General features: G+C 53.0%; 1 protein-coding gene and 1 long non-coding RNA gene across 7 annotated transcripts; both read right to left on the bottom strand.

Moving 5' to 3' along the window:
• Positions 1-33,215: 33,215 nt before the first annotated feature.
• Positions 33,216-36,105, bottom strand: KCNA5 (potassium voltage-gated channel subfamily A member 5). The gene has a single exon (XM_010996982.3). It carries the CDS (start codon positions 35,818-35,820, stop codon positions 34,015-34,017), a length of 1,806 nt encoding a protein of 601 aa, XP_010995284.3. The 5' UTR covers positions 35,821-36,105; the 3' UTR covers positions 33,216-34,014.
• Positions 36,106-48,785: 12,680 nt separating this feature from the next.
• On the bottom strand, positions 48,786-68,906 carry LOC105106342 (uncharacterized). 6 transcript variants are annotated; one of them, XR_004134118.2, is made up of 5 exons: positions 55,902-68,906; positions 55,572-55,758; positions 53,296-55,365; positions 51,373-52,395; positions 48,786-50,152 (listed from the first exon to the last, which is right to left on the bottom strand). It is a non-coding gene; the product is annotated as an uncharacterized LOC105106342 (long non-coding RNA). The 6 variants fall into 6 exon arrangements; XR_004134117.2 differs by having other exon boundaries at positions 55,588-55,758; XR_010377779.1 differs by lacking the exons at positions 55,572-55,758; positions 55,902-68,906 and having other exon boundaries at positions 51,373-51,487; positions 52,136-52,395; positions 53,296-55,510.
• Positions 68,907-70,488: the final 1,582 nt, after the last annotated feature.

Below are 70,488 nucleotides of genomic sequence, written 5' to 3'. Positions count from 1 at the left end.
CGGAGGAGACTAGGGGACCCCAGGGGGAGTTACTGGAAAATAACTGGTTTAGTTACTGGTCTCTTCAACTGTCATAGCGCAGGGTATTTGCAGAATGTTCTGGAACCAAAGATCACTTCCTCAGGAGAGCCAGAGAGCACGTCCTGCTCTAAATTAAGTTTCTGGCTAGCTCTGGTCCTATTCCTGGATGTTGGTCAAATTCAGCCATTCAGTCTGCAAATCTCACATGGACCTTTCTTCTGTGCCCTTCTGTTCGGCTTCTGTTCCGCTTGGTGGTCCCTCGGAGTGGAGATGGAGTGAGTGGAGATGAAGACATGGACAACATCACGTCCATTTGCCTATTATTCTTCTTATGGAAAAAGGACTAAATGGTTCTTTAAAGTCTGAGACCAGAGGCCAAGGAAGAGGCATCCAGTATCCCATAGGTTTCTGGTCCCCACATCCCTGTGGACACCACACACGTGGTCGCCTCCCAAGCTAATCTCATCTGCCACCAAAAGGGCTCCCGTTTCTCTAGCCAGCGTCTCCACATCCATGACTTCGTGTGATGTTTATAACAACCCTGGGAAGTGGGTGTTACTGCCCTCATTTTACAGATGAGCAAACTGAGTTTCAGAAGAGACTGAGTCACTGGCCCGGGACCACTGGGCTCTTGCATGGCGTAAAGCAGCCTCCAGCCACGCCTTCTAGCCTCTGGCTAAAAGCCCTTTGACCCAGTTGCTGCGGAAAAAATATCTTTGGGTTTGGAAATTCTCATGAGGATGAGTTTCTTGAGTTTCTGGTTGGGGGTCATGGGTGTGCCCCCAAATTACCAATGGGCCACGTCTTCCAAACTCTTCCAGGCAATCTCAGTTTTGGGGAAGCCGTCCCTCACGGGTCACAAGGACCCAGGACTGCAGCCCAGAAAGGCTCAGGGACACAGCTGGCTCTCCTGCCAGCCTCCCTCTTCCACTCCCACGGAAAAGAAACCCAATCTCCGCAGCCCGGTGTTCGGGGTCCTGGGAGCCTCGGCCCGGCCGCGGCCGACTGGATTGTCTTAGTGGCCTTACCGCCACTGTTAAGCCTCTGGGGGAGAGAGCCAGACATCCCTGTTTGACCAGCCCCTGCAGTCCTGTCCAGCAATGTCCAGCTGTTCCGGGCTCTGCTCACAGAGCCTCCCATTTATCCTGGATTTCTCGGTGCCATACCCAAGCTGCCAAAGGACAAAAGGATGCTGCGCTCCTGACATCAGGGGGAAAGTATGAGTCGGGAATCCAGGAAACGCGGCGCAGCGTTGCTTTTCCCCAACACACATCCACCCCCGCCCTCCTCGCCCCGTGGGACCGGGAGGTACGCTTCGCTTCCCTCCTTGAAGAATGCGATCCGGGCGTCTCTCCTTTCAGAAAAGGTTTCCCAGCCGTTTCTGAAAATCTGCTGCATTTTGGGGTCAATCCCATTAAGAGATTAGCTTTTGGGTTTTAGTTCCTTGTCGCTAGAGAATCAAGGAAGCGCAGCTGGATGGGTCACAGCTCCGCAGATCTACCGGAGAGAACGTTAGGGAATTATTAGGGACCTTCAAGTGTTTACTCCCCCACCTTCCCAAGTGTAATTTCATATTTGTTTCCAAGAACTGGGCTGCGATACCACTCTGGCCTGAGACTGATCAAGACAAAAGGCCAAGCTGTCTTAGACGAGCACGTCGAGGGCTGAAGGGAGGCTCGTGCTGCGGGGGGTTCACAGGCCCGTGTCCCGGCTCCGACCGCGGGCAGCCTTGCTGAGTGGGCCGGGTTCCCGCTGGCGGGCTGCTCATCGCACCGCAGGTTTGCACCTCATCCCGATACTGGGTGGGTTCCAGGTAGACATACACGAGCCGCTTGGTCTCACATCTTGGGTCCAAACTGATGGATCAGGGCTTGATTCCTGACCCAGACTGGACCAGTCAGAGTCCCTCCCCCAGGAGCACGGGCTCGGCACGTGGAGGGCCCCCCTCCCTCGGACCGCTCTCTTGAGCTGACGAGCTGCGCCGAGGGCAGCCACGCCGGCCGCCACGCAGCCTGGAGAGCAGAGACAGCCGTGCGGAGAGGCGCGGAGCAGACCTAGAGGGAAAATGCCGACCTGCATGACAGAGAAGGACAGACGGACAGAGGACTGTGGGGCTCCAGAAACCCAGCTCTCTGCGGGTCTGCATTTTCCTTTAGGAATTCATTTAATTCAGCTTAAACATAAAAGGTGATCTATGAGGCATGCTGAGATAGGTGGGCAAGTTTTTAAAAAGAAAAAAAAATGATATTTGCATGACCTCAAAGTAAAATTGACCAATTACAAAGGAAAAACAATACGTTGAGAGAGAAGAAACTTGGCAAGCATCACAGTAAGACAGTTATCTGGGTTAACGTCAGTAATGGGACGCGTCATCACAGTCCCCACCGAACCCCCTGCCCCAGGGCCTGTGGCCGCTGGAGTGCACGCCTGTCCAGCGCGGGGCGGGAGGGACGAGCACAGAGTCGCACAGGGCAGAGCACAGGTGACGGGAGCCCACGGCCAGCGGGGAGACTGTGATTCCAGGCTGATGTCCACCGCTTGGCACAGGGGCGGTCCAGACTCCCCAGCACCTGAGGGAAACAGTGGTATGAGAAGAAAACCCAGACTGGGTCCTCTGCACAGGTGCACGGCTCTAGACATCACCCCACCTCTGGCTCCTGAGCGCTGAGGGGGCAGCCAGGAGCAGAGGGTCCCCTGAGGGAGGCGGCTGAGCTCGGCAGTGTGCAGCGTCAGGCCAGTCGCCCAGCCACTCCGCTACGTGCACAGCGCCGGGCGGATGCATTGTGCCACTGACTCAGCTGTTTGGGGGTCTGACGCCCCCGCCCCCACGGCTGGTGAAGGGCATGGAGTATCCCTGCCACTCCCTGCACATGCGGTGGGACTTGACAGAGACACCTCTTCCCGGGGCAGAGCAGCGCTGGACGCGGAAGTGGACCGTGGGGCTGATAACAGCACAGACAAGTAACCCTTTGAGGTCGGATGAGTGCAGGGCACGCGCATGCAGCACCCTGGCCGGGGTGATGCCCTTCATCCCAAAGGAAGGAGGATGCAGGACAGACCACATGGAAGAGGGCATATCAGTCAGAACAGCGAAGACACTGAGAAGAGGTGCCTGAAGAGAGGGGTGGGCAGTGCTGGGCAGGAAGCCTCCAACCCTCCAGGTCGGAAGGATGAGCGGTGGGATGCCTGCAGCCTGCAGATTCCTGAGCTGTAGAGACGGGGCGCCTCCAGGGTGCAGAAGGGGGTGCCGTCACTCCTGAAACAGCAGTGGGGGATGGGAGGGTGTCCTGTCTGTTCTGTTTCCTCCCTCCGAGCACATGCTTGTGCAGGATTTGTGGCTGAACCCAACAGAGATCCTGAGGGCAATGGACTGAGGGGTGGTCTCCAGGGCACGAAGAGAGGAGAGGAGGCCTGGAGCAGCAAACAGAACCCCAGCACACAGTGAGCTCTGAGCCGAACAGGCAGGAACGGTTAGAACGCAGATCCTGTAAAGATATCAAGGGAACCCACAAAAGACGAGAAGATTTTTCAGCAGAAACTTCACAGGCCAGAAAGCAGGGGCACCACATAGACTGAGTGCTGAAAGGAGAAAAAATTCAACCAAGAATATTCTGCCTGGCAAAGGTATCATTCAGAAACGAAGGAGAAGGGAAAGAGGTTTTGAAACAAGGAGACTCTGAAGGAGTCCATCACCGCTTGCGTATACGGTGACTGCGTGTATTTAAGGTGTATAATGTGGTGGTTTGATACAAATGTACCTTATGTGGTGATGGATGTGTTAAGTAGCCTGGCCTCACAGAAAGTGTGAAAGGGACTTGGTTTAGGCTGAAAAGAAAGGGTTCTAATTAGAAACAAGAACACACCTGAAGGAATACATCACACTAGAATGGTGAATGTGCAGTAAGGGCAGTGGGTTAATTACTCATAAAGCTGGCACGAAGGGCAAAAGCAGTCCTCACTGGGGCCCGAGACGCGCAGGATCCACACGGGGCGCCCCCACCCTCCCCAGGCCCCCGTGCCCGTCGCCTGAATTTCCTGACCTCGGGCGGCTGCAGCGCGGTTGTCAGTTCAAGGGTCTGACCCTTGGCCTGGCCGGGTACCTTCAGTGATGAGACAAATCCACAACGTCTGTACTGAACAGCAACTGTCCTTTCCGCTTCATCGTGGATTAAGGAGAAGGGGGAAATGGTTGCCAGGGGGCATTTGCCCACCAGGTGGCGCCCAAGGCCTGTATTTGAGGTTCAGCGCCTGCCTCCAGCGTTTGCTGGAAACTTCCCACTTCAAACCCTGTCCAGAGAAGACCCTGCAGGCTTGACCACTAGTGCTCTGTGGGACACCAGTCTATGGTGACAGGACCAGGCAGAGGGCCCAAAACTACACCTCTTCACGACCGATGCAAATGAGACTGAAAATATGACTATTCCAGGGCTGTTCTGCATCTGCAGGGCACTCGTCTAAGGACGGCCTCTTAGCCGCCTGGAAGCTCCAAGGGTATCTGGAAACAGAAGCTGGAAAAGTCAGCCTTCCCAGCAATCTGTCGCCGTCTCCAACCTAGAATGCGTAATTTTGAGTGCGTGGGAGGTTGGTCTGCTCCTGTAATTTTAGGGCCCCATCTTCAGGCTCTAAAGTTGTTGTTTCTTGTGCTGTCAAGCTTAGTTTTAGGGGAAAAAAATGAGAAAAGGGGGGGCAGAAAAAAATGTGAAAGTGTTCACTACTTTCCTTTCATCTAATAATTAGAGTTGGATTTGATTGAGCGCTTGGTATGTGCAAAGAGTCTTTCAGGAAAGCTCTTGTTTGATCACCACAGCCACTCCGTGGGGCTGAGGCTTATCCCCATTATACGGAGGGGAAAGCTAAGGCTCAGAGTGGTTGTGGAGCAAGGGGCAGAGCCAGGACTTCTAACAGGGCCGTTGGATTCCTAAGATTAGATTCTCACCTACTCAGCTATGGAGGCTCTGGTCTGTGTGCTGGACATGGTGCTGGGCTGGGGGCTGCGCACAGACATCTGTGCGGTGGAGCCCCTGACGGTCGGGAACACAGGGCAATACAGACGTCCATGAAGCACAGAGTGCTCTGACAGCCCACAAAGTAGACCAATTAACCTGTGAAGCCACCAAGGAGGGCTGAGAGGTGGGGAGAGGCATCCCAGACACACAGAAGGGACGTGCAAAGGCCCTGAGGCCTACACCGCTCAGGGTCCAGCAGGGCAGTGAGCTTGGGGGGCGTGAGACAGAGGAGAGGGGAGAAACGAGCGACCTCCCTTGGGCCTGACACTGAAGAACCCACACGACACGGGGGCTGGCCTTCCATCACCAGGGCACACGGAGGTGGACCAAGGCGCCAGGCAGGCTGGGAAGGGAGGGCGTTTCCCGGAGGGCAACGTGCCCTTGCATCCTGGCTGCACGGTCTGGAGGGTTTCCACTCTCCCATGATGAATTTGAGGAAGCCCTTGTCAGGGGTGAAGGGAAAGGACAACTTCCTTGGTGGATGTGACTCAAGAAGAAATCAGAACCTTAAAGACCACCTTGAAAGCTTACTGGGAAAACCAGCTGATCTGCATTTCCTAAAGGACCAAGGGCTTGGTGACAAAGAGTTTTCAGATGCAGGTGGCGGGAGGAACACAGTAAATCCTTGACAGGATCCAGCAGGAATTGGGGGAGGGGCTGGCACTATGGCTTTCAGGGACCCCTCAAAAGTCTCTTCCCTTCGGTCTCCTTTGGGGTTCACAGCCCCATCCTCAGAGTCAGGAGCTGGGGTTCTCAGCGACCACAGCCCTCCCTGTCGACCAGCGAGGACCCTCACCTTTTGGGCTGGCTCCCTTTTCACAAAAATGACATCTGGGCCAATGTGGCTTTTGTCTTTATTCCCCTAGGCGGCTCCTTAACTGAAACAAATTAGGAACTCCACCTGAGGGCCCTCGAGGAGGCAGAAGGGCCAATCACTGAGTGTGAGTGTGGGGACCGCGGGACAAAAAGGGAAACAGAGGAACCAGAGCTCTTCCTGTCTAATCTCTGCTCCCTGTTCTTTAGCCGGAAAATTCTTACTCCCTAGACAGTCGCCCCGGAAACAACGTTAATGACCCTGAAACGAGCAAGATGTGACCTGCTTCCTTCACTCCCACGCCCCCACCAGCAGGACCAGGGAGCCTCATCTGGTCGCCTCTCTAACCAGCTGTGACATCAGAGGGAGCTTAAGCTAATGGCCCTCGCGGCTCTATCTTGCTTGAGAAGAGAGATGTGGCTGTTCTGGAAATCCAAACATCTCTCTGGCCAGATCTCACTGACAAGGACACAATTATCACTGACCTGTCGGACACGTGGGAAAAATGGCTTTTATTACTGTAGGAATAATTGCCTATCCGTGAGCTTAAAAAATAGTCGCATTACAGAAAGACACGAAGTCAGGACATTCTCCCCTGCGCTGCCGCCGAAAACACCGCTGTCACCAGTTTCTGGCTCTTGGTCTCCCCTGGTGACTGTTAACAGCGCAAAATAAAAGATTTATGCCCCTTTCCCTTGATTTATCAAAAGTTGACCGAAAACATTGCCTACCAACTGTCACAGACGAGGAATTTATTGACTTCTAAACCACATGCTTCTCACTTCCCATCCCACGCTTACTTTTTATTAGTTTTGCTATTTGAATATTTTCCCTTGCAGTTATCTTTGGGACATGAAATAATGCGCTTAAAATAATTTCAAATTTAAGATATACTCTCAAATATGCTTAGAAGTGTTATTGTAAGATAAGCATTGACTGCAAGTACCTCTATAATTAGAGTTTTCAGTTTATTATTTAGATGGTTCCCATTACCATCTCTTTATGAAAAATGAGGACGACGATGCGTTGACCTTCCTTCTTCCTTTCCATCATCCCTCGAAACCCTAGTTTCTTGTGTTATTATTCTTTCAATGCCACAATAACAGTAACCATTGTCTGTGCCAAAATGTACCTTCCACCTGCAGTCTAGACCCTAGTAAGACCCTGGTTTCTCGTGTTCAGCATAAGGGTGGTGCATATTCGTAATTATTTTGCAAAGAAAAATTTCCCCAACAAGCTGTTATCTCCCTTTCTTTCCTTAGCATCTCTGCCCACCCCCTTCAGTTAGCTAATAACTAAGACCTCTGGATCTATCTTCTAATATGACAGAAAACTGAAACTAGCATGAACAGCATCACGGATGAAGAGAGGAGAGGTTTCTTCCTCAAGGACAATTAACAGCTTCCCCGCTCCCTTTGCTGCCACCAGGCAGACTCAGCCCACCCTGCAAGTCCAACAGGAGCCCATGAATCAGAAGCCAGATCAGCTTCGGGCCCTGGGGTGGGGGCCAAGCAGTGGTGGGGCAGGGGTGATGGAGGCTTCATTCCAGGAGCTAATGATGGAGCAGCCTGGAAACAAAGCCCCTGGGTGGCATAGGCCTCCGCTGACCCAGGAAAAATGGGTGTTCTGAGCTGTAGCCCCTGTTCAGCAACAGGAGAACTCTGTGGAAAAGTCTAGAATGATAAAAGCCTCTCTCTTATGAACCCCACCAATGCCTTCCTTGTCTAGAAAAGAAGCTTGAAACATGAGCTCATTTGAGACATTTAGTTTTGGGGATACAGTGGCCTGAACTCACACAGCTTCTTCCTCAAGACAAAATGCTAAACAAAATGAAGTTAAAAAAATTTATATATGCAGTAGAGCTCAGAGAAAGAAAGGGAAACCCACAGATATATGAAATAATGGTGGATTGAAGGCCAGAATAATAATATTCCCTGCCTGAGGCAGCCCTGGGGAGAGGGACGTGGGGGTGGACCCTGAAACCCTAACCCTACCCCTACCACTACCCCTACCACTAACCCTAACCCTTAACCCTAATCCTAACCCCTAACCCTACCCCTAACCCTAACCCTTAACCCCTAACCCCTAACCCTAATCCTAATAGCCAGAGGCTTCACCGGAAGACCCAGGACAGATGAGGCCTGAAGGAGCAGCATCTGAGACCCTTATGCTAAGTGCGATCCTCATGAATAAAGAAACTGCACATCTCTGCCTCAGTTGCAAAGGCAATAACCTCAGTCAAAAGGGCCAGAAACCCCTGCCCATCAGCCCAGGGAGCTAGCAGGCAAGGCCGTCTCTCCTTGGAGCTGTGAATGGGAAAAGGCTCCCATGGGAAAGCAAAAGACCTCAAGGCCACGTTGAACTTGAGTTTGGTGTCCAGGGATGAACTTTGCACGTGATGGAGGAAAACATCGATATGGAAATGGGTCCTTGGCCGGGATACCCACTGCGGGGCCTCTCACAGACGCAAAGTCCATGCTGGTCCTCAGAGCCCCTTCAGTCTAGTGGCCCAGGATTCTCAGGCAGACAGTTCTGATGAAGACCAGCTGCCCAGGAGGCACCTCAAACCACCCTGAGAAGTAGGATGGGTGAGAGCCAGCTTCGCGGAGACACGTTACACACCCAACACAGCCATTTTAAGAGATACAAAAAACAGACACTGTAAGAACAAGACACACAAGGGGTACCCCAGTCACACCTGGTTCTCTGAGCAAGGCTGTCCCCAAACCATCCCAGGAGGAGGACGTCAGGAAGGACCAGACAGCCCCCCTGACCCTGCACCCCTTGTCTTACGGATGAGAACGCTGAATCCTAGGGAGCAGCTCATGACTGAGAGACTCTGGTGAGACAGGAGAGCTCACATTTCTAAAACCACAGGCTGGCTCTTGAGTTGTTTTTTTTTTAATTGAAGGTAGGGTGGCGGTGAGGGTGGCAGGGCAGCAACTAATAAGGGGCTCGTGGTACCCATTTCTGTTGCCGTAGAAACAGTTAAGGAATCATAATATCCATTTCCATAGCTCCAGACCCACATGGCCACAGCACTAAAGAACCCTTGCAGTGGAAGGTTTGGGTCGAACCCTCTTTTTAAGGGATGGAAGCTGTAGTTCCACAGATCCACTCATCACTGATTTGCCTGACCCTCTCTTCCTATCTTTTCAGCTCCTGGGCCGTCTAGATGTGTGTCTTCCACATCACAAAGGCTGATTCTCTGCTAAAAGAAGGGAAGAGAGGGACCCTGAGGACTTATATTTGCTGGGACCCAAAGTGGTCCACGAGTATTATTCCGGCTGCCCTGGCTGCAGTGATATAGGGCCATCCTCCTTCCTCGTTAAATCATCTTGGTTTCTTTATTTGCATTCTTTTTTATTGAAGTACAGGCAGTTTACAATGTTGTGTCCATTTGGTGTACAGAATAATGTTTCAGTCATACATATGCATACATATATTCGTTTTCCTATTCTTTTTTGCTATAGGTTACTACAAAATATTGAATATAGTTCCCTGTGCTGTACAGTATAAACTTGTTCTTTATTTTATATATAGTAGTATTTACAAGAGCCGAGACATGGAAGTAAACTAAATGTCCACCAATGACTGGATAAAGAAGATGTGATGTATACATACACAATGGAATACTACGCAGCCATAAAAAATAATAAAATAATGCCATTTGCAGCAACAGGGATGGACCTAGAGATCATCATTCTAAGCGAAGTAAGCCAGAAGGAGAAAGAAAAATACCATATGATATCACTCATATGTGGAATCATTAAATGATCTTAAAGCTGCTACCTCCTCTCCATCAGGGGTTCTCGAGCTCTAGGGTGCGTTTGAATCATCTGGAAGACTACGGGCACCCCAAGGGCTGCACTTCGCCTCTGGAGTTTCTGATTCAGCAGATCTGGGGCAGAGCCTGAGAATTTGTATTTCCAATAAGTTCCCAGGTGATGTTGATCCAGCCATCTAGGGACCACACTTTGAGAACCACTGGGCTAAAGCAGTACTTCTCAAACTTTCAGGGGTGTAAAGTCACCTGAGTGTCTTGTTACACTTTTGATACTGATCCAGTGAGTCTGAAATGGTGCCTGAGGCTCTAACATGTTTAACAAGCTCCCAAGTGATGCTGACTGCTGCCGGTCCACTGACCACATTCAGCGGCAAGCCTTGAAAAGTTCTGTTTCTATTATTCTGTTATCTGTTACCCACACCAATCAGAGGCAGATCTGGAAGAGACGGTGGAGCCACTGCAATTTTGCTTAGTCTCCTTTCCTGCACAGAAGCTGTCCAGGCACCCTTGGTTACCTACAGGGATGCTGAGAAAGTCAGTGAGGCCAGCAGAGAGCCCATCACATCAGCCCCGGGAGCCGAGGGCTCCTGTGAAGTGGTCCCGTGGGCACTAAGGATGCTGGATCAGGGGATGATGCTGGAAGAAGGCGCAGACAGTGAGATAGAATACTCACACCTGGGGAGGGGCAGGAATGGCCGAGGGGAGAGAAAGTGGTCGGAGCCCAGAAGGCTCAGGAACACCTAGCCTGAGACCCAAGCTGAATGTCCTGTACCGGTACCAGCTTGCTTGGGAAAAAAAAAAAGAAAAGAAAGCTGTTCTAAAATTGGCCTTTCTTCTCTTGGGAAAGTCAGATTCTTTCCCAACAAACACCCGTCTGTGGGCGACTGTGAGAGGGGGAGCTTACACGCACCATTACCTTCCGTGATGGATGGATTTCCCCTTGGGGACTTGCTGGAAGCCAGTGTTCCGAGACCTGGCTTGGGCCCAGCCGTCTGGGAGCCCGGACAGCACGTCTGATCGCAGGGGCACCAGGAACCAGCACCTTGGTTGGGTTCCCAGCTCCAGCCGTGGTCTTCTAATTATAACAGCTCCAGCTCTCAGGTCACACATGCTCTGCTCAGAACACTTCATTCAGGCATCCATTCCTCTCGCTGACAAATATTTACTGGGTGTGAGCGCGGCGCACAGGGCTGCATCATGCCCACCAGGAAGAAGATGAGAAGCTAAAAGCCATATTGATCCTGAGGCCACGAGAAAGAGGGACACTAGGGGCTGGCATTCAGACCCCCTCCGGGTCCCATTCATCACCGCATCTCTCTGTGTAGGGAGGCTCAGGGGAAGTGCTTTTCCCAGCCCAGAGAGGACCATCCAAGGTCACGGGACGCAGCCAGCCCTGCAGCCAGGACCGAGAGTCAAAGCTCATCCCATCAGTGCACGAGTCCTGTGCCCACTAGGGCAGACTCACGCAGGGAGTCTCCCCCACCTTCTCCTAGACCCCAAGAGAGGAAGTGGGTTCAGCAGAGAAGCGCCAAGGTCTGAAATGAGACAAAATAAGGTTAGAGCTTCTGCGAGGGCTGGGGGATCCCAACAGCTCCCCAGAGACACCCCATAGGGCTACTGAATGCCGTTCTCACTGCACCACACAGGGAGGTGCCAGGTTATGTGGACCAGGCAGAGAACTGGTGAGGTGGCTTTGGGCTCTCGTTCAGCTCTAGGACCTCAGCTGTTCTGACTGCCCGCGGCCAGAACACAGCACCGCCAGGGTCTCCCCAGACACAGGAAGCATTTTCTCCTGGCCGAAGCCTAATCCAATAAAGCAGAATAAGAAAGAAGGGCAGAAGTCCGCCTGTAAAAGGGCATCGCGTCAGGACCCTGCTGAGAGACCCGGCGGGGAGGCGGTGTGGTTGGGCAGACCAGTAGCAGCTGTTCTAACGGCGTCTCACCGGCCCTGACGGGTCAGCATCATGCGTGCTCTCAAGACCGACTTGCCTCGGCTTCACCCCCTGCGGCTCTCACTCTATTGAAGTCTGAGCTGGCTTTGTAGGTTCTGATGTGAAGTCAGAACAGAGACTCATGAAGGGTGACGGTGGGTACAGAACAGCCCTTCACAGCCGGAATTTTCTTTGTCTTGGCCCTTTTACCCCAGTCCTTTTCTTTTCTTTCTTTCAAGTTTTGGTCTATTATAAAATTTTCAAATATTCAGGAAATAATCCATGGACCCACAGCCAAGATTTAGCAGATTTTGTGCACCTTGACTCAGTTGTTCCAGATATTTTGCTCAGAAATAAGAGCGCAGACAGCACTAACGCCTCCTGACTAGCCCGTCTTGCTCTCCACCCTCCCCTCCGAGAGGACGTCGTCCTCCGGAGGTCGGCACACGCATGGATTCCACTTCTCAAGAAATGCTCGTGCCTGCTTAAGGTGGCACAGGAGATGCCCCGTGCGTGCATCCTTATTCACTCACCATTAGGACCTCAAGGTGCACGGACATCGGTCCACGTTGATCTGCCTTGTCTGCCTTTACTGCCCTTGGGAGAGGCCACGTCCGGGGCCTGGGCTGCTCCCTGAGGTCTGGGTGAAGGATGTGCCCCACTGTTACCCTGGGCTCCTTCCCGGGGGCTTGGATCAGGCACCCACTCGCCCAGGTGCCTGTGAGCTCCAGGGATCCGCAGGGGTTGGCCACACCCAGGGGTGCTGTTGCCACAGCAGCTGGCTTCTGTTTGCCCAAGGGAGCGCGTCAGGAGGGCAGCTCACCCCGCAGCCGCCCGGGAGAGTGGATCTGTCACAGGGCACCTCTGGGACGCTAAGCCAGCGTTTGCTGGGGTGCTCCCGTTTCCCTTGCATCTCCATGAGAAGGAAGGACCGCCTAGACCCGCAGGAGCTGGGGCATCATGGCGATGTGGCCCCTGCTTTGTGCCGCTGTGGAATTTTCTTTCTACTTTCTTTATTATTCTGAAAAATGAAGGTCAGGCACAGTGAGGCTGGTGCCCTCTTCACTCCAGCAACCCTTCAGAAGGGACAAAGACTGATCTAGGTGGAGCCCTGACTTTGTAACTTACCCACACACTCCCGCATCTTGGGGCTGGAAGGGACCCAGAGGTTTCTGTTAGAGGTGACTTGGAGTCTGGGTTTCCCCTTTCTGTATCTCGACCCCCCTTGGGAAGCAGCGAGCGCCCTACAGCGGGTTGCTTGATTTTTTGCTCTTTCTTTTTGCTCATGGAGCACAAAGCACAAAGCTCAGCGTATACACGGGGTGGAGGGGACAGGGACTATAAATATGAGTTAAGAGCCAAGCCTCTCCCTGCCCCCGCCCAGGAGCCGCCGCCCCTCGTGTGCACCCCTCCCTGGTACGAAGCAGATGAGTCACACAGGGCTGGGGCGGATGCACGGGGACTTCAGAGGGACATGACTGGGGGCAATCCACAAAGGTTCTTGGAGACGGTGGGCTTAACCTGGGTACCGCCCAACTTAGCCCGTAGAGTTTGATCTCACTGGCTCTTACAGAGCGGACTCACCGCAACACTGAGCAAGGTGGGCCTAGTGCTTCCCCGGGGGCCCCCAGAGGACGCGCCTATTGCTCGGAACACAGACGGGAGCACCGGGTCTTTATAGGCACTTTCTGGGAAGCCGTGTCAGCTGCTGTTATGAGGGCAGAAGAAGGGAAATGAAAGGAGGTGGAAGCCGGCGGGGAAGGCCCCTCTGCTGGTGGTTTATAGTGAGGACAGAGGCTGAGCGGACTGCACGTGGAGACGGCCGCAGCGACGGGGCGCGGCGAGGCAGCACCCAGCCCCAGCCGCCCGGACCACGTGGCTGATGACCCCGGATGGAAAGTGATGAGGTGCGGTCGCCCCACGATGTGCTGCCCCGGGTCCCCCTGAGTGCAGCTGAGACACCTTAGTCACAGTGGCCGTCCTTTATAATATATCTGGTTCTTTCACTAACACAAACTCAAGAAGTTTACCAAAAACCCTGGGGTGTAAGAGGCACCTACTTTTTTATAGAAACTGTTCACAGGGATGGTAAGCAGTCTGCGGCCAGTTCCCCAGAAATCTAGGCATGCAGTTCCGTCTTCTGATGGCAAATCCGGCGGGTCCTCCACTTGGCCACGTCCTCCTTGCACATGCCTCGCAGCGCATAAGCACAGACGGCAATGAGGCCAGAGGGCCGGGCCCAGGGCCTTGGTGTGACCTTCTCTCTGGCTTGTAAAATAGCCCTTCCAGGGACCTGGCAGAGGGGTCAGGAGGAGGGCACTTCTCCGAACTTAGAGAAAAAGTCCTCATTGAGTTGCATTTTCACAAACAGCTTCACAGAGTTCTGAAGGAACCACGTGACAATGAACAGTCCAGAGTGTGCTCGGAGAGGGAGCCGGGTCCGGGCATCTCAGACCGGGAAGAAACTGAATTGTTTCGTTGTGTGGAATGCCCGGGCTGCCAGTCACGAGAGGTTGACCTAAACCTAGACCAAGTCACACCCTGCCCTCCCCATCTCTGGACCCTTTTGTTTACCATGCTCTCTGATCATCTTTTGTTCCAACTATTGACGTTGGCCAAAGTCCTGGAAAGCCCAGTGTTCTTCGGTGAGACATGCACTTCCTGCGCGATGTGTCCTTTTGGGCGGTTTTGGCTAAATTAAGCCTTTGGTTGAAACGGTATTTGTTGTTGCTTTTAATTTTTCCTCCAAACTGGAAAACAGCCCCACATGTGTGCTGGAGCTCGCCATCTTCTTGACTCCCGGGAGTGGAAAAATGGTAGCATTTGCATTTGGGCTGCTTTGATGATCCAAGGATCTTGCAAATTGTAAATTAAAGCCCAAAGGGAGCCCCAGGTCCCCCTGCCCGTCTTCTGCCTCTGCGCCATCTTCTACTCTTTGCTCAGGTTGTAGCACCATAAGCAACGGCGTCAGCATCCTGTCCTCGGGCTGTCTGCCCCCACCTGCCCCACCTGCCCCCATTCCCCCTCGAGGACCCAATGCAGGAGCTCAGAGGGGAGCTGGAAAGTCAAGTGTGGTTCATAGGTGGTCACCGAGGAATCACACTGGGTGAGGCCAAGCGGAACACAGACGGGGTCCAGCTGCCCTGCTCCCAGATAACTATGGCTCATGGGAAAGTTAGCACCACATCCAGGTTTTTTTTTCCCAGTTTTTTGCACCATCCAGATTTTTTAATGGGGAGTAGAGGGTACCGGGGAAGGAGGAAGAGAGGGCTCGCCTGACAACCCCAAGGTGTCCCATTCCCAGAGCGAAACCCTGGGAAGTGTTCTGCTAGGGGGAGGGGAGGGACAAGGTGTGAACCAGAGCTCTGGCTCCTCCAGGACAGCTGCCTGTGGCTGTAAGTCACAGTACCCGGCACTCTGCGGGCAAGGTCCCCTCCACGGCGCTCCCCCAGGGCAGTCGCCCTAGGAAACACTGCCATCTGCTGGGGATGGCACAGCTTTCCCCCTTTTCCAGGCCTCCTGCCAAGGAACTAGGAGCCCCTCAAAATGGCTGAAGGGTGGAGCCCTAGAGGATCTCAGGTCTTCTCGACCCTCCAAGGTTTGCTGTCCTCACGGTCCAAACCTCTCTAGGGCATGAGAACCCAGGGCTATTGCCTCGGATTCTGTGCTGTGAGATCAGAGCATTCATGCACTCAGGACTCTCCTGCCAGCCTCACCCTAAGTCCACTCTCCAGCCCACGTCTGTGTCTGCCCGGCCACAGGTCTGCCGGGATGTGCTTTCTTCCCGGGGCTCTGACCCAAGGGCAGCCCATCGCTCAGGACCCAGTTTGCTGTCTTAGTGTCTCTCAGCATCCTCCAGTTTGATTCCCCTAATCCGTGCACATCCTGTAAGTCATCTTACCTTCCTGTATCCTCTCCGCACATCTGGGACATCTCCCAGCAGTTAGAAGACGCTCAGTGGACAGCTGTTGATTGATGCCCAGCTAATATCTTTCTCATTACAGTAAACGCATCTCTTGAAATAGGAATCTGCTGCATCCGGTTCTCAGAAGCAGAGGAAGAACCAGAGACTCTCTTGATTCCATTTTTAAAGATGAGGTTCTGGGACATAGCAGAGCATTTGGGCTCTGACTGTGGACCGGCGTGAGCTGATGGCCATAAAGGCAGACTTGCAGGACAGGTCTCTGTGACTCTCCCAAGTGGAAGGAGGCGAGGCAAAGTGGGGGATGTTCGAGTGTGGTGATCCTCGGGGACACCCAGCTGCGGAGTCTGATGCGAGGACCTTGGGCCCTAAACCAGAGTTTTGAGTCTATCGACGTTTACTGTGGGTCAGTCATTGATTCTCGGTTCCCTCATCTATAAAATATGACTGCTAATTATAAATATGCTTGGCCAGCAAAAATTTCTTGACTCCAATACCTCTCTCCAGTCACACAGTAGGAACTTAATAAATATTTTGAAAGAAAGAAAACACCTACCTCAGTGTTGTTGCGGAGAATGAGACGAGGCGGCGAGGAAGCGGCGAGAGAGCTGTGAGATGTGGCTGGTCCCGGTCCTCCATACGGAGCCGCTGGGGCCCTCAGCATCCCCCTCCCCTCCCCCAAACAAGCCTTCCTGGGTGCCTGTCCTCTCTGTCTCTGTCTCTCCCTATCTCTGTATCTCTATCTCTGTGTCTCTGTCTGTCTCTCTCTCTCTCTCACTGTCTCTCCCTGTCTCTCTCTGTCTCTGTCTCTCCTCCTTCGCAGGCTTCTATTAGGATGACAGACCATGCTCGGCATGGGGACCTCCGACTGCCAAGCCCCAGGGGACCACACAGGATGCATGACCCTTGTCTCCAGGCTGGGTTCCTGCTAGTCTGGGTTCCAGGAGGCAGAGCACAGCGGGCCAGCCCCTCCAACAGTGAACCACACGGTGGCTGCTCCCTGCCCTCTCCTCCCGTAAGTACGTCGTCACTGCCAGGACCTCCCAACACCCTCCTTCTGATGCTTCCTTGAGCCAAGGTGGCCTGGTTTCTCCAGCACTTTCTCTCTCTTCTCCAGTGAGCAACCCAGGGCAACTCAAAGCAGGCTGCTTGCAAGGCCACAGTTGGTCTGGAGCAGAGGGAGCCAAGGTGCCTGGGGTCCGGGGCCAGAGGAGGGAGGCTGGGGCCTGGTTCAGGCCCAGAGCCTCCCCAGGCATTCAGACACCTTGTCCTCTGGTCATCCTCCTCCTCATCTGCGAAAGGAGAGGCTTGGGTTTGAAGATTTCTAAGCCCTTGTCCAGATCTTCGGTATCAGGAGAGATTCAGCAAACACAGGCAGTGATGCACTTGTCCCATGAGGGACGGGGACCCGCAGCCCCTGCCCTGCACGGAACGTGACCACGGTCTATCGGGAGCTCTGTGCCCGGCCCTGCAACAGCTGTTTCATATGCATTGAATGTAGCTTCCTAACAAGCGCATCAGGCCAGCGTTATCATCCTCACTTTACCGTCACAGGGACTGAGGTCCCGCCAAGTGAAGCGGTTAGCCCCACTAGAAGGAAGGAGAATTGTTTTAAATGCAAGGCTGTCTGGCTCCCAGGCTGACAGGTCACCAGGGAGGGCCCTGTGGGGTGGAAGTAATGTCTGTATCACTTAGGATACAAAGAAACAGAACCAGCGGGACACACAGGGACACCTAAGAGGGGATTTATTACAGGAATTGACACACACGGTCCTGGAGGCTGGGAGGTCCCAACATCTGCCGTCTGCCAGCATGGAGACCCAGGAAAGCTTGTGGTGTAATTTAGACCAAGTCTGAAGGCCTGAGATTCGGGGCTGGTGGTCTGAGTCCTGGTCTGAGTCCAGAAGCTGGAGAACCAGGAGCACCGGTGTCCACGGGCAGGAGAAGGTGGGCGATCCTGGCCTCTTCAGCCTCCGGACGTGTGGACATAATGGCAGTTTCCCCTTGGGGGCTTATCTTGAGGCTTAGATATGCTACCATTTGCTTCCTTATAGAGGTTGTTCACAGTTTTAATTTCAATAAATAGGTATGAAAATGGAAGGCGCAGTGTCTGATAAATAAGACTACTGCACATAAATAAGACTTCCTTCCTCGTCCACCCACCGGCTAGTTCGTCCACATTGCAGTTCCCAGATGACAGAGGCAGTGATGTCCCTGTGTATTCGTGGCCCTGGGGACGTAGCAGAGGCTCTGTAAGTGTTGGATGACACAGAAAATATTAAAACGTAAAAGAAAAGGAAAGAGAGGAAAGAAAGGCTGGCAATTTTAAAATGCGTTGGTCTGAGAGATGGAAAAGGGGTCATTTGTCAAACAATAATGTTATCAGCACAATCCATTACCAAGAATAAGTATGCATTTTATAAAAACACCATAAAAAGGCAAATCCTCTGCTCCCAGCTGCTGGAAGGATCTGGATGAGGGGGACCAGCTCTCTTTCCCATTGGCTCTGTTATCTGGGTTTCAAACTCAGCCCTTGGCCTCTTGCCTTGTAAATCTTATCAGCCGTGGGAAGGAGGGGGAGTCTGTCTCCCCAAGGCCCGCCCCAACCATGGCTGTCCCTGTGACCCAGAGTCAAGACACCAGAAGGTGCGGAAGGCTGGTCCGAGGAGTCAGGCTGCAAGTCGGGGCTCAGGAGACAAAGAAACCCCTGCCTTGTTGCCTCGCACCTGCCACGATCAGCGGCACCACCAAAACAGCTCCGTCCTGGGAGCTGGCACTCCACGCCCCCTCCCCTGCGTGGCTGCTCAGAGGCGCGCAGAGTCAGGGCAGTCATGACAAAAGCGCTATCATAGGTCAGAAAAGGACTTCAGAGTTTACAGAGACGTCGCCTCCTTTTGGCCCTCAGCACATGCCCCTGCGGGGAATAGCACCCCACCTTGGGGTCTGCAGGCTCAGCTCAGGGAGATTGAACAATCTGTTCAAGCGACAGAGACGGGACCTAAGCCCAAACTTTCTTCCTCCAAATTTCAGCTCATATGATTCCCATCACGAGATGAGGAAACATCAAATGTCCTTCGTTTTCTTCCTTTGAAAGAACTCAGAGATTTCAATTCCTAAATGGGTTTCTATCTTCATACCAACTCTGGCTGTCGGGGGAGGCCACTCCTCCACATTTTATGGACAACGAACACATGATTAAGGAATAAACGGCTGGTCTTGTAAATTGCCTAATAGCTGCAACGAACAGCTTCCAAATATAAATACAGCAAGTCAACCAGAGTCCTAGCAAATGAACTTCAGACTACCTTGGAAAGCAGGCCACTGCTCATAAAGCGACTAAAAGGGGAGCAGGTCTGGCTGAGCAGCCATCCATGACTTGATGAAAGGAGTAATATTTTCTTAGGTGAGCGGTTCTACCAGTGGAAATAGCATCAGAGCTGGAACCAGAAAATGGAAACATCTGGTTCCGGCAAAGGAGCCAAGGGAAACGTGGTGCAGAGGATGGTGAACCAGCCCTGGACCAGAGAGCTGGGTGCTGGGCCCCTTCTGTGACTCTCAGAAGCCCGTTATTAGCCTCTGCTCAGGAGCTTTCCCAGCATGTGAAACATTGGGTCCCTGGGGTCCTGTCCTCCTCTGCAGATCTGTGACTCAGTACAACAGGGAGAGACAGTTAAGTCAGAGCAGTTTTCATAGCAAGGAAACGAGCTTCACGAAACAATTCAGGCATCTAGTAATATTGCAGAAAAGTGTGTTACAGCCCAGTGTTACAGCTCAGTTGTGACAGCACCCTGGATCCTGGCAAGAGACCAAGCAGCAAGAAGCACTCAGAGGGTTGGAGAACTCAGATTTATGACACCAGTGGGCCCAGAGGAGTTAGTACTCCAACCTCTGGAGCACGGCTGTAGGTTTACACAGGCTTTTATAGGCTGCCAGTTTACACGTTGCAACATCATATGCAAATAAGGTATAACAAAAGTTGACTAATTAGGAACAAGCTTTGTAGAAATGGACCCATCAGGAATGAGAGAAATAACCAATCAGGAGTGAGAGAAATAACCAATCAGGTGTGAGCTCCATGCAAATGAAGCACTACAAATGGACCAATCAGGAGCTAGCTCAGGAAACCAGTAGAATTTTAGGGGTAAGTTCCACTTTCCTAGAAGTAAGCCATTTCAGAGGAAAGAAGTGAGATAGAGACTCTGGGCCAGGGAACCAGATGGTGCTGGCAGGAGAGTAGTGGCCCTGCCTGGGGGTCCTGCTGGTCTTTTTTATGGGGCCTCCCACCTCAGTAAAATTAAGGACTAGCTGGTTCCCTGACCTGGGTTCAGAAAGCAGAATTTCTAAACACTGACCATCTCCAGGGGGAGCCTGCCTTCCTGGATAGTAGTAGATAAAATTCTGATAATGTTGGTTTTCAGTTACTGAACTGGGTCAGTGATTAGCATTCCCACGTATTTCTGGCTCACTACCTCCTGGGCAGAACTGTTCTTTCTGGGCCATTTGGGGGTGGCTGCGGTCACGTGACTAGTTCTGACCGAGGGGCAGGGAGTGAGAGTAATGTGTATCACTTCTCCTTGGGAGCTCTTAACTGTGAATGCTAGACTCTTCCGAGCTCTCTGCCCCTCCCCCTGGTGACTCACTGTGGTCAAGATCTGGCTGTTTTGTTACCCCTGGCCCCTGAATGACTAGAATGAGCAAAGCCCCTGCAATCCCGTGATGAACCAGTCATATGAGCAAGAAACCCAGCTTCTTGGGATTTGAAGGCTATCTTGTTACTGCAGCATAATCCAACCTGTTCTTACTGATGCAGGCTTCATACGAACGCTTTGCTGATCTGAAAGCTTCACGGCAGAGAGACTGGAATCATGCACTGAAATGCTTTTCATGTAAGTCTGATTTTCCTCCACTTGATGTGGCCCCGGGGCATTGCCGTTGCAAGGAACACCATTCACTTTCTGCTCTCTGAAGTGCCATCCATGCAGAATACAACTGAATAGCAACAGAGCAGCTCTAGATTTGAGGACATAAACTCATTCCACTTACTGTTTTCACTTCATTAATTTTCAGGTTACTGGAAAGAATCCTTTTTATTTGCAAAGTATTTTATAGTTTTAAAAAGCACTTGCATTCCAAATATGTCATTCACAAAATACTCACAACCCTGTAGGGCAGATAACATTAGCTCCATTTTAAAACCAAGGTATTTGAGAGCCACACAGTTTAAGGGATCGCACAAGGACGCCAGTTAAGATGCGGCAAAGCTCGGACTTGTGCTACGAATTCAGCTGTGCCCATCCCTGCAGCATCTCTACTCTGAGCAGAAGTTTCCTTTGGTTTCTGTCTATTGTAATCAGGTGTCCCCTAAGTGGAGGCACACAGTTCCAGTAAGCTCATCACTATTACTTTTCACAGCCTAGTTTTTCTAAAGAAAAGTGCGGCTGGCAGAAACCTCCCATCACTATACTCAGGGCAGGGAGCCACCCTGTTGGGGGGTCCAGAAGAAAGCTTCACGTCCCCAGTTGGAGGCTGACTCCCTGGTCAGCCTAAACTCCTGGCATCTTGCCTTGGCTACCAGTCCTGGCCCTGGTCTTGGAGAGGCTGACAGCCTGTGCTCTATGTAACCTCACGCTTGGAGTCGGCAAAGTAGCTCGTCTGTGAAGCGTGGGGACAGCGAGTGCCACTTGCCATGATGACCCCACGTGACTTCTCACTTCCTCTCCCAGCGAGTTCGGGAACTATTCCTCTCTCCTCGCACCTCCGTCTCCTTTTCCTTTTCCCTCCATGTTTCTTTTGCTGCTCCTCTGGTAAATCGTTGGTTTGGGTTGATCAACCTGCTTTCCTTACTTGGCTTTGAGTGAATAAAATCTTCCCATCTTCTGGGTCACTGATTCCCTGAGATGTTAGTTGGGCTGGAGCAGAAGGACTGAAAGATTTAGGCAGAAAACCTCCAGCATCAAAGGACTTTGAGGTGACAGAGAACTCCTCTCTATCCTCCCTGCAGTCAACACACTTCACCCAGAGGGAAACGCGCTTCAGACATCCCCTGTGTGGTCCCCCAGTTTCCAAAACTCCCCCACAAACAAATGTGAGGACACACATCAATCTTCGGAAGCGACGTGGCATCAGGAGCCCATGCTCGTCCTCACTTCACCGTGGAAGACACACGCCGCAAACACAGAAGGAGGGCCGTGTCCATCTCTCTAGGGTCTGCCACCAGGACCCCAGCTCCCCTGAGCTCTGCGTGCCTGAGCCCACTCCTCTCCCAGCAAGTCTGACGTGGCTGATTCTTTTCAAGAACTCAGGTTGATGCTGCGTTCTCCTCCTGGGAAAGGGCGAGCATTCGCGGTGACCTCTGGAAGACCCGACTGCTTTATGGGCCTTCAAGAGCTCAAAACTGAGGGCTGGAAAAAGCCGCAGGGGAGAGAGGCAGGAAGGGGAGCTGCCTAGAGGGTTACGTCACATCCTCTCCTGCTCCTTAGTCTACCCCCCTTCCCCTCAAGGCTCCCGGATCCGGGTTGGGTCATAGAGTCCTTAGCAGCCATGGGTGCAAATAGACAGGTCCTCGTCATAAGCCACCGTGTAGCTTCAGGCTCCTGCTCTGAGTTGCCTGACCGGGTAAAGCCCCCTGTTACGCGCTCCTGCGGCCCCGTGCTGGTGGACACACTGGGCTTACCTAGGCGGGCAGGGTTACTGACCCGCTGCGCTGCAGACCTGCACGGTTTTCCGTACCTGGCCAAGAGCGGGCACTCAGTAAACATTTGCTGAGTGGATGAATTAATCTTCTCTGCTGACATGGCAAGAGAGAGTGAGCTTAAGCTATGGCGAGAGGGATTTGCTTAGCACCAGCTCTGGAGCTGGACTGCCCAACTGCACATCCTGGCCCTGCAACTTAATTCCTGCCAGACCTTCGGCAAACACCCCCATCCTGCCCGTTGTATAGCTCCAAATGGCGGTAACAGTAGTGCCCGCTCCCTGCGGCTGTTTTGAGGGTCCTATGAGATAACACATGTGACCATGTCAAATGGTCTCTAGGAAACACTAATGCCCAGGAGGGACCAGCTAAGTGCAGCCTGCTCGCCGGCGGTGGCCAGCTGAGGGGGACGTTGGAGTCTGCCCTTTGCAAGACACAGGAGAGGTTGATAACACACTTATCCAAAGAGGCGCTTTTTTAGAGTTAAGACAGAAAAGATGTTCTAACTATAATTGTTCAATGAAGGTACTGGTTGAACTGAGAGATAGAGTTTATAACTAGAGACAAGCGGGGCATGGTCACCACAACACAGACAGTGAGGATCTCTGGCTGGGGGTAACTGATCACAGGGATCTAGGATCAAAAGAAATTAAGTGGGCATCCCAGGAAAAGCCCATTTTATTAAAAAAAAAAAAAACCCTCCATATTTGATGGATAGAGATGTGTATCACAAACTCGGAGCTCTCCCAAAGAAGAGTCGTCCAAGTGAAGCACGATGGCTAGGAGAGCACAGACTTCAGAGCCAGGATGCCTGGGATAAATCCCACGTGGGCCGTTTCTTGCTGTATTGCTTGGGCATGTTACTCGGCCTCTCCGGTTTCAGCTTCTTCATGTGTAAAATGGGAGTGATAATAAGACACCAACTTTCCAGAGTTATTGCAAGGACTGGATGTCCAGTAGCACACGGTAACACTGCCCAAACGTCAGGTTTAATAAAAGTGATCAAAAAACATCCCAAGCTGATAGCACCAAAGCTCTCTCTAGACAGTGGACAAATATGGTGATCTGTTTTCTCCTGGAAGTGGGGATACTCTTAAATGAGTGTGTAAATAAACTTACAGGAAATGGACAGTGGTTGGGCCTCACAGTTAAGGACCTAGAATGGCTCAAATCAGAAGGCTGGTGACAGGAGTTGAGGAAAGACCCTTCTGAAGGGGCACACAGCATGTGAACACCCACGAGGCCCCTCATGTCAGGTCATTGCTTGGCCATCAGGTGGACCTAGTGACCATCTCTGGGGGGTGCATCCACCTCCTCCTTCCAGGAGCAACTCTGCCTGCCCAGCTTCCCACAGCTCCACGTGCACCAACCTGTGTTCTTTCTATAAGATGCTTTTCTGCTTGAATCAGATGAGCAGCATTTTCCATCGCTTACAACAAAGGGCTCTGACTCAAACTGCAGACTCCCCAGACCGACTAAGTCAGAACCCTGAGGGGGCAAGCTCATTCATCTGGGTTTTTGGAAACACCCCAGGTCACTTTCATAGACACTGAAATGTGAGAACCACTGCTCTTGTTGAATTCTGAGACACCGTCCAGCTTGGACACTCCCTGGTTCTGTGGTTCCCTGGTTGTGTGAACTCCTGGCCCCACTCCATGTGGCCACATCTCCTGGACACAGGTTTCAGAGGCTGAAGCCATCTCTGATGTGGAGAGAACAGGGGAGCGGATGGTCCAGAGCCTCCTCCGCCCTCCCCCGCACCCGTACGCCACGCTTGCATCCACCACAGGTGTGTTACCTGAGACTGGGGTGCTTGTGGCAACCCACCATCAGGGAGCTGACACCTTCTTTCTTGGTAAAGGTAACAGCATTTCCAGGAGCCCCGACTACAAGGTAGGGTGAGAAAAATCATGACGTTTTGTTTTCACTCTGCAGGCAACTTTCCAGCAAAAAGATGAGTATGATGTTATGGAATATGGGAAATTGGTCTCCCATTAAAAACAAGATGCACCATCTTCCCATCCTTCTCCAGGGGGACTTGGCACATAAATTATGTTCTGCAACATCCAAGCTGTCTCCATAATGACCGGCAGCGTTTCTAGAAAGAGAGCAAATCTGTGCTCCTCTTTGTGACAGCAAAACATCAACGAGCGTCCTGTGGGCTCAGGAAAATGTCGTGTTTGGAACTTCTGGGGTCCAGCTTGGCCAGATGGCCTCAGACACAGTGGGGACCCCTGGCCTGAGGGAGTCGAGCCCCAGGCTTAGCAGGAGCCAGGCAGAGCCCCCTGGGAAGAGCAGAGCCGCCTTGGCTGTGCCGAAATGGAAGTGAGTGGAAAGGAGAGGAAATTGTTCTCAGACAGAGCAGCCAGTGGAGAAGTGGGAGCTTCCTCACGCCCCTGCCGTCCCAGAACCTCACTGCGGGCTTCCCTGCCCAGGTCTCCTGGGGGACCATTCTCACTGGTCTGCCTAGAACACCGCTTTCAGCAGGTTAACTTGAGGTGGGAAGCCCCACAAAAAAGACCAGCTGGACCCCCGGGCAGGGCCACTAAGCTCCTGCCAGCACCATCCAGTTTCCTGGCCCAGCGGCTCTATTGCACTTTTTGCCTCAGAAAGGGCTTACTTCCAGGACAGTGAAACTTCTCCCTAAAATTCTATTGGTTCCCTGAGCTCACTCCTGATTGGTCCATTTCTACAAAGCTTGTTCCTAATTAGTCAAATTTCGTTATACGTTATTTGCATATGATGTTGCAAAGTGTAAATTGGCAGCCTATAAAAGCCTGTGTAAAGCTACATATGGGGTCCAGAGCTGGGAGTGTTAATTCCTTTGGCCTCGCTAGCATAATAAACCTGAGTTCTCCAACCCTCTGAGTGCTGCTTGGTCTCTGGCCCGGATCCAGGTTGCTGTCACAGCTGAGCTGTAACACCGAGCTGTAACTCATCTTTCTGCAACAAACTCTCCTGAGAAACTGCCCAGCTGCCCTCCCCTGGAGCAGAGGACCAGTGCTGGACTCCATCCGCTGTACAAAGCCCACCATGCCCTGCAGCCACTTGTCTTCCCAAGTTTGGCTCCAGTGAGTCCCCAAAACCCTCTCAAAAGCCCCCAGACCTTCTGCTCAAGCAAAATGGCCCCTCACTCTCTTCCCTGCACCTTCCCCACATTCGCACCTCCAGGCTTTTGCTGTCAGGATGTCCCCTTCCTGCTGCTGAGCTCTGCCCTTCCCCTGACCTGGCCCCTCCTCGCCTGGGCACCAAATCCAGCATTTGCCGTAAGGTGCATCTTCCTTGCGCCACCTCAACCCCCTGCCGACATAGAGCTTTACTCCTCCATGGTCCACCCCTGACAGCCTCAGCGGCTGGCTGGGCGGGAGGAAACACGTGGTCTGGAGGCAGAGAGCACAGGTTCAGATCCAGCGCTGCCCACTCTCGGCTGTGAGGCTTTTCTGTATCTCATTGGCGCTACAACCTGGCGAGGCCGTTTCTGTGACTGAAGGCAGTGTTACCGACGGTCTCCCAGGAAGCCTGGCACACAGTAGGTGCTCAGCAAGTAACGAGCAGTAACAGCAGCACCTTGGATTCTTCATGTCATGGGCGTAGGGGCCGAGGCTGCGCCGGGACCTTGTCCCCACCGCACACGCCTCCCCATGGCGCCGAGCTCGCTTCCGGGTACTTTGAAAGGGCTCAGAGCCTGTGTCCTGGGAGCCCCGGGGGCTTGTCCTAGTTCACTGGCTTTTCTTCAGTAAAGGAGCAAAATTGAGGGGCCCTAAGACCTGCCTGGCACTCAGCTGACCAGCCGCCTTCGCAGAGCCCAGACAAAGCGCACCCCCAGTCTTAGGATGAAGGCAACGTGCGCTTCTGCGAGGGGAAGCCCCGAGGGTTCCCGCCCTCATCAGAAAGCCAAAGCGGTCTCTGCGGAGCTGCCTGAGGACAGAGCTTGCTAAGGAAACTGCTGGGTTGTCAAAACACATCCTGGCGTCTCCTGTCAGAGGTGTCAGCCAACATCTTGGAGGACGGCAGAGCGAGCTCTTGGGAGCTCAGTGCTGATAAACGGTTTGTAAATGTCACGTAGACTTCAGGGCGGATGCCAACATGGGTGGAAGCCACCTCTGCTTCAAAGCAATGGAAAATTGTGAAACCTCCAGCTTTCTCGGATAAGCTCATGGACCGTATTTTTAAACCTGTGAACAGTAAAAATGACCATAAATCTACTTGTCTCAACCACAAGATAACAAAACCTTCACTACACTAAAAACAATTTCCTATTCTTTTGTTGTTTTTGTTTAAGACCCATAATTCTTGTCTCCGGGACTCATTCCTCCCTTTACCCCATCCAGGTATACCTCCTCTCTCATTGCTATTGATTCAACTAATCAACCAACTGGCATTAATGATGCTCCACTGTGTGCCCAGAACCCTGGGCGGTGGAGGTGGGGGGCGAAGAAAGAGAAGAGAAGAGAACAGTACAGCTGTCCTCAAGGAACCACTTCAGCCCAGTCCTTCTGCCACATCTGCATCACCCAAGACCTGCTGGCCTCCGTTCAGGACTCGGCCAGCCAATAAATATTTATCAAACATTGCTGTGGGCCTGGGATACAGGGCGTGGACGAGCAGAACAAGGTTCCTGGTTCTCCTGGAGCTTACATTCCAGGAGGAGAAAGAGGCAGCGAGCAAGTAAACAAGTGTTCCAAGTTCAGAAAACGGTGAGTGCCATGGAGATTAGGTAAGAGAGAGGAAGATGGGGTGGGACGGGCTGGAGGCCAGAGCAAGCCTTTCTGCAGAGGTGGCATGACCGGTCTGTCACCAGGGCTGAGACAGAAGAGGAGACACTTAACAATCCCTTCCCGTTGGGGACCTGCTCGTAAGCCCTGGGGACATGCAAAGGGCGTGGGGATGAATTCAGAGCTGCTGCCCTGGTGGAGCCTCCTAGGTCAGGCTCTGCTTCGAAAGAGCAAAGCACAGTGCCTGAGACATGGAAGAAGCCGAATGACAGTGATGAGTGACAGTGTTCGCCACCCACCACGTGCCGGGCCATGTGCCAAGTGCTCACCGCGTGAGATTTCATTTGATCCTCACCACTGTCCACTGGGGGGAGAAACAAACGCACAACCTGAAAGTTGAGAGTTTTGTTTTATTCAGCGTACATTCTGAGGACGTCATGCCCAGGAGACAGCCTCTCAGACAGCTCTGAGGGGCCGCTCTGAAGAGGTCAGGGAGGAGCCAGGATATACAGGAGTTTTTGCAACAAAGACAAGGTCATCGGAACATCAAAAGGCTACTGTTAGTTAAAGAAAACCAGACACCTCAAGTTAAGGAATTTAGCGCTTTTCCACATATGGGAAGATGCGAGTCTGGGCTCCTTGAAATCATATTCTGATGTGCACCTCAGCTGTCTCGGGCCAGGGCCCTGGGCTCTGGGTGGCTGCAGTGGCTGAAAGCTTGAAATCGAGCATCCTGATTCCATCCTGAGTGCCCTCAGGGCTCACTGTTTGGGTGGCTGCAGTGTGGTGGCTGCAGCATCCTTGTTTACGGATACAGCAGGTAATGCTTTTCACCAGCCGAGGACGGCGGTTATCCCCACATGACAAACATGAAGTTTTTGCAGAGGATTGGCTGGGGCTAGAATGTAACCCCAGACCACCCGGTCTCCTAGGCTGTAACGCACGCGGGCGTGAACGAATGAATGAATAAATGATCCTCCATGTGACCTTAGCTCCCACTGTTTCTAGGAGGGAGACGGAGGTGGAGGCCAGAAGCATCACTGGGTCATCGGGATCCATATACTGAATCGCATCTGAGATATTGCTATACGTAAGTGTTCATAGCTTTGCAATATCCCAGCAAAGAGCTGCCTGCCCCAGACGAGGGGCACTTCTGAGAGAGGTTTAGTTTCTGAAGCTGAACAAATCAAATAGTTAAAAAAAAAAAAAGTGTTTTTTTTCCTGTGCACTACACAGGAGACTTCTGTGAACTGATAGATTTTTTAAGTTGTGTTTTAATCACCATAAACTGTTGACGATATTGACCAGCGAAATGCACTGCCCTGCGACGGTCAGGAGCGAGCCCGGGCCTCAGACTGTGTTGAACACAGAGCTGGGCTGAGATGAGGTGAGAGGCCAGTGACACAGGTGGGGCTTCACACATGCTGTGATGGGCCAGCTTTACCCCCGCCCGGCGGCCCTGACTGGTCCACTCAGATGCCGATTCCTCCTGCATCACCCCGCCCATTTCCCCGCCCTGGGGAACTCTCCTCTGTCCTCCCAGGCCCATCTCCAGCGCCTGATACCTGCCTCTGATGTCATCATCACTGGCTTCATTTGGGCTGCTGGGTAGATCGTGGGCAATCATCAACAGGGCATCTGAGGGCCTTTGGCTGCCCCCCTAAAATTTATTTAAAAATTGGGTTGGAGCCCATCACTGGCCTTCCAGCAGAACTTTGAGATGGTCCCACTGCATCTCTTTTGGGGGTGCCGCCTGGAAGGCGGGGCCATGTTCCTGCTCCAAGGTGGTGAGCAGCCTGGAGTGGTGCTGGCTTTGAAGGTCCCTCTGGATCATTCCAGGGACTCTTGGCTTCCCCAGCCCTTACCTGTGCCTGTCACCACCCCTCCACTTCTGCGGGAAAGCATACACGCCCTCCTGGTGCCCCAGAGCCCCCACACCTGTCCCCCGCTCTTCTCCAAAGGAGCACACCTTTCCCCCGATCACAGCCCTGCTCATTTCCTCCCTGGCTCTACATCTAATTAAACGTGATCTCTTTATTCACTTGCTTCTTTCCCTGAAGATCCTCCCCGTTGGACTGGGAAACCCACCAGGGGAGATCTCTTGCCAGTGAGTTTCGGTGCCCGGCACGGTGCTCGCCTCATAGTAAATAATGTTGTCAAAGGAACGTTTGTTGAATGAATGTTTGTTGAGAAATGAATGAACGAGAGTATTAAGGACGCTGGCTCATCAGTGTTTCCATTTTCCTCCCAGACAGCGAGCCGCTGCACACGGGAGTTGGTTTGTCACAGCACTGCATCTCTGTTGCTTTTACTGGCTTGACATTCACAACACAGGCAGGTTGAATTGAATAAAATCAAATCAGAGGAGACAGATTGGGGCTTCCCAAGCTGGACATGCAGGAGGCAGCCCTCGGAGGCAAACTGAATACAGATGAACTGGTGTGGCAGGGATGTGCCTCTGGAGGCAGGAGGGTCAGGGAGGCAGCTTAATGAGAACGTGGACACAGTCATGCAGAGGGAGCAGAGGGGAACACACAGAGACATCCAGCCCAGGGGTCAGGGGAGACAATTCCAGCCCCAGTTTACTTCAGCTGGGGTGTGACCTTGGGTAAGTGGCTTCTCCCCTCTGGGCCTCGATTTGCTCATCTGTAAAATGAGCGAGACCCACCAGATTATTTGCAAGGTTCCTGCCAGCTGAAACATCACCTGGTGCAAAGTTTGACATCAGAAAATACATGCCAGTTAAAAGGGAAGGTGACAAGCATCTTGCTCTGATTGGAGGCCTGTGGTCCAGAGTTGGGTCACACTGTCCCCACCATGCACACCGTATGCGACCCTGCCAGCCCAGGCCCAACTCTACAGCCAGAGAAGAGCCAGACAAAGAGGGCCAGGGGGGCGCATCCTCCAGGCGCCCGGTGTGATGTCACGTCCAGGAAAAGATTAAGGTCCAGAAGGAGAAGGAAGCCCCCTGGCTACCTTGCCCCCACTTCTACCAGCAGCCGAGGGAAAACCCCATCACCCGGTCCCCCAGGCAGAGTATCCTGTTTGGCATCTTCTTTATTCTCCCTAGAAACAGAGCAGCTTGTCCCGAGGCCACCTGGAAAAATCTAATTTCCACAAGGAGGTAGAAGCAAGCGCAGCTTCCTAATAAGGCCCTCCCTGGTCCGGGAGGCTCTGCTCCTTGAGCCGAGCTTGGTATTTACAAGAAGTGCAAGTTCAGTGAAGTCAAGTCCAATCAGGGAGCTGGGTCAGGGCGTCCCAGGCGAGACCGGATGCCCAGAAGGCAGCCTCTGTGTGACAGATAAGCAGACGTGACAGGGACGGCCAGCTCTGGAGCTAAGGCCAGTGATAACCTCTTAAAATGACTCAATTTTAAATGCTTATATAAGTCCCTACAATAGCAGCTTCAGGTTTGCCTCTTGGCCGACAAGGCCTGAAAGATTTACTCTCTGGCTCCTTTCCGAACTTTCGCCGACCCCTGCCCCACGTAACCACCGAGCACCCCTGCACGGGTAAAACGCGGACTCCTGCTGCGGTCCTGGGGAGCAGCACTGACCTTTACCTCTGGGCTCCATCCTCAGATGCTGGTGATGGGGACGGGGCCGGGGGACGTTCTCCTCCAGCCCGCTACTCCCGGTCCCCTCATCCTGAATGCCCTCCTCTCTTCCTAGCCACCCTTCAGGGTCTCCAGAAGCTTCTCTTTTCTGCTCTTTTCCTCCTCACTCTCCCACCCCTGACCCAGGGCATTTCACTTTGGAATCCCCTGAAAGGTACTTGATTGCACATCGTTTTGCAGGATTTGATTTGCTGCACACCGATTGCTTCCCCCGTGGATGGGACGGAAAGCACCCGAAGGCAGGGACAGCGTCCCTGGCCCTGTCCCAGTACCCCCAGCACACCGAGGACTGCTGGGCTTAGAGGAACTTTTGAGCAGATGTGAGCTGCTGAGGGCAGCCCCAGGCAAGAGCACTTGGAACATCCCAGGATCACATTCACTGTGCACCACGGACATCTCTGGAGGGGACTCTCCGCACCAAAGGAAAACACTTTGCTCCGACCCCTCCAAGGCTGGAGGCACTCTTACTTTGAGCATGAGAGTGAGTCACAGCCCAGTCTTACAGGAAGCTTCCTCAAGGGCTGGGGCTCTGTTTTCCCTCGGGGAGTGTCCTGGGCAGGGTGAATTGGGGAGCTGGGGCTTTTAAAGACTGTGACAAGACTTCTCTTTCTGAACCTGTCCTTGCTTAAGGCTTAGCGAACATACGGGCAGGAGGAGAAAAAGGGGGGGCCCGGGCGCTCTCCAGGAGGGCAGCCGTCCTTGCGTAAACGCACCACCCAGTTCATCCCTGCCCTCCGTGCGGAGGTTGCTTAAGATGGTAGATTATAAACCCAGGGATGGTTTCCCTGCTGTGGAAGCCAAGAGGCAACATCTGGATAAAAGGCCTGGCTGAGGCCCCTTGATCTAATCTCCCCAGGAAGGAAAATCAGTGACAGCAGGGAAGGGGTGGGCGGGGGAGAGAGGACAGGAAGGGGCCCCTCACCTCAGGCAACCTGGGTGAAAGGGGGCTCCTTTCCTGCCAATCACGTGTCACACCAGCCCCCAGGACGGCAGGAGTGAAACAGTGGAGCCCGTTTCCAGAATCATAGCAACAGGCTCACCGAGAAGACGGAGAGACTGAAATACCTCCACTGCCTGGTGGGCACCCGGCCAGTGCCCAGGGGAGGTGCCACTGGCCTCCAGGACAAGAGGCTGAAGCTGGGGACGGGGGTCCCCCTGGAACCACCTTGATCCCTTTGTAAACCTGCTGGTCTGCGCCTCCCCTCCCACACGAAACAGAGATTTGTGCTCTCGTTCCCACGGCTCCACCCCTGAGGATTTGTAAAAGCTGGCACCTGCTTACTGGACATTCTAAAGATGCAGCCGGGCGGTTTACGCCAACATCTGTCAGCCACCTGGACACATCTAAGACCCGGATGCAGCTCTCCCTTTGCTGCTCCAGCCAAAGGAAATAACCTTCATGGCAAATGTGGCTCCTTCTCTTTTATCTTTAAGAGAGGGTGGAGCCCGAGGAGTGGCCCCGTCCCAACTACGAGGGGTGCGCTAAGCCACCCACCCTAGCTTCGTAGCCATAGAGGGCTTGGAGGTGCGACGGTGTGGAGGAGCGCTCTGGCGAGATGCCCTGCTTTTAGGCAGATTGAGAGTCATAAATAAATAAAGTGTCTCTGTTCTCCTTCCTTTGCTTCAGCGTGTAATGAAAAACAACAGAGCTCTGCCCGGACAGCCCTTCTGTTTCCTCCTCAGGTTTGCTGTTCACAGTTCCCGACTGGAAGTGACTCCGGCGGTCACAGCCGCTGGCTTTCATTACGGCGTCAGCGTCCGACTGAAATCCACAATCTTCAGACATCAGTTTCCTAGGTCCTCCCTCGCCCCACACCCTGGACACCTGCATGCACCCCAGAACTAGCCATTAAGCTCGCTGTGGTTGTGGCGGGGGGGGGGGCCTGTGGTTGTGGACCACCAGCCCACCCTGGTGAGCACGTCAGACCACCAGTTTTTGGATTATTCAGCAGAAAAGGCAACGGCAGGAATTGGGAGCCCCACGGGGATAGCACTAGTGCCAGAGAGAAACCGCAGCCAGAGTTACACCACTGTGATGTTTTGCCACAACCATCCAGCGACAAGGGAACAAAGGGCTTTTTCCTGAGTTTAGGGACAGGGCTACAATCTATAGAAACCAGCCTTTAATGTGGACAAGCAAGTCCTTCTCGCTCTGCCTCGGTCCATCACAAAGACAGGGAGGGCATCCCCTCATCCACACCACAGTTTAGGGGTTTCGGCATAACGAGGAGGAGCTGCTCCCTCCCTCTGTGACCTTCACACCTGGGCTGCACTTTTGCGGAAAGGTTTCATGTCTGTGAGAGCCAGGCTTGCTCCTCGGGGCTGCTGAGAACCCTGTCAGTTACTGCTTACAACCTGCAGACAAAGGAGAGACTGGAATCCCAGCCCCAGGAGACCGCAGCGGGGCTGCAGGGGATCTGGTCATCCTTTGCCTTTTAGCTCCATCCTTCCTCCACCCTGGTCTAATGACCCTGGGCACATCCGCGTCATAACAGCCCAACACAAACTGAACTCACCCCTCTGTCTCTGAGGAACAGAGGGGCCCAACAGAGAAATGATGATGATCAAATCATGAGCTTGCCAAGTTTTCTATACCAGTCAAGTTGGTGTTGACTCCGACTCCAAAACCAGAAACAGCAAAGGATGGACTTGTTTTTTTTTTAATTTCCAAAAAAAATCCATCAGCTTAAGAAAAACTAACATTTGCCTCAGCCAAGTAACCTTTTATTTCCTGGGATAAAATTCAAGAGAATAAATGATCAGATGTCTTCCTCCAGCATCATTAAAATGCTTTTTGCAGAAGAAAGTTACAAGAATTGCTTAAGGCGAACAGAAAAAGTTAGACTTGCCTTTCTTCCAGAGCATTTCCTGCCCTAGACACAAAGCACCGATACATCTTAGAAAAGAGAGAGGCTTGCAGATACAGAAACCAGAACAGTCATGACCAGGGTCTCTGGCTCTAATAAAAGCATCACAGGAGAATGTCACAATAACCTTCTCTTCCATAAATACAACATATGTCTTGAAAATATATCCAAAATATCTCCATCTGAACTACAGTACAAAAATCCACTCACCAGCCTTAAAAATAATATTTTCCCTGATACACAAATATAATCATATGTAAAGCAAATCTGGGACACAGGGAATGGGGGTGGGTTATAAAATCTCTGGGGAATCTGGGCTATTTAAAGTCATTTTTGTTTGGGTTATCCCTCTGCTGGGTATAGGAAACTGGCTACAAATACGTGCATCTCACAGTGCTCACTATTTCAACGGCTCCTGCGTCATGGAATGTGGTACTTTTTAAAAATAGGCGACCCTTGATGTCGTGGAAAGAAAAGGGAAAATGAGGGGATTGTGGGGGAGGCAGGAGGGAAGCAGTGAAAGAGGGACAGACCTAGGTTACAGGGTGGGCTTGAAATACTCTGTGCATGAAATAGATACCCAGGGTGGGTCAGAAGACCCCCGCTATACCCAGCCCACTGCCAGCTGTCTGCCTGGGTCCCCCTTACAAATCCGTTTCCCGGCTGGTGTCCAGGCAGAGGGCGTACAGGGATCTCCGCAAGTCCACGTTGCTCTTGGCCTTGAGGTTACACTTCTCCAGGGGGCTGCTGCCCCTTCGAGATCCATCTGCCTTCTCCAGGGACCCCACAGCCTTACAGAGGGACCCCTTGCTCCAGCTGGCCTTCCGCTGGCCTCCGCTGGCAGGTCCTGTCCCCTGGCTCTGGCCGCTCTGCTCCTCCTTAAGGGCTGCCTGCTCCTCGTGGTCCGTCTCCCGGTGGTAGAAGTAGTTGAAGTTGGAGACGATGACTGGCACTGGCAGGGCGATGGTGAGGACGCCAGCGATGGCGCACAGCGAGCCCACGATCTTGCCCCCTACTGTGACGGGCCTCATGTCCCCATAGCCCACCGTGGTCATGGTGACCACTGCCCACCAGAAGGCATCTGGGATGCTGGAGAAATGGGTCTCCTGGTTGTCGGCCTCCGCGAAGTAGACGGCGCTGGAGAAGAGGATGACTCCGATGAAGAGGAAGAAGATGAGCAGCCCCAGCTCCCGCATGGAGGCCTGCAAGGTCTTGCCCAGGATCTGCAGCCCCTTGGAGTGGCGGGAGAGCTTGAAGATGCGGAACACGCGGACCAGGCGGATCACTCTGAGGATGGCCAGGGACATGGCCTGCTGCCCGTTCTGGCCGCCGCCTCCGCTGCCGCCTGGCTGCTGCACCAGCTCAGTGCCCAGCGTGATGAAGTAGGGGAAGATGGCCACCACATCGATGATGTTCATGATGTTCCGGGAGAACTCGGCCTTGCTGGGGCAGGCAAAGAAGCGCACCAGCAGCTCGAAGGTGAACCAGACGACGCACGTGGTCTCCACGATGAAGAAGGGGTCAGCCAGGGTCCTCGGCAGGAGAGGTGCCACCGTGGGGCCAGAGCGGGGCGCCACGGCCCCGCTGCCATTGGCCCCCTGGGCGGGTCCAGGGGGCTGGTGGGGCACGGGGGGATGGCGCAGCAGCTCGCGTTCATCCCTGAACTCAGGCAGAGTCTCCAGGCAGAAGGTGATGATGGAGATGAGGATGACCAGGACCGAGACGATGGCGATGCCCCGGGCGGAGCCTGAGCTCTCCGGATACTCGAAGATCAGCCACACCTGGCGCTGGAACTCGTTGCGGGGCAGGGGCTTCTCCTCATCTTTGATGAAGCCCTCGTCTTCGCGGAAGCGCTCCATGGCCTCGTCCCCCAGCTGGTAGAAGCGGATCTCATCTGCGAACACATCCAGAGAGACGTTGACCGGCCTCCGCAGCCGGCCCCCAGACTGGTAGTAGTAGAGGATGCCGTCGAAGCTGGGCCGGTTGCGGTCGAAGAAGTACTCGTTCCTCAGCGGGTCGAAGTAGCGCAGGCGCTTGGCCGGGTCCCCCAGGAGCGTGTTGGGGAACTGCGCCAAGGTGCCCAGCTGCGTCTCGAAGCGCAGCCCCGAGATGTTGATGAGGACGCGCTGGTGGTGGAGGGACTCCGAAAGGAGCACTTGATCCTCCGCCACGCCCAGGGCGGGGTCACCGTCTCCCTCCTCATCCTCCAGCGACAGTCGGCTAGGCTGGGGCAGCTCCTGGGGTAGCGGTGGCGCCGGCCGGCCTCCCGGGTCCGCGGCCCTGTCCGCGCCCCTCTCTGCGCGGCGCTCCCTTGGCGGCGGCTCCTTGGGTCCACCGCTGAGCGCAGCCGTCGTTGGGCAGCGGAGCTCTCCTCCGGTGACCCTGGCCTCTCCTGCTTCCCTGATCGTCATGGCACCGCCATTCTCCAGGGGCACCCGGGGGATCTCCATGGCCCGGGGGCGAGGGGCATGCTGCGCCCCTGCGGACCGGCTCCCACGCCCCCTCTCTGTCCGCGGGGCCCCGGGTACCGGGCTCCTTCCCCCCACCCCCAGGCGGCCAGCCCGCTGTGAGGCGGGCTAGGGTGGCTGGCGCGGTCCCCTCGCTCGGTCTTGACGTCAAGAAGCAGCTGCCCTGCTCTCTGCCTCTCTGGGTTCTGGCAGCCCGTTACCAAGCAGCCAAAAGCTGCCTTCCAACAGACGCAACCTCCAGCCGCCAGGCGCGGCCTCCGCCCCGCGGCTCCCCGCCTCCTGCCCTCCCCTGCTCCTCCGGCCTCCCCTCCCGGAACCGAGGCAGCGAGTGCCCCCCACAACCACGGAGGGCGCAGCTGGGGCCCGGGGCGAGGGGGGCAGGGGCAGAGCTGGGCGCAGCGGGCAGAGGGAGGGAGGGAGTGGAGAGGATGGAGGAACAGGTTGCACCCAGAGCGCTGAAACTCCCAGGGCAACCAGATGAGAATCGCTCTGGATTTCAGTTCACCTGGGAACGGGCTGAGCGCCAAGTGGATTCTCGGGGAAATGACTGTCTTGGGTTGGAAGGATGAGGCTTTGAGGTGAGCCCGAGGATGCGAGAAGGCAGTCCTTTTTACATTTCTCCTTCGGGGGAATAACGGTTCTCGGCTTCGGGAGGAATTACAAACAAGAGGGGGCGGGGCGGGGCGGAGCTATGGGCCTTGAAAATAAATATGTGCATCTGGAGACCAATGAAGAAGCATCTCCAGAGAGACAGCAAGGTCCCACTGTAGAGCACAGAGAACTACATTCAGTGTCTTGCAATAGCTTATGAAAAAGACCATCGAAAGGGATATATATGTAGGTATCACAAAATCACTACTCTGTACACCAGAAATTAACACATCGTCAACCGACTATACTTCAATTTAAAAATATCCTCAAAAAATGAAATTCTGAAAAATTAACGCTGAAGTGTAATTTACCTGGAATAAGAACTGAAAAAAAATTGCAGGGAAGGGTATAGCTCAAGTGGTGGAGCACATGCTTAGCATCAACAAGGTCCTGGGTTCAATCCCCAGCACCTCCTCTAAAAAAAAATAATAAGTAAACCTAATTACCTCCCCCACAAAAAATTTTTTTGAAAGTTTAAAAAATTGCAATAAAATGTGCTTCACAGAAATAAAAAAAAAAAGCATCTCTCTTCCCATTTTCCTACATACGACATTCACTCCAAAATATAGCTGGCTGAAAACCTCCAGCGCCCCCGTCCTTGCCCTCGGGAAAGCCCTGGTCCCCAGTGCTGACAGTGGTGCTCCCCGGACAGACAGGTGGGCGGCTGAGTCTGGAGACCAGATGGCTGACTTTATATCCCTGAGACGCACAACCTCTCAGCTCGCCCCACAAATCCCTGTGTAGAAACCCTTAACCGGGAAGGGGTAGGGGAGAGAGGGCCTGGTGGGCGCTGCTCCCGCCTGGCAAAGCTGGGAGCTGGGAGGGCAGGGAGGTTCGTACCGGGGCTGGGGGTGGGGGCTCCGGGAGCGGGAGCCCGGAGCCGGTGGTGCCCCCAGGGCTGAGCAGCAGGATGAAAAGCAGTGCTGACTTTGCTCTTCTGATGGACAAGGCCCATCCCCAGCACTTTACAAATACTGCCTGGTCTATGCCCTCAGCCACCCCTTTTCTCAGAAATATTGTCCCCATTTTATAGATGAGGAAAAGGAGACACAGAGAGATTGACTAACTTGCCTAGGGTCACACAGGCAGAAAGTGGCGAAGCGGGAATTTAAGCCCAGGCGAGCGGAGTTTGGGCCCTTGTTCCGTCCACTTGGCTCCTCTACAGAGACGTGCGACCCCTTCTCTGATACAGATGCCCCTCTCCCCAACATCCGGCCTCCCAGCTTTCGTTCCTGCAGTGGCGGGGGCCTGGGCAAGAAACCGGATAAGTGCTTCTGGATTAGGAAGCCAGGCTCTCTGCCTGCCCCAGCCCTGCCGGGTGTTTGAGAGCATCTGTGGCCAAGGAGGAATGTGCCTCTGGACACGACTGGCAGTTCCAGGCACAGCCTTCAGGGGGTTGTCGGTTTTAAGTTACCCTGAAGCCCCTCGTTCGGGAATGTCTGCTGGATCGTCTCTTTCTGTTCCTGGAGGTGGTTGGGGTTTATCTGTGTGATGCCATCTGCAGGCAGCGGTTGTTCTGGAAAGCCGGTCTGGTGCACAAGTGTGTGTCGGAGGAGCATGGTGTGGACTCACAAGTTTGTGTCCGGGTTGGAGGAGCGTGCGTGCGGTTGGCCGTCCTCGGGGACGTGCATGCGGGAGGAAGGGGCGTGAAAGTGAAGATGAGTGTGTGTGTGGAGGCATCGCTGGTTGCCTGCAGGGCCTTGCACGCTCCTCACCAGACCTGTGCTCTGCCTGCTCCATCTCCTCTGGGTTTTTCTTCTTCTCAAGCTCTGAGGTCGCCAGTCAGGATCAGGTCCGCCCCTGGGGACCCGGGGCTGCAGACTTCATAACGGGTGGGCTTAACATACATGCACACACCCCAGTGTTCACAGCAGCACTGTTTACAACAGCCAAGACATGGAATCACCCTAAATGTCCATCAATAGGTGACTGGATAAAGAAGCTGTGGTGGATAGAAAGATAGATAGATAGATAGATAGATAGATAGATAGATAGATAGATAGATAGATAGACAGACAGACAGACAGACAGACAGACAGACAGACAGACAGATAGACAGACAGACAGGCAGACAGATAGATGAAAATTCAGCCAATCTCCTTTTTGGGGGGTTTATTCCGATATAATAAACAGAGTACACTAATTTTAAGCCTCAAACACAATCTTTATTTAGGAATTAAAGCAACCAGTCCAAGATATTAAATTGTTTTTAAATCCACAAAGTTGTTTAAACCCATAAAGTTGAGGTCATTTATGTAGTGAAAATATTGCAGTAATATAATAATGTAATATAATATAGTAAGTTCATTTGTATCATTTTTTAATGTTCTGTGTATAAGTGATATCATATGATATTTTTCTTTCCCTTTCTGGCTTACTTCACTTAGAATGACGATCTCTAGGTCCACCCATGTTGCTGCAAATGGCATTATTTCATTCTTTTTTATGGCTGAGTAGTATTCTAGTCTCTGTCTCTGTCTCTGTCTGTCTGTCTGTCTCTCTGCAAACTAGCCAGGGTGCCTAGCAGGCACCCCAGCGGCTGTGCTCAAGCCTCTGCTCCTTCCTTCCAAGGGGAAAGAGGCTCTGCTGAGCGACCACATCTCTGAAGCACCTCTAGGCCCTCTGGCCAAGCTCGGGCTGGGCACTCCTGAGAGATCTTGGATTTCTTACAGAAGAGAAGAACACTCTGAGCTGTTTCCCCTGTTCCTTCTCCATCACTCCGGTAAACCAATTATTTCCAATTACCCCCATCACCCCGGATCTCCCCTACATTAAAAGAGGACATTGAACAAAACCACCGTAACATCTTCTCCACAAGGGAAGCCATTGCCCCCAGACTGGGGAAGACTTGGTTTCTCATTTTCTCCAACCTCCCCACAACCTCTTGGTCCGCATCTTTCTAAGGAAACACCGAGGTGTTGGAAGTCGTGGGAGAGAGGGCTCAGGACTTCTCAGGCTGGAGCAGGGTGAGCCAAACAGAAGCAGCAGAGTTCAAATAAACCAAAATACCTTTGAGAAAAAGTTAAGAGGAAAACTTGATTAAAAAGTCATTAAAAATTAACACATTTTAAGCTGTCTATACTTCAGTTTTTAAAAAGTCATTGATAGGCTGGGTCTTACTGCTGAATGTTAGGAAGTACGCAGTGCCGGGTCATTACTGTTAAGTAATAGACCTCAGGATGTGTTACCATTGCAATAAGCGGTAACAGAGTGTTCGTCAGTGAGGCCCTCTCTCACCTAACCCTCTCCCAGATGCCTTCCCCTCGCTGCTCTGTGGTGAAAAACATCTTAACGAGATGAGCAGCTGTTCCTCCTTGCCCCGCCCCCACCCCCACTTCCCTTCTCACTTTGCCCCTCAATCCAACACCTTGGGAAGGAAGTTCTGGAAATGAGCTTCCTTTCCTGTTTGATGGAGGCACCAAGGGTGGAGTGAAGCAAAACACAGGAGCAAAACAAATGAGTCTGTGCCTGTGGGGGACTTGCCGGGGAGAGGAGTCCTTGCTGCGCTAAGGGGTGGAAGCGGGAGGCAGGGCTGAGGGTTAGAGGGAGGTGATGCTGAAATCAGCCCAGATCCCGAGCGAGACCTCAGAAGGCCGTTCCGGTTTCCTGCTGAGAGGGATTAAACCGAGCGGCCATTTACACATCAAGGCTCACATCTGGAGCTTGGCTTTTTCTCTCCCTCCCTCCTCCCCCACCCAGTCTAATCCAGGACTAAATTCATTAATGGGTCCAGTGCATTTTCAGGGGCCAAACATAGACAGGAATGTGACCCAGATAGCCAGGGATGGGAGATTCAAGGGGTGGCGAGCCCTGGTGAGTGAGGGTCCCTGCTCCCTACCCCCGCCCTCCTCCATCCCGCGGCTGGTGGATTATGGATGCTTTGGGACCATTTTTCTCAGTCTCTTTTTCTCCTGCCCATCTTTCTGCCCTCAAAACATCTCACTACAGTGTTCACTCACCCAACACGAGAACCTTCTAACTCCAAAGCCGTGACCCGGGAGCTTCATTTGCTGTTCCGGTTAGAGATACCTGAGTTGGTTTTCACTTTCTCAATAACAATTGCAACTTTTATTTCCTAACTCTCTGCTTAGGCACCCAGATCAAGGAGGGCATTACTGAGTATTTTATATTCAATGGCTTGTCTAGCTAGGTCATGGCCCACGTTGTATAAAGATATATGTATGAGTTTAGGTTATGTATCCAGATATATGAAAAAAGCACTTCATTATAAAAGTGCTAAGCAAATGTAAAACAGTTTTATTATCACGTGAGGAGTGTCCCTACTGAGCCCGGGAAAAAGCATGTGGTCACTGCGTGATTCACGCAGGCCAGACAGCACCCGTTTTTCTCAGTGTCTCTCTCAAAATAAATCCTCTTTATTCTAATTTGATTAAAAGATGGTTTTGTTGTGGAGCAGGAATAGGGCTCAGCTGCAGTTTCAATGTGACTGGACCCGGAGGTCGGGGCCGCGATGGGATGGCTTCCAGAGGCCTGCTACTCAAAGTGCGGTCCGTGGACCAGAGGCGTCACGAGCACCTGGAAGCTCTTCAGAAGTGTGCTTTCCGAGCCCCTCTCAGACCTACTGGGTCAGAGTATGGGGGGATGAAGCCCAGGAGTCTGTGTCTGAACAAGCTCTCCAGGGGATTCTGATGCCACGGAAGCTGGAGGACGGCTGTCCCGGAGGATGGGTCCCACGTAGGGGTCTGGTCCTCTTACTGGGTGCTGTGGTGCAGAAGGAAATCCCGGGGCTGGGAAGTACCTTCTCCCAGATATGAGCTTGGGGTCTGGATGGAGGTTGGCCTGGGTAGAGGGCCGTGACATTCAACCTCTCTAGCCCCCAGTGTCTCCATCTGCCCAGTGAGGACACTAATGTGCCTAGGCTAGCCTCCTGTGGTTGTTCTGAGTACTGAATGTCTGGAGAATCATGAGCACTTGAGAACTACTAGTTAATATTGTTAACGCACCGCCCTCCATCCCTCGTGTTAGTTGCCTGCGGTGGCTGACGGATCGCTGTATCAGGGTCCTCCCTCTTTGTTGACCAGTGATAACAGCCATGGTCTCCCAGACTGGTGGAAAGCGACCCCGGATCCCCGAGTGTTAGCCTCAGCAGCATGGATGCCCTAATCAGTAAGTGTGGGGGTTAGCAGTGGTTTCACCAGCAGACGGCCTCTCTGCAGCCGGGGAGAATCCCATGAGTGGTCGATAGGATTCGGTCGTAATTTTTCAGACCCAGACTTGCTGGGAGATGCAGGGTGACTCTAAAGGCGGAGTCACCCCAAGAGCTCTCAGTCTCCCTATTGGTGGAGGAGAGTTTGTCGTGCTTTCTTCTCTACTTCTGGAAGTCCCCACGCGTAGGTGAAAGATTTGTGAATTTACAGCCTGGTCTCTCATTAATCACTGCCACTATTTAAGATGCGAGAGGCAGTGTGCTTTCTCACGCACAGCAGTCATTTCTTTCTCCAGTGTAGACAGTAATCTGGGGAGTGGTAATTATCTCGGCAGAATCACCAACCTTGCAGCGTGACGTTATCGACTGTTGGAAATTACACGGTGTTCACTTGCTGCTATTTTAATGTCTGTCGTCTTCTGTTTCCCCTTCCCAGCCTGATGCTGAAACCCCCACCCTCCCAGCCTCTTCCCTTCTTTTTATTAACCTTGGGAAGTAGCTTTCTTATTTTTCGCAGGCTGATGCCACTGGCAGGAATAGGATATTGAGGATGATAATCAGGACTTTCACACTTTCAGATGGTGCTCAGCCGCCACCCACTGGATTCTTCAACTCAGCTTCGGAGCCTTGCTCTCTCTGCCAACAAAGCAATGGCTGGCCAGCGCCCCGTGGCGTTTAACGTCGTGAACTGCCTGGCTACCCTCAGCTCCCAGGTGTTATCCCACTACACTGGGTGGTATTGAAAACCAAGCACCAAGCTGTGAGGGCTGCGTTCCTGGAGCTCAGGAACAGGTCGCAGTGTGCATTCATGTGTGTTTTGGAGGAGGAAGGAGATTACTGCTAACACCGTCTCCAGGCAATGGAGTAAGTGTGACATTGGAAAGCAGAAAACAAAGATCTCGAGTCCCACTCTGCACCTCTGACTATTAGCTACATAGCCTCGGCAAGTAATTTAGCCTCTCTAAATGTTTTATTTAAAATTTTGAATCTATAAAAAGGGAAATAGCATTGAGTTCACAGGTGATCATGGGGTGCACAAAAAATAGCAAACTGCATTTATGCTGGTGTGTGAAATCACAATCGTTAACATTTCTTGAGCTCTTGTCATGTGCCCAACTTTGAACAGTGCCTTTTACATACATTATGGCATTTAATCCTCAATGACAACCCTAAGAGGTAGCTGCCATTATTAGTCCTTGTTTATAGACATGGAAGCTGAGAATTCATGCAATTAAGCAAATTGTCAAAAGTTTTACTAAGGAGCACGTGGCAGAGGCCTGGCAGCTCCTGGTTATTGCTGTGCGTTATTAGGGCACCTCCTCTGAACCACCATGGAGCAGAGAGTTCTTCACTGGGCTTCCCTTCCTAACTTTCTGTATCCATCTGCCATCCTGCCTTTGGTCATGTTAGGTCCCTGATAAGGCCTGATGCGGAAAAGCCAGCAACAAAAGTGTTGAATGACCAACAGCCTGGAAGAGTTCCTAGGACGCTGCCTGTTTGCACACAGGGATCTCTGAAAGGCAGATGTCCGGCACCTTGTCAAAACCAAGTCACTCCAAGAGGCAGAGATTTTCAGCCTGGTGTTATATGGCCTCCCAGTTTGGGTCAGCTGACTGCTTCCCCAGGGAGGGCAGCCCCCTCCCCTGCGCCGTCTGCCCTGTGCAGCTTGGCTGAGATCAGAGGGAGTAGGGGTCCAGGGTGGGCAGGAAGCGCTTGAGAGGAAAGTTAAGACCACCAAGACTGGAGATTTGGTTTTATTTCTTCCTTCCTCCCTCCCTCCCTCCCTCCCTCCCTCTCTCTCTCTCTCTCTTTCTTTCTTCCTTCCTTCCTTCCTTCCTTCCTAGTGGGGAGGTAACTGGCTTATTTATTTATTTATTTTTCTAATGGCGGTATAGGGGATTGAACCCAGGACCTCATGCGTGCTAGACATGTGCTCTACCCCTGAGCTGCACCCTCCCCCCTGAGATGTGGTTTTCAGTCTCAGAAGAAGGAGCTCTCTTGGAGGCCATGGGCACTTCCCAAACACTGGAAATAAAGAAGGACTGGTGTTTGGGAACAGAACTGAGAGTTGCCAGGAGCCACAGCTGAGCCATGCCAGCTTGCACTTGGAATGCAAGGCCTTTCTTTGTGGACACTCTGAGCCCGTGACCCCATCACCCTCTCAGCACTCATACGAGGTAGTTAGGGGACAGGTTAGGATGAGAAGTCCACATCTCTGGAAGAAGGTGGGGGGTGGTTGTGCTGCAGGGAAGTAGGCACGATCCCAAGGTCTGCAGAACTTACTGGCTGTGTGACCTTGGGCCAGTCACTTCACTTCTCTGTGCCTTAGTTTCCTTATCTATAAGATATGAGTAATAATAATAATGGAGCTTAACTCTTTGTAGTGTTATAACCATTTATTGTTATAAAGATTGAGTTATTATTTGTAATCTGCCCAAACCAGTGTCTGGCACACAGCTGGCATTATTTAAGCGTTTATTAATAAATGAAATGCTAACGATGCCTGGCATGGCCAGTGAGGTGCAGTCAGTGCCAGGAAGAGGGCCTGGCACATTCCTCTCAGAAGGACTATAATTAGAGCCAAGCAAAGGAGGCAGGAATTTCTCGTGAGTGAGGGCTATGTGGTGGCTGGGCAGTGAAGCAGTGTGGGAAAATCACAGGCTTTGGGATTAGACAAATCTGGATTTAAATCCCACTCCATCATTTATTCTCTGTGTTGGCCTGAGCACGTCTCTGAACCTCCCTGAGCCTCCCTTCTCTCATTTGGGAAATGGGGATGGTAATACACAGTGTCCAGGGTCATTACCCGGATCAGTCACCCAGGAGGTAAGTGGGATTCAAAAGGCCCTGAGTCTGGGGCGGCTCTGTGGTCACCACAGCCTTCATCACCACCATCGTCATCAATCTGCTGGGTAGGAAAAATCCGTAAACTAAGGAAGCCCGAAGTCAGCGATTCTAAGCATGAGGACTCCAGGGAGGCACGTCAGTGCTAAAAGTACGGGAGGTGACCGCGAAGGCTGACCATATATTCAATAAAATAATGTGAAACTATGGTTGCCAAAGGGGAAAAGGGAACGGAGGAGGGATAAACTAGGAGTTTGGGACTAACAGATACACACCGCTGTATATAAGACAGACTAACAACAAGGCCCGACTGTATAAGACAGGGAATTGTACTCAGTATCTTGCAATCAGCTGTAATGGAAATGAGTCTGAAATATATATGTGTGTGTGTGTGTGTATATATATATAAATGAACTGCTTTTCTGTACACCTGAAACTAACATTGTAAGTCAATTACACTTCAATAAAAATTAAAAATAAAATAATATCATTTAATATTTGGAAGGTGAAAAATAAGACTACTGCTTTCGTCACAGAGACCAAGTGGAATGAGATTCAAGATTCCTCTCTGGAGAAAGCAGCTCCCCGGGCAACCTGCCGGACTGCAGCGTGAGAGTCAGGGGAAGGGAAGGGAAGCTTTTCATTTTCAAAGGAGGTCACGCATCTCTGATCAGTGCTTAAAAAGACCTGAAGCCCATGCATATAGGCTGAGAATGAATTTTTAAAAGCCTCACAGGCAACGAACTCACACGTGCAAAATGTTAATTTCTTAAAATTCTCTGATAACTGGCTTTACCTTGTAATACCGTGGCTCCATTCTAACTGATACAGAAAATGAATCTCAGAACTTTCAGGTAAACCAGTTAAATTCGGCAATGTCGATGGGCTCCCCGGAAGTCCCAGGATCATTTTGGGTTGATAAGACTATTGTACTGAGGCTATTTCTCCCATGCCCTTCCCTTCTTCTGGGGGTTGGTGTTAAGCCTTCCTGGGGGGAGGGGTGGCGGGGGGAGCAGCGTGCACACAAATGTAGCTGCAGCATCATTGGCAAGAAGTAGGCATCCACTTCATCCACTTCTAGACTTGGGTGCATCTTGATGTTACACTCCTGCACCAGAATAATCATTTCTCTTCTGATTCTTGGCGCACCTCCTCCACCCTGGAAGTCCCTTGAGATGCAGCTGAATCCTCCTTCAGTCCCCAGGCTATTTCCCCTCCTTAGAGCTTTGAAAATTCTTGTCTCCCGCCACCCTCAAGGCTCTCCTTCTCTTTCTTAATTTCTTGTTTCTACTTGTGGGAGTGGGGCCTGGGAACGTTCAGTTGCCTTCCTTGTAGAATTTTTACCAGATTTAGCAAATAAAAATACAGGACTCCCAGTTATATTTTAATTTCAGGTAAACAATGAGTACTTTTTTTAGCATAAGTATGCCCGAATTCTTTCTTGGGACATAGTTATGCTAAAAATTATGTGTGTGTGTGTGATTTTGAATTTCAAGTGTAACTGGGAATCCTGCGTTTTATCTGGCAATCTGACCTCCCGGGCTGGGGCAAAGCCACAGGAATCTTGGGGCACTGACTCGGGCTCTCCCCAGCGTAGGCGGACCCGGCTCCCCTCTGACCTGAAGGCTGCTGCCCGGGAAAACCAGGAGACTTCCCCACGATGCTTCACAGCTAGCAGCCCTCTGTTGTGTCAGATGTGAAGGCTCACCCACCTCCTTGGAGTCTCTCTCCAAGGAACCTTTCCTAGGAACCTTTCCTTCAAGAGGAGTCCCTGGTCCTGGCACAAGCTTCTAGCATTTCATTAACTTTCCAGAAGAAGTTTCCGTTTCCTTAAGGATGCCACCGTTGTGACGTTCTGGGAGCTCACTTCAAACCGGGGAATGGAGGCGGCAGGAAGGTTGGATTTACACGGACGTGGTTCAGCCATTTTCACATTTGACACCGTGCATAAGTTCTGTTCAAAGTCCTCTTTCCCTCCCACACTGAGACCAGGCGGGATTTCCGCCAGACTTTCCCTGAAGCAGTGGGAGTGGCTGGCGGGTTGGCTTTTTATGCACGAACTTGGTTCTCATAGTGCAAATCCAGTCGCCTGTGTCCTTCCGACCCCCCATACAGAGCCCAATGCCTACAACACAGCGAGCACCCAATGCATGTGTGTCAGGGACCACGGAGAGGTCACCGGCGGGACTAGGGCGCATCGGCATGAAGCCCCGATGAGCAGATCTAACCAACACTTTCACAGTTCTCAGCACGAAAGAAGAGCCGAGGTATCCTGAATTCATCACGTTGCAACAGTAAAGTTTCATAATTAAAAAAAAAAAAAAAAGAATAAGCATTTTAAGAAATAGGAAAATGCAAAGAAATTAAAAACACCCCTAATCTTATTGGCAATGAAGTGACAGGGAAATCTCATTGATAGATGCTTTCCAGTAAAGAGGAAAGAGGTACTACCAAAAAATGTTTAGACATTTTTTGAAAAAAAGCTAGAAAATATAAAATCTATAAAGATGAAGAATGTGAAAAATAATTAAAATTGCTATAAGTTTGAATAAACCTAGAATTAGTAGCATGGTGAAGGCAGTTTTTCTCAGTAATAAACCATTCTCTGGAAGTTAAAAAAAAAAAAAAGCTGATCTCACAACCTAGAGATGAGTATTGTTAACATTTGTGTGTTTATACGTTATATGTAATTCTCTGCAGAACTGAGATGTTCCTACATTTTTATTTCACATTGCATCACTAAATCATTGTGTTTGTAAAAGGAGGGTTCTAGGTGTCCAGAGGTTACCACCCCAGCTCTACTGGAGTATGTTTTTAGCTGAAATCACCTCCTATCGCAAATTCCACGCATGAAAAAGTCACTGAAAGTTGATGTGAAGGCCCCACCCCCCTCCCCAGAAGCAAGAGGACAAAGGTTGACCCCAAACTGTCCAGCACTGTCTCCCCCTTTATAACAGCTGTGTGTGGTCGGCTTAAATGAAACTTCCCTTATTTTATTCACGAATCTTTGTCCCCTCTACCCCTAGTGAAATTCAGATCTTTGAAGTCACAATATTTTGTTTCTTTGGTCGTGAATTTCCTCCTCTTCCCACCACACATGGAGCAGGCACCTTGCTGACCACCTGAAGCTCACACATCTGCAGATCTCAGGTCCTGATCTCTGAGGGCTGGAATGTCAAAAACCCTAATTAAAGTCTTCCTTTGTAATTGACATTTTGCCCTAAGTCTACCCAGGGACAAAGGACAAAGGCAGAGGCTGCTTCCTCTTTGAAGGGTCCCTGTATTTATACAGAGAACTGGAGAAAGAGTCAGAGAAGGGGAGGTGGCAAAAGGGAGAATGACCTTTTCCTCTGATTCCCGGCTCCGGACATCCGCTCACACCCAGCATCCTTGGGGGTCAGGGGAGTGGACAACGGAGTGTTTGTGGCTGGCGAGGGGGGGTCTTCACTGAATTCTGAGCTGGGAGAGGACCACGAAGCTGGTCCCTGTGGGTGGTTTTTATTCCTTTAATTAGGTGTGCTCTGATTTAGGGGGTGAGAGCTGGGATCCAGAGCATCAGCTCCTGCACCCCGTGGGGATACCCTCCGCTTCCGTCTCCTAGGCACCCCCCCCCTCCCCGGGCACCTGGGCCTCCACATCTTGGCAAATGGACACTCTCTGGGCAAGAGCTCAGCCCTGCTAAATGTTTAAAAATCTAACCAGCCCTCTTTCTTACTAGTATCGCTAAAAGTTCGTAGAGGTGAACTTCTACCATATTAATTAGGAATCTGGCTGCATTTTGACAAATCCAAATAACTCTGTGTTTTATCATTTCACACACTCTTTCTACCCTGATATACAACATCCTGTCCAGCACCCCTGAACCAGGTAGAGTCATCACAACGAAGTGCAGGTTAAAGAAAAGGATGGACACTTTCAGCTCACTAAGAATTTTCCCCCAAACCCTTTCTACCACACTGCCTCCCACCAGGCTCTCCCCCCAAAACTTTATTTCATTCAGACGTGACCCAGGACATACGGTTTCCCCTTGGGCTGCTCCATCGGTCAGCTACGAGGGACTGGACAGATGTGAGCCCTGAACTCTGGGATGACTAACCCTTCCTCTGTCCTGGATGCTAAGCAAATAAACAGACCTTCTAAGATGTGTTTTTAAAAAAATTAAAAGATTGCCTTAAAATAGGCCCCCACCTGCGAAGGCACTCAACTTGCTGTGGAAAAGTGTGCAGGGTGGGTTCCCACCCTGCAGAACTGGGAGGAAATTTTCTCTGACTATTCTGTCCACAGGATGCCGCCCTGCATGGCCTTGAGTTAATTAAGTAGAGCACCTGATGGATAAATAGTCCCCAAATAGCCTTGCTTAAATGTTAATGGGTCTTTAATATTCTTGATGTCGAGACATCGCAAAATAAGAAATTTCCTTGTGACGGGAAAGAGCTATGGGGAGACGTTATAAGAAAGAAGCAGCATCCTGGAGGCAGAGAGAGCTCCCAGGGAAAATGCATTCCAGATGCCCATCCAGTTCCAGTCTTAGACAGTCCAGCAGACGTCTGCTTCCGCCATCCTCTGTGCTCTCGGCTGTGTGCTCCCTTTTGCTGGCCCCAGGCTCCCTCTCTGCAAAGTGGATGGCTGTGTTCATTTTACCCCATTCCCCCTTTCCACATTCCTCTTAGGGGGGCCCTTGGTGGAACATGTATTCAGAGACTTCTTACGAGCTTCCATGCCTCTCATCAGAACAGGAGAGTTATTGATGCCAGGAGCTTTTATTTGCCGCTGTAGCATTTGCAGAGATTCATAGAAGAGACCAGCAAAAAACACCAACAGAGAAAATCATAAATGGAAACACATGGGTGTATTTGAGAACAAGTATTCAAATGTACAGACATAGCCCTCTTTGCTGCCCCATCCACACACACAGAATCACACACCTCTGTAAATGCATACATAGGCACTAGTGAAGAGACAGAGAGGTGTGCAGGGGAACTGTTTACACAGCCAAGCTAGAAATCACACAGACCCACACTCCTTCTTGGATGTTCTCAGTCATCATCTTGCCCTGCAAGGTGAGGGATCAAGCCAGCCTTGACTTCTTCTATGCTCCCAGCCGGGCTGCCAGCCCGCTCCTCACCAGAGGCCACGACTGCTAGTGGGGGAAGACAAGGATCCAAATGTACATTTATTGAAAATCGTTGTGCCAGGTGTGGGGACACTGGAGTAAGACAGGTCCTCCTGTGAGGGGCTCAGGTCTAGCTGAGGAAGGAGGCAGACACGCAGTAACAACTCCACCTGAGAAAGGCCGTAACAACAGTAGGTTCAGGAAGGTGGGTCCGTTTTCATCCTCATGACCTCTGGAAAGAAGGAAAATCTCCTCCTCCCCTCGTAGGATGAAATGCCAGCCCAGGGGAGCCTGCTCAGCTCAGTGGGCTGCGAGTAGGGCCGTCTTCCACCAAACTCTCTGCTGGTTTCAGTCCTCGGTCCCACCCCTTAAGCCAGCTTATCCCTCTTGCCCCTCAGATATGTCTGGTGGTAGAAGTCGAGGAAAAGGGTGATGAGGCTGAGGGTGTAGAGTAGGACAGTCACGTTGAACCCATCGGGGAAGGGGCACAAGGCAAAGAGATTGTAGGAGGAGTGGACAGCAATGGCCATGAGCTGACCCTGGGGAGAGGAAGGAGGAGAAGAAGGAGAAGAGGGGAGAGGTGATTAGCGGTGCTGAGGGACAGGACAGATGCCCCTCGTACCTTCTTATTGTTCCCTCTGTCCACCAGTGGGAGCGGGCATCCCATGACTGAGGAAGAGGAAGGACTAGGAAACCGGATGAAACCCACCCCCAGGCTTTCCTGCCCATGACCCTAAGAACCTTCCGACCCCTCTCCCTACTGGTCCCCTATTTTCCCCCATCCAGCCATGTTGTGTTGACACTAATGCTGACCTCAGTCCATCCCGAGCCCCAGGAGGGACAGCTCAAGCTGTCACCACCGCCTGGCAATGGTGCTCCACAAACCACGGGGCCCCCAGGCCCCCAGGGGGTGGGTCAGTGACCACAGGTTTGCAGGGCATTAGCTCTCTGAGGTCACCTAGTCCAGTCCCCTCATTTCACTGAGGACGAAACCAAGGGCTGAGGCATGGATGTCACTCGCTGCAGGCCCCACATCACATCAGTGAGTTAGGGTCAGTCCTAGGATCCGGGGAGACGGTTACTGAGAGACTCAGGAAGACCCAGCAGTGCGAAGGCAGGGCTCACGGTCAGATAACAAGTCCCCGGTGCAGCCGAGAACAGGAGCTGGGGCCGCCCAGGAGCCAGGGGGTCATCTCACCAGCTGCAGGGTGGTGAGAAGTCACTTCCACCACAGGCAGGGCCAGGCCCCAGTACAGGTACATGAAGACATGGACCAGAGAATTCAGCACCCCGATGCAGAAGGCTGCAGAGCAGGGCAGGGAGATGGAGGGGAGGAAGTGGAGCTGGGCCTAGCTGTGCTCTGGGCTTTCTCTTCCGTGTTTCATTCCTCCAAGCTGCAGGTGCCCTCTGCCCACCCCACGGAGAAAAGTCTTGGGACCTTGGGAAGGTCCTATGGTGAGACAGTCCAGCAGGAGCTATCTGAGGTCCCCATGGTGGGTTGGGGTTAAGAGAATGGCCAATGAGGGTGCTTACAACGCTCTCTGCCCTCTCTGGGCTGCCAGTCTGAGCATCTCCCAGCAGCCTCCTCCCCTCCACCAGGGAGCAGCGGCTAGGATGCTCTGAGGACAACAGAGAGAACATGGGAACAGAGGCCAGGAGTCACAGCCACAGGGAAAGGGAATCTGAGAGCCAAACCGTGCTACCGCCGGGCTGCCGCCTCCCAAGTCCTGGGGCAGGGCGGCCCAAGTGCCTCACTCACCTTGACCCCCCAGCACATATTTGACTGCAGCCCACCAGTTGAAGAGCATGGTGTCATGGCTGTAGACATGCAGGAAGGTGACCGACTCTGGCTTCTTTTGTAAAATAAAGAAGACCTGGGGAGGAAAAAGGAGTGCCACGCCTGAGCCTTATTCCTCCAGACGCTTCTCCTGCGGCCTCAACAACCAAGGACAGAGTGATGCTTCCTGTTTTGCTGACAGGGAGGCTGACAGTCAAGGAAGGCAACACCATGCAGATGCCCGCGCAGCACCTGCTGTGTACAGGTGCTGTACATACAAACACAATGGCGTGTGGTTTATACTCATCTCCATTTTACAGATGGCAAAACCAAGGCACAGAGCTCAAGTAACTCGTTCAGGGTGATACCCCTAATGTGAAGCCAAGCTGGGATTTGAACACAGCCTGGCTTCAGAGACTGGGATCTTTCCAGTATTATTGCCCCCCGCCACCCTCAGGCACTGGGGAGAGAACTCAGGGGTTGAACCCCAGCCCAGGGCCCACACAACCATAAAAAAATTCCCAAAGTTTCTCTGTTTAGACTCCATTTTGGCAAGAGATTGATACGAAAGAAGCTTCTACCTTCATCACGATTCCAAAATTTTGACCTCGCCCCGCCCCACGCAATCCTGCAAGCCTTCTAGATTCACGAGCAGGGCCTCTTCTCCTCATCGCACTTGAAGATGGCCTTTGCCACCTAATCTCAGGGTTTCTAAAATTTGTTTAGCCTCCCAGTTTCACTGAACCTGGAACATGGTTGCTAAAGGGAGCAAATGCTTCATCCATGAGCATCCTTCTTCCTCCAGGTCCTGGGATCAAGGGTTGGCTCTGACAGCAGCCTCAGGTGTGGCTGAGAGGAACGCTGCAGGGACATGTTCACACAAAGAGCCTTCAAAACCACCCCGGACCCAGCTGATGGAGACAATTTCATTTAAGCGACAGGCACTCACCCACTCACTGTGTCAATGGCCTTTGAGAAGGGGCACCATCAGCACACGCTTGCCATCTGCTGGGCAAGAAGGGGAAGTGCAGTCAGACGGCTGTCCTGCTGGTGGTACCACTCGCACTGGCACCGCTGGCTTCAGCCCCAACCGTCACTGTCCCTCTGCACCCACCACTCCCACTTAGCCCACTTGTCTGCAAGAAGGTCCCTGTTAGCATGAGAAAGAGGGGTGAAGCTACTGGGAGTGATGACTCTCCAAACATGCCGTCTGGAGCCCTGGCCCTGGACCAGCACGTGGGTCAGCTGGGCATCCTGTTTGCTGAAAAGCAGGTTCTTAATGGGCGTGCCCGGAGTGGGACGCGAGATTCTGCATTTCCAACAAGCTCCCAGTGACGCTGATGCCGCTGGCCTGTGGACCATCCTTGGAGCAGCCTGACTTGAGCCCATTGTTCAGTGTCCCTGAATTCCACATGCAAATCGCTGCATGGTGACTCAGCTCAGCTCGATTATTATTATTATTATTACTACTACTACTACTGCCAGGAAGCCCTTTATTCTGCTTCCGGTTGAAACAGAGAACAGATAAAAACAATGAAATATCTACCATGCAGCTACCACTCAGTGTGTGCCAAGACCAGGGCTGAGCACTTTTATACATTATCTCCTTTAATCTTCTTCCAATTGTTGCCTTTTATAAAGTAGGTATTGTTATGCCCATTTTATAGATGAGAAAGTTGAGGCCTGTGCAAGGGAAGTCAGCAATGCAAGTTCACACAGCAAGGGGCTGGCAGAGGTGAGAGGCAAACTGAAGTCTTCTGAGCCTGTTCTGAGCCTGAAGTGAACCAAACCATTCACTGCCTCCCATCAGAAGTCTCCGGGGATGCCACCTGGTCAGGCTCTTGTTTTTATGAACTGCACCCCACCAACCTTCTCTGCAGGTCCAGCCCTCCCACTCCGCCGTACCCTTATCCCGAGCCCACTTGGCTGTAGTCCACCAGCTGGCAGAAGTAGCTGTAGTTGGCTAGGAGCGAGGTGGCCATGAACTAGGAGGAAGAGAACAGGAAAAGAGCAAGTCCTGAAGCCTGTCCCACCCCCACCGTGGTGGGGCCCGGCTGGCTGAAGGCTCGAGAGGCTGATGCCTCTTCCTGTCATGTTCTGGACGCCGACTTCCCCCAGCCCCACCAAACCCTCACCAACGCTTGGTGAGCGATTGCCCATCAGAGAAACTCCACAGAGTGGCTGGATCGGGGGCTGGGACTTGCACGTATCTTGCTGAGGTGGGCAAATGTGGACCCCAAACCCACACGGGGCACTTACTGTGTGTGGGACCTTAAGTCAGGAGGGGACCTGGAACCTACACCTATCAGCCCTGCCCTGGAGAAGCCGAGAGCCCCCTGAGGAGGCAGGAGACCACCCTCACTTCCAAGGATGGGGTCAGATGAAGAGTAGGAAACAGGAGCTGCTCCGAAATTCAGCAGTGGCCTGGGAATGAGGAGGCCATGGATGACCGGAGGGGAGGGCGAGGGATTTCCGCGCTGGGAGGAGAGTGTCTGGACCTCTCCTAGCTCCCCGGGGCTGCCGGGGATCAGTGGGGTGCGGTGGAGGCGCCTGCCAGGGGAGGGGCAGCCACAGGGGCAGAGAGAGGGCTCGGAATTGACTGACACGGGGTCCTGCAGGCTGTTTTAAGGAGCCTGAACTTTATCCCTTATTTATTCATTTGATAATGATGCATCGAATGGTGCTAAGTGCTTCTCCACACTGGGTCCTGCTCTGAGCCCCGAGCCACTTCAATAACAAAACAGATACACATTCCTGCCTGGAGGGACTCTGCATTCCGGTCACGTTGGCAAAGGGAGACACTGAGGGCTTCTGAGCAGGAAGCCGACACGGGCACCGCAGACTTTCAAAGGATCATGGTGGCTGCGGGGTCAGGTGTCACCATGATTAAATGGCAAGTTCGGCGGGGGAGGGTACAGCTCAGTGGCGGGGTGCTTGCTTGGCGTGCATGAGGCCCTGCCCTCAAGCCCCAGGACCTCCACTAAACAATAATAATAACCCGAATTACCTCCGCTCCCCAAAAATCCAAAACCAAAACGAAACAAGATTTAAAAAAAAGAAAAAGAAATGACAGTTTCTGCAGGGCATGTCTCATGCCTCGCAAGTTGTCAGTGTCTTCCCCGTGGTACCAGACACGAAGTGGAACCTGTCTTTACAAAGAGAAGAAAGACACGGTCCTGCCTTTGAAGCACTGGCCAGTTTGGAGGGGAGCCAGACATGCACATCGTGAAACAGGGGAGAGCCCAGAGTCGGGGTGCTACGTGCTTAACTGCCTTTCAGGTGGTGGGGGGGCGATTTGCCCATTCTTAGGGTGTAAAGCCTCCCACTATGGTTGATTTCAAAACAAGTCTGGGAGCTGGGGAGACACGGGCCTCATTTCTAGAACCCGCCAGCAGGTGGAGCCGGCGGAGCTGGCTGTCTGGTCCCGGCTGGTACAAAGGCTGGAGGGATCGAGGTGAGCTCTTCAGGTCAGGGTGCCCGGCCACCTGCTAAGGTACTTACCTGCTCTGTGCCTCATGACAGAGCTGTCAGGAGGATGGGATGAGCAGATCCTCGCGAAGGGCGCAGCGCACTGCCTCGCCGTGAGGACCACTTTAAGTGTCAGACCACGTTCTCTGCAAAGCTTTCCCCGACACTGCAGCTGGGTCCCTGCCCCGTTCCCGAGCACTTTCTGCCGCCCTGCTCGCATTGACACGCAGTTGCCTGTATCTGCATCCCCTCCAGACCGTGAGCACCTGGAGGTCAGGTGTGCCTTCCACAGTGGGGACCCCGCAGATCCCAGCGCCGCCAGGCACGAATCGCACACCCAGTGCGCGCTGGCTGACTGCTGAGAACAAGGCATCTGGAAGGATCAGTGGGTTCAGGGCTCAGAAAACAGGGCCAAGGTTACCAGAGCCCAGGCAGAAACAGGAGTGGGGGTGGTTCTTTCCGGTGTGAGGTGGAGAATGGATCCTGCTCTTGACCTCTACACTTTCACTTTAGGGAAAGGAAAACGGGAGTTAGTGGTGGGTATTTGTGTCTCCACAGGGAAGACGGGGCAGCCAAAGATGGACCAGAACCCCGGCCCCGCGCCCGTCCCCACCCGGGCTGTCCTGCAGGGGAAGATCATGGTTTCATTCACCCCCTGGCGCCCCCCTAAAAGGAGACCCCAGGACTCTGCAGGCCCCCCCCACTGGCCTTACCTCATAGAACACGTACCCCAAGAGGGCCACCAGGCCCAGGCTGTAGGCGGTGAGGGGTCCAGCCGGCCTCAGAGGCTCCCGCTGGGACATGAGGCAGGGACCCGCCACCACCCGGAGGAGGCAGAAGGCTAGGAGGAGGGTGACCAGCAGTGGCAAGTGCACCAGGATCCGGGACTCGGCCTCGGGTCTGGAAAAGCAAGGGGAAGGGGCAGCCAAGCCGGCCCCCAGGCCCACCTGCCACCGCCCCCCCCCCCCCGCCAGCTCCTTCGGCCCCATTGGTCACCTTCTCCTCTCCCTCCAAATGTCTGGCGTTAGTCCAGCCCAATATACCTCTGAAAGGCCCATCAGGTGACAGCACCTCCTGCCTCCGTGTTCCAAGGCCCACGGGTGTTTATTCCAGCGCCTCCCCAGGGCCCTGGCCATCGGGACGGGGCACCTGGGAGTGAAAGCTGGGCTTGTGTCTTGTCCAGACCCCTCCCTCTGCCTCCTCCCCTCCTCCCCGGCAGCATGAGCTGGGGGTCTGAAAATCCCCACCACTGGCTGGGGCCCCACTGTCCTGCCTTTGGACATTAGACGACCACCCACTGCCCCCCTTGGGAAGACTCCGTTGGCCATAAACTTGCCTCTATCCTTCCACTTTTGCGGCCCCTCTTGGGTGGCATCTGCCCCCAGGACCCGGGAAAGGGGTGTGGCCACTACGCGCCACAAGGGGGCGGGGCTGGGAAGCTCGGGGCTCTCTCTCCAGCTCTCTTTGTGGGTCCCGGCTTCTCCGCATCTCTCCCAGCCCAGCCGCACCCAGTCTGTCCAGAGCTTCACTCACCCCGTGGCTCCTCCGGGCTCCTCTGGTCGGTGCTCGCTGTGCTCTGACCCCCCAGGTGTTGAGGCTGCTGGTGGGGGGTCCCAGCAACAGGTCCTTGGGCTCCAGGGAGGGCGGCTTCACCCTCTAGAAGGTCTCCTCTGTGGACGGTCCCAGCCCCAGCCCCGCACACACACTCGCACTCACACTCACACACTTGCAGGGGCCAGGGACCTGAGCTCCATCTGCACCTGGCCAGGAACCCCACACTCTCAGCTGTGCTCCGGCCTCTGTCCTGCTTTGTCCCAATGCTCCCAGCTCTGACTCAGTGCAGGGCATGCAGGGGACGGGCTACACCCCCAGGGCCTCCCCAGCCAAGCTGGGCTGAGAGAGCTCATCGTCAGGGTGGCTCACAGGTGCCTTGGCAGGCCCCCCACCCACCCCGGACACGCAGCAATGGGCCTTTGTGCGGTGCAGGCCCTGACGAACGAGGACAGCTACATCACTCATCTCCCTAACAGGATCTGGCAGATTGTTGAGCAAGAGTCAGCCACAGCCACGCACACTCCAGGAACCAGCGGGCAGCTGGTTCTCAGCAGAGCTTCTGGGAGAAATCGGAGACAAGGTTACCCCAGCCCTGGGCTCCCTCCCACCCCCAGAACAAGCGAGCTCTTCAGCCTGTGGCTTTACGGCTTGATGGACAGAGCTGCAGACCGAGCTCAGGCTTGGTCCTTGCACAGAGACTCCTGGGGAGGGGCTTCGACTTTCTCTCCTCCTTAGTAGAAGGAAGCTCCAGACCCCATCATGCCCCATTCTGCTCCCCACCCACCTCATCTTCACAGGCCCGCCCTGCACAGACATCTTCCTCAAGCACCAATTTTGGCATGTTAGCAAAGTCATCAGGAAAGGGAACAAGTTACTTGTGTCTATGGGTTCCAAGTTCAGCTCACACTGGTACTAAGATCCTCCCAGAATGTGTCAACCAATGAATAGATAAATAAGATGTGGTCAATCCACACAGTGGATAAGAATGAATGAAGTATGTCTTCAAAACACTAAAAATAGAACTACTGTATGATCCACACTCCTGGGACTATTGAAAACACACTAATTCAAAAAGACATATGCATCCCAGTGGTCATAGCAGCATTAATTCCAATTGCCAAGACATGGAAGCAACTTCGGTGTCCATCAGCAAATCAGCGGATGAAGAAGATGTGGTATATATGCAATGGAATACTACTCAGTCATAAAAAAGAACAAAATTTTGCCATTTGCAGCAATGTGGATGGACTTGGAGGGTGTTATGCTAAGTGAAATAAATCAGCCAGAGAAAGACAAACACCATATGATATCACTTATACCTGGAATCTAAAAATTAAAACAAAGTAGTGAATATAACAAAAAGGCAACTGACTCACAGATGTAATGAACAAAGCAGTGGTTACCAGTGGCGGGGGGGGGAGGCGAGGGGCAAGAGAGAGGTAGGGGGTTAAGAGTCACAAACTACTATGTATAAAATAAATAAGCTACAAGGAAATACAGTACAGCACAGTGAATATATTCAGTGCTTTATAATGACTGTAAATGGAATATAACCTTTAAAAATTCAGAATCACTATGTTGTTCACCTGAAACTTACATACTATTGTAGATCCGTGTTATTGATAAACTATTTCTCAATTTAAAAAATGATGAAGTACTAATTCAGCCTACAACACAGATGAACCCTGAAAACGCTGTGCTCAGTGAAAGAAAACGTCACAAAAAGCCACATATTTTGTGACTTCCTTTATAGGAAATGACCAGAATAAGCAGATCTGGAGAGAAAGTAGATGAGTGGCTGCCAGGGGCTGGGGGACAGAAGAGGGAGGGGATTGAGAGGGACACCTAGTGAGCATGAGGTTCCTTTGGGGTGACGGAAATGTTTTGAACTGTTCTAGAAATAGGTAGTGATGGTGGTCGTACAAGTCTGAATATACTAAAAACTGCCAAAGTGCACATTATTAAAAGGGTGATTTTTATAGGATGTGAATTTAAACATAAAACAAAAATCTTCCCTGACCCTAAGCATGAGGTGGGATGCTCCTAGCCCCGGGGACACTGCATGTGCGTAGCCCCGGGAACAAAACCAAACAGACCCCGTGGATGTTTGTGGGACATATTCCTTCCCAAGGGTGGACGCTGGGAACACAAAGCAAACACTCTTTCTTCCTAACATTTCTCCTGTTAGGCGGGTAATCAAACCAGCTCAAAATTCTGAAAGACTGTTTCTCCCCTGATCCGTTCGAATTTGCAGAGGAAGGTTCTGGGGCACCCCAGGGTGTCACAAGGCAGAGAGGCAGACTTTCCCTCAGGAGCAAGACATCGCATGTGTCCACTGAGACGTTTGTTTAGTTATTTCCAGAACTCACTCCTTCCCTTTCAGATCCTGTCGTCCTAAAGGGTTGATCACTTGTCTAGAGTTAAGACTTTCTCACGGGGAGGGTACAGCTCAAGTGGTAGATTGCGTGCCTGGCATGCATGAGGCCCTGGGTTCCGTCCCCAGCACCTCCTCCAAATGTGACTAAATCAATAAACCTAATTACCTCCCCCTCGTAAAACAAAGAACAGCGGGGGAAAAAAAGGTGACCACTTGCAATCCCTGATGAGTTACTGGATATGAGCGATGATTATCCAGGACTGCTAACATTAAAAATAAAAAAAAAAAAGAAGAGTGACGAGTCCTCGGGCACGGACCCCTGTGCCCCGCTTGGCCCAGTTCACAAGGTTCTGTAAGTGCTGTTTGAAGGCTTCTGCAATGACCGCTGTTATTATTATTCTCAGGAGTGTCTCCTGAGAGAAGAAAGACAATATGAGGAGGGTAGAAATTGTTGCTTTGAGCTACAAGGAAGAGACATTTATTCACAAAAGAGTAAACCCGACCCTGGTGACCCCTGTGGGCACAGGTAAGTAAGAGCAGACGCGGGCGTTTGGAGACCTGGGCGGTGGGACCCACCCGAACCTCCACCCCAGAGACGGAAACAGAAAGTCCAGCTCAGACTTGACAGCTGGGGATTATTGTTTGGAGCTTGAGTCTGGAGCCCGGTGACCTTGAACTCCGATGTGCTCCTTGTCGCAGGACCTCAGCGCCATCGCGTCTTCCTCCTGCAGTGCCGCCAGTCCCCCACGGATGACAGATCGGGACGGAGGGAAAGGGGGCACATGTTACGGTGTTTGGTGCGCACACAGGGTCTCCGCTGGCGTGGCTCCCGCTCAGAGGAACGAAGGAGGGACCGTGAGGGGAGGGGTGCTCGGCCAGGCTTAGGACCTGCTCTCGTGACCAAGAAAGACCCGGAGACCTCATCCCACCGTTCCTGGCCACGCCAGACTACATCACGTGAGGATCTCCCAGCTTGAAGTCGTCCCCCAGTAAGACGGCAGCCGCGAAGTGCGTTCTGACCCCCGAATCTTGTGGGGACGCAGCCACACGGCTTCCGGAGGAACGTCTCACACCAGTACCGGGGCTGGCAGCTGGGCACTGCCACCCTGGTGCCCCCGCGGACACGCCTCTGGGAAGTCAGGTCCTCCCACGGCTTGCTGCGATGCTGGCCCCCGACTTGGCTACCGGACTTTCTTTGGCCGGTGCGCTGTAGTCGGGGTCTTGTTAAGGACATGCACATTGGGGCCACGCCTCCTGTAGAGCGTCTAGGGTGCTAAGCTCCCATAAAGGAGGTCCAGGCACCTGCTGGAGACGCCTTGAAGAAAGAGAGGTCTGGCCATCGCCCCCATGCCCTCTCCGGGGCTGGTCCACCATCCCAGCAGAGGAGCCAGACGTGTATATGAAGCTACTCTGGACGTTCCAGCCCCCATAGAGCAGATATCACGTACAGCGGAAAAGCCGCGCAGTCAGCCCACAATGATAAGACATTGTCGTTCCCAGCTCCTAAGTTTTGGGATGGTCTGTTACACAGCCACAGACAACTGATGCACTACACGTGGGGCGGCTGAATGAACTGTATCAAATTAATTTTTACAAGTTTATTTCCCTCCTTTGATGATAAAGCCAAAAGTCTTCGGCTGCTCCCTCTGAACTCCAGGTGGAAAGGCATTCCAGCCACCATGGCCACAGGCCACATCAGCGCTGAGGAGCCCGAGGGGCCGCGTGCTCTGTCCATGCCTGGTCCACGGGCCCCTGGCACGGCGCTGGAAGGTGACAGGGCCCCTGGGGTTTCAGGGACGAGCCCCAGGTCACATGGCTTGGGAGGGGAGGAGCCAGGGCTCAGACTTGGTCCAGCCAGCCATCTGTTCAGAGCCGCTTCTATTACATTGTGTCGTTTAATTGTCGGGACCGTTTCAAAAAAAGAGCGGATCTGAGAGACGCTGGCGTGAGCCAGGTGCCCGGTGGGTGTCTTCTCATTTCTCGACTCCAAGGTGGGGGGAGGTGGGGAGGGTTGAGAAGACCCCCTCCGTGCCTGACAAACAGCACACTCGCTGGAATGAAGACCGCGTGAGCGGGTGGACATTGCTGCTGCGGCCCTACTGCCCGGACCCCCGCCCCGCCCCCACACGCACCTGTAGACACTCCTTAGATACATGCTGAATGAATGAACAAGTGAACCGGTGAGTGAAACCGCACATCTGGGGCCTGGAGTGTGTCCAGGGAATGGCCTCCACGTGTCGGCCTAGTTTGGGCTGCGGTGGCGCTGCCGAGGGTCCCGGTGACCACACACTGTCACCCGCAGTAACCTGAGGCCTGGCCGCAGACGGGCTCTCCGGGCCGCGGGCTGCGCATGCCTTTTCCTCTCTCGCCACTAGAGGGCAGGCGCGTGCCGTGGAGTCGCACAAGCGGGTTGGCTCCGCTGGGATCAAAGGCACCTTGGGCTCCCGCGCTGAGCAGAGCAGCAAAGGAAGCGCTGGGCTAGGAAGCATCTAACTCGGAGGTCACCCCCGAGGCAGGTGGAGAAAGGCACAAAGCGCGCGTCCTATGACCTTTCTCTGGGTGGGAAGGTGGAAGAGCTGCTGTCCTCCCGTCCTCTGCAGTGGAGGGGGGGGTCCCCAAACTCAAGACTCGGAGCCCCTGTATCCCCTGATCTGGGCATATGTGGGAAGACAGGTTTGGAGATACCTTCCTGCACCCACTCCCCAAGCAAAGAAGGCAGATGTTCCAAGCGGGAAAACTGCTGATGGGAAAAAGCGGGTCTGAGGGGTTGACAGAGGAGGGGGATCTCCGAGGGTGACGAGGGCTGTGCTTGGGGTAAAGACCGATCAGAGCCAGGGTTTGACTGTTTGTAAATATGCCTCATCCCAGCTGATCCTCAAGGCACTTCAGGAGGTGGGTATTATTGTTACAAGTTTGCAGAAGAGGAGACTGAGGGTCAGAGTGGTTAGCCAGTCTGATCACTGTTCTCCATGTCTGTCTCTCTGCCGCCACCCACATCTCCTAATCTCCACTGAAGTGGCCTTTCCGCGGCCTTTCAAAAAGCCTAGACGAGAAAGACAAAGACTGGGGCAGGGGGTGGGTGAGGGACTCACATGACTTTGTAAAGGAGAAAATGTGTCATTTCATTTCAGATCCCGAATCCCGATCAAGAGAAGCTGCATTTTTCTCTCCTTGCCATGATGCTGTGATGACCTAGAGCAGGGACTTGCCCGGCCGCCTGCCAGCTCTCTCCCTAAGACACACCTGAGCACAGGTAACACGCATGACACCCGCGGCCGGGGGAGGCACCTGTTCTTCTTCCCAAAGAGACAGACAGAAGCAAAGGGCTTCCCGTGATTAAAGGATCATGGTCATTCAGTAAAAGTCCAGAAAGTCCATTACAGCGCAGGCTCTAGGAAGTTGTGGCCCGGGACGTGAGACGCTTGTCTAAGGTCACAAAGTTAGTTCCCGTCCTAGGACTAGAACGTGGCTTTCCAGACACTGTCCAGTGGAAATATTAAAATAGCTTACGTATGCTGTAACCCAATGTTTTTCGAACTGCAGGTACAGACTTACAGAGAGTCATAAAAGCAATTGGGTGGGCTACATAATTTTTAAAATAAAATTAGAACAGAAAGAAAGCAATAGGATAGAATAGAATAGAATGGAATTAGAAGGCAGCAAATTTTTATTTCCCCAAATATTTGTTTCAAATACACATATATGTGTGTGTGCATTCACCGCATCATGGCACAAAATACTTTTTCTTTCTGTGGGCGGGCATCAAGGAAAGTTTAAGAGTTACTGGTTTAGCCTAGAAGGAAAGTCTGAAATACTGGTTTCAGTCATGATTCCAATGCTGCTGCTCTTACGCTTTTGGACAATTGCTTTCATCTTTCTGAACCTGGGTTTTCTCATCTGTAAACTCAGGGTCATGGCACACTCACCTCCTGGGGTTGAGAAAAATCGTTGAAATAATCACAAAGTCGGTGTCAAGTATTAAACATCCACGCAAAACTTCACACGTATTCTAGAGAACTCGTGTTCCAGAGATGACAAAGACCCACCACAGTCAGGCCAAGCAGAACGGGATCTGTGTGGCCCTAAGGAGACACCTGTCCACCTGCAAGGCCCGACCCCGACCCCTCCATCAGCTCATCGGTCACGAGTGGTTACGCATCGCCGGGTTCCTGCCAGATGCAGGTGAGTTCCCGAGGGTCATCTTTACCTTTGCAAGAGGATGGAGTGGCCTAAATGAGGACGGGGCAGAAAGAAGAGAAGGCAAGTCTCGAGGGTGAATCGTGCCCCTTCATAATTCCTCGGGGGCCAGGCCCCACCGTCCTCATCAACCCCTTTCTCCCAGAGCGGCTCCGAGAGCAGGAAACGCACCCACTTCAGAGACACACAGGGGAGGTCAAGGACGATGGGCTTTGTTTGCTGTTCACGATGAGCTTCAGGGGCCTCAGCAGCCCCCGAGGAAGGATGGATCGGGTGGGAGGGACGCGGCTGCTCGGCGTCTTTCGCATGCAGGAGTGAGGGGATTTTATATTTAGCAGATGACTCACCTTCAAGCGCATTAGTCACAGCCTCCCAGCTCCGTTCTGGAGGTTGGCTGCTGGGCTCTGGGTGGGGTGAGAGCAGCCAGGAGGTGGGGAGGCAGAGCAAGAGCACTCGGGGAGCAAGGAGAACAGAGCCGGGGGGGGGTCAGCGTGGGAGGTGGGGCGTGGGAGGCGTCTCGCGGGGGCCCGAGGGCGCAGGCGGCTGAGCCACGCCCCGCAGAGAGGTTCGGGGGCTGGACCCTCCAAGGGGTCCCCTGTCTCCACCCTCTCCCGTGAGGGCTGTTTCTCTGCAGCCTGGCCCCGTCCATGGGCTGGCTAGGGCAGTGACCCACGGCCGGAGCAGGGGGTGCAGAAAGTGTCACCAGACTGTGCCCAGGTGGGGAGCCTGAGCAGGGCAGGGAGAGGACATCTGAGAAGGATGCTCTGTGTCCTGAGAAGGGGAGGAACAGAGGAAGCAGGAGCACCTCTGGTCCAGAGCAAAGGCTCTCAGGTGTGGTCCCCAGCCACTGTGCCAGAAGACCCTGTGACCAGGGAAGCCCTGGCCCACCCAGGCCTCCGACCCTGACTCCCGCTGGCTGGGTCGAAGGCCTGCTTCTAACAAGCCTGGCGATGGTTCACGCACGCAGTGAGGTTCCAGAACCTCCACTGGGTCTGGGTCAGCGCCCCTCCTCCCGGCACCTGACTCTGCTTCTCTGGGGGTACGGTGCCATTTCTCCACGCCATCCCGTCGCCCCGCCTCTGTCTACCCACGGTGGACTTAATACTGAAGGGGCTCCTTTTGGTTCTCAGTGTGGCAACCTCCTCCCCTTGACTCCTGGGCATGTTCTCAGTGCCGGCGACCATGTCTTTCTAAGGCCCCATGAAGCTCATGGAGACCCCAGGCCGACCCCTCCTTCCCCGCTGCCCACTCTGCCCTGCCGCCCCTGACAGGCGCTGCATGCTGGGGGCTGTTTCTCTGCAGCCTGGGCTCGGGGCCCCCTGAGGGCCAAGACTGTCTTCATCCCTCTGCCTCCCTCGTAGCTAAGCTTAAAGCTTCATACCTAGAGAAACACTCCCCATTGACTGGTATGTTAGCCAAGAAAAGGAGCCTTCCAGCAGCGCCCCGGCTTAAGCCCGCACACCCCACCCCGGGACGCGCAGGGCGGCTTGGTCCCAGGCCTGCCTCGCCCCTGTCCTCCCGTGTGACCCGGCTGAGCCCGAGCTGGGTGCTGCAGGAGGAGGGTCTATGCCAACAGGACTGGAAAAACAGCCCCCCCGTCAGCGAGGATGGGCTGTAACTCACCTTCTTATCAAGCAGACCGCAGCCTCCTACAGGTGGGGCCCTGGGGCTTCCTTTGTACCAGTCCCCCCCCCTCCCCGGTGCCGAGCACACGTGTGTGACATGTCTGACCAGTCGAAACAGGAGCAAATAACCAGGAAGCAGACGTGGGAGCCGCTGGGCAGAATGCCCAGGGAGACCTCAAGGGCCTGGTTTCACATCTTCATCTCTGGCCCCAACAATCCCCTCTAGAAAATGGTGACATAGCATCTGTGTCGCACAGAAAGTTGGGAGGGTGAAATGAGACAGCCCGGGCTCGTAAGACACGCTCATGCAGCGGCTGCCTGTGAGCTGAATTCACTCCCTGCCGGCGCAGCTATGCGGGTGAGAGTGACTGGGGAGGGGCACTAAGAGAATGACCACTGATTATGTGCCGGGCCCGTGATGGACGCCTTGCCCACGTCACCCTATAATGCTCAGAGCAGCTCTATTTTACAGAAGAAGAAACTGAGGCTCAGAGAGGTTAATTTATCCACCCAAAGCCACACAGCTAGAAGGTAGCCAGGTCCTGCTTTGATTGGACGCTTATCTGTCCTCCGTTGGATATGCTGACTGTGCACGTGACTGCGAGGGGTGCCCTCCCTGTTCTGGTAGCCATTTAATGTCACAGAGGTGACGTCCTGGGACAAGGGAATCGTGGCCCTTCCCCTTTGCAAGCACAGGCCCTTTGGATCAAAATTCCAGGTGGGGAATGGTTCCTCCTCCCCAGGTCTCTCCTGACACCCTTAAAAATCTCTCCTTGAAGTTTAAAACTGTCCCTGGCTGGAATGCATCTCTTATCCAGCTGGAATTTCTCCCACCGGAATCAATGCATGACACTCACAAGGAGCAAACAAACTCCCAGCCAACTCGCTTCCTGGTCCAGGGGCTCCCGGACCTGCCGGCCGGCCCGTCTCCAGACACCTGGCACCTCCTGCCTGGGGTGGCCAGGGGCCCCTGCACGGCGCCCCTGCGTCCCCCGCCAGTCCGAGGGCTTCTCTGTGATCTCCAGGGTGCCCGGCAGAGCACTTGGCATGCAGTAGGCACGTCATTATATTTATGGAGAGTCTGCTGTGGGGAGAGCCACTTAGCACTTCTAGAAACACGGGACATCACGGTCTAGCCCTATCACTTATTGCTTGTCATTTACTAATTTGTGATTAATTAATTAACAATTGAAACATCCAGCCTTGGAAAACAGCACAGGCCTGGGAGACCGGGCCCGTTGGCTGGGGGTTTCTTTGTTCTCCGTCGTCTAAGTTTTGTCCCTCCTACACCTGATCAGCTGAAGACGTCGGGGATGCTTCCATGGGTTTCTGAGCGGGAGAATGGGAGGAGAGCCGTTTAAGTGGCCTCCGCTCGTTACTGCCGAGCGGGCTCCGAGATCTTGGCCGTCTGCTGCGGCTCGGCGCAGTCAGAGCTGCTGAACACAGCTCTGCTCTTAGAGACACGGCGGGCTGTGATTCTTGGGGGCCCCGTCCCTCTTGCCGCCGTCATCTGGGGCTTCCCCTCGTGAGTCTTGAACCAGCGGAGCTGACAACGCAGGCAGCTTCACAGTGGCACGTGCTGCCCGCGCCGCCCCCCTCGGTTTGCACCCAGGTGTCTCTGAGGCCACGAACTCGTGTTTAAGCTTTGCTGGTAACTCACCAAAATGCCCTTTGCCTTAAAAGCTCCTAGAGACCCCAGGTGCCCGAGGAGCATTTTTGTTTGTTTGCTGCTTCAAGTCTCTCTCTGCACGACAATAGGGCATCTTCCAGACGCCAGCAGCCCCCGTCACACTGAGGGCAGGGCGGGGCCCCCGTGGCCAGGGGAGCAGGTGGCAGCCGCGGGCTTTGGTGCGGGAGGGCCGGCTCTGCCCCCGGCCGCCGTCACCGCCCGGTGGGGCCGGGGCTAAGGCCTCCCGCCCTGCCGCTCCTGCCTCCCTCGCGGGCCAGCCGAGCCCGGTGACGGCCGGAGACGCCCTTACCCCGGCGGGCTCCGGGCACCTGCGTCCCCCACTGACACCAGCAGCTCTTCAGAGTGAAACCAGATAGACACGCCAGATGTGGGTCTTTCCCACTACACCCCAGTTTTCTAAATACTGAGATCGTCCGTTCTGCCGTGAGAATTCAGCATCTCAGAAGGCCGTCCTGAGGACAGGCCACTTTGGACTCAATTTAATTTCCTGGGCCTTTTACAACTGTCTGCCCCTCCTGTGCTCTCTGGAACGAGAAAAGCCAGGCGGCAGTTGCTCCCCCACACAGAAGGCTGAGTCCCGGCAACGTACCTACGTGACTTCTGACTCTCACACTAGCCCCAGCAGGTGACTGTGACCCTCTCTGCGTCTGCAGGCCCGTGAATAAAACCAAGGTTGGTAAAAGTTGTCAGGTTGTCTACAGTCCCACGGCCTGTACGTGGCATTCAGAGCCGCAATCTAACTCCGGGCTCATCTCATTTCATAATCCAGCTCTTTCCCACCTTAGTGAGCCTCCGTCCGCAGCTATCGCGAGCCTCAGTCATCCAAAGGTGGGTTCAGCTATCCGTGACGCTCGCTAACGTGAGAAGAGGGGTTACTGCATCATAGGAAATTTTCAGTAGCCTGGGCAACTGAGAAAAAAGATGTTCTGGTTAACTTTCAGAAAACTAGGGAAGTTCATTAGCCGGAATCGCGCAGCTCCTCAAGGATTCAAAGCCAGCTCCTCAGCCTGGCCAGCTCCGCGGGGTGTCACGGGGGGCTTCAGGGCGTCCGAGGATGCCCATGCCCGCTGTGAGCTGTTTTCTATCTTTCTGAAGCTTCGGGTCCTCAAACGTATACACACCTGTGCGTGCACGTGAGTGTGTGTTCATGGATGTGTGTGCACCCGCCCAGGAGAAGGAGGTTGGAGATGTTAAGAGCAGAATTTCAGACATTATCTAGTCACACGATTGGTTTAACCAAGAACAAAGAAATGGATCGTATTACAAGAGCATCGGCAGGATGGATTAGATAAAACATTAAGCAATTGATGTGTTTCTTGGCAACTGAATAGCATAGTGCTGAAAAGGAAAAAAAGTCGACTCGTACCCATAGAACTGGTTGTGCAAACAAGCATGGCCTCCAGCACAAATACACAGCTGAGAAAGAGTCGGCAGTGGGCTGTTTTCCTTGTATGAAAGGGACACGTGAGGCCTTTCCTGCAGCACGGCTCTCATCTCACTAGGTGGGCACTCCGTGGGTGTCCTTTCAGATTTCTCTCCCACAGCTTGGCCCATCCATACATCACCAACAGCTCCCCCGATAAACAACCAGGCCGGTTCACCTCCACTCTGTCCCACAGGACTTTACAACTCAGGTGAGGACCAAGGATTTATGGGGGATGGAGGATGGCAGCCTCCATCTCACAGACACATCATCAAATATGTCACATGTCAACCACCACAGCTCCCTACTCTGTTTTCCAAAATTAGGGCAGGGATGGATGATTGGACGGATGGATGGATAGATAGATGATTGGATGGATGGATGATTGGATGGATGGATAGGTAGATGATTGGATGGATGGATGGATGGATAGATGATTGGATGGATGGATACATGGATGAATGAATGGATGGATGGATGGATGGATGAATAAATGGATGGATAGATGATTGGACAGATGGATGGATAGATGGTTGGGTGGATGGATGGATGGTAGAACAAACAAAAAAGATAAACAAATAAGCAAAGATATGAACAGAGTTCCCACTTGATGCCAGGAACAGGGATGGACAATTTTATATAAGTTCTCTATCTACCTATGATATAGAAGACCAGCCTCGAGGTGCTCAAAAAGAAGTAACACCTCAAAGTATCCGTAAACAACTCCTTGTCAAAAGCCCAGCCAGAGAAATCGCATTTAGGGAAGAGAGAGTGGTGACACACCCACTCTGTTAAGCATTCTAAGTCCTATCCCCTGTCAGGCTACACCCTGGGAGCACTGGCCCCGCAGGGCTTTGCAGAGCTGTCTTCACTGAATGCAGGTGAATACTATGCCCTCAGTTTTCATTAAGATTTGTTGTGAAAACCACTTCTGCCTTTGTTCTACAATTGCGGTTGACTGTCCACTTTGTCACACGTAAAAATGCTGCTCTGTGATTTTATCTTCTTTCCCTTTTTACCTTGGCTGGCAAGAAGCTCAGAGACACATCACAGTTAGATTAGCCTACAGAATTAACATGATTTTTAATCCTGATGCACAAATGCATTCCTGCTTTGGTAAGCTTACTTTATCTATATTTATACCTTTATCTAGACCATCTCCATCCTTAGTGATGGACTATCTCAAATTCTTTTTTGGGAAAAAGGCAGTAGATAAGTAAAAATAGGTGAACGAAAAAGCAAGGTATTTATATAAAGCCAGCATCTTCACCTCTAATGGAGGCTGAGACACACAGAACAAGACTAACCCCCAGAGCACTTGCCTACGGCCTGGCAATCAAACTCCTTTGATGACATGCAGTCTTACACACCCATCGTGTGCCCTGGAGTATCCACAGCGGCCCACGCACACACTCGCCAACCTGCACCACTGCCCTGGGACTTTGAAAAAACAAAATCAGTTTTGAAAAGTCACACCTGAGTCTCGAACCCACTGCCTTTGGAGGGACCAGACTGCCTCGCTCCCTGCCTCTTTGCTCCGGACGCGTGGTCCTCAGCCCTGCAGCAGAAGTTGCAGCAGCATCCCCAGGTGATTAGAAACGCAGATTTGGGGGCACCACCCAGAACACCCAGATCCCAGCCTGCATTTTAACAAGATCCCCACGTGATCTGAGACACAGTAAAATCTGAGGGGCGCTGCCTCCCTAAAAACAGAGAATGCTCTCCCCAGGGCTCCAGATCACAGCGCACATGCCATTCAGGCTTCCCTGCCCCCTCGCCCTGTAATCCTACACGTCCGTCCTAATCGTAGGGCTCTACAGAGGAGGATGCCACGCACCCTCGCCACCCACTTCCAATAGCCACACTGTCCCAGTGGCTGGGAGAGCTTTGTCCCGCCAGCCCTCCAGCCCTCCAGCCCTCCTACTAGAACTGCAGCTGAAGTGGGCTCGCTCATCCCCAGAGCATCACTCCTGCAACAACACTTCATTTGCTTAATAACAGTGAGTCACTGCCTGTTTTCCTGCTCCTTCTGATTGTTTGCAGAGAAGAAACCTGAGCAGTACGTGCTGGCCCCAGGCACAGAGCAGGCAGGGAACAAAGGTCAGCTGAGCCCAGTGAGTGGGTGGCCCTTGTCTCCCCACATTTGGTCCCGGGCCTCTGCTTCCAGAGGAAAGGCCTGGAAATCTCCAGGAACAATGGCTCATGCTGTGCCAGAGATTACAATACACAGACCCAGTTTTGTGATGCTGGGAAGCCCAGAGCTCAGGGCAGAATGGAGGATGGATGGCAGGCGAGCAGCTGGATGGTGCCCTGCATACCCTCCTTGGAGCTGCTGCCTTCCCCCACTCCCCGAGGCTAAAGAGCCAGGCTGCTCCAAGGTTGCCCAGCCCTGCAGGCAGAGTTCCCCAAAGGCTCCCAGAGTCCCTGAGCCAAGGGCCAGAAGCTTTCAGTGTGCCTTAGCCGTCTGAGCAGAGCCTCAGTGATCCCCATCTGCAAAATGGGTGGGGAAACCCTGCTCTTTACAATAATGTGATTCTCTTTATAATCATACTTGTAATAACCCTTCCTGAGCGAGCTGGAAAGAGAAACGGGAAAAAGTCCATGCACTGCCCCCTCTGCCACTCAGGTGGGCTCTATCACGTTCTCTCCCACCAGATTTCCTCCCACATAACTTCCTCCCATGTAAGCGCCTTTGGAAGCCCTGCCCAGGTCTTGAGGACCAGCTCAAATTCAAACTCATCTAGGTCAGCTTCCTAGGCTCCCC

This window comes from Camelus dromedarius, chromosome 25, assembly GCF_036321535.1.
Source record: "Camelus dromedarius isolate mCamDro1 chromosome 25, mCamDro1.pat, whole genome shotgun sequence".
Lineage (NCBI taxonomy): Eukaryota > Metazoa > Chordata > Mammalia > Artiodactyla > Camelidae > Camelus > Camelus dromedarius.
This window is presented reverse-complemented; position numbering and strand designations above follow the sequence as displayed.

Coding starts and splice junctions, on each gene's coding strand:
- KCNA5 (XM_010996982.3), bottom strand. CDS start 35,820: ATGGAGATCCCCCGGGTGCCCCTGGAGAATGGCGGTGCCATGACGATC.